Genomic DNA, 69,473 nt, shown 5'->3' with positions numbered 1-69,473 from the left:
CGAACCGATCCCCGAACCGAACCGATAAAATATAATTATATTTATTTAATGAAAATATATTAATTAATGAAATCATTAATTAACGTCATCATTACTTTTCTCTTTTTCATTGAAAACATTTTTATCTTCCTTCCCTCTACACGCTATCTCTAATTATTTTTTACTTTTTATCTCTTCATCTTCCTCTCATTTTCCTCAGTCCTCATTACCATTTCTCTCTCTAGAATTTATTTTCATTTTAGTTACATCTTCTTTATATACATGATCCATGATTCTCTTTTGAATCTTGAAGGTTTTTTCAGTTTGAAGGTTAGTTGAACTCTTTGCTAATATTATTTTACTGTTTTTTTACTAATCAATACAAACAAAATGACATCACGTCTTTTTTGTAGGGTGTTTTCTATATTCGTCTTTGTCTTTTACAATCTTTGTTACATCTTCTCTCGACTTGACGACGATATTTTCGATTTCAGGTGAGTTTAGTTATTTTATTTTCATTATAAATAATTAGTTTAGATCGCTATTATTTAATTTGTATAATATTTGTATCCGATAATTTTCTTTTGCTATTATATTCATGTATAATATGATACTTCATTAATTTATTTAATAGTTTGAGAAAAGAGTATGTTAGTAATCTAATATTTTTAAAGAAGGTGAAATTATTTTATTCAGTATAGCTTGAGAAGTATGATACTTCAATAGTTTATTTACACTTTTATTGTTTTTCAAATAAAAAAATGGTATTACATGTTATTTTCTTTTAAAAAAACTTAGTAATTTAATGTTTTTTAAATAAGCTGAAATGTTTTTATTTAGTATAGTTTGAGAAATGTGAGTTTATTTAAATTTTTATTGTTCTTCAATTTAATGTTTTTTAAATAAGGTGAAATGATTTTATTTAGTATAGTTTGAGAAATGTGAGTTTATTTAAATTTTTATTGTTCTTCAATTTAATGTTTTTTAAATAAGGTGAAATGATTTTATTTAGTATAGTTTGAGAAGTATATGATACTTCATTTACACTTTAGTATAATTTAATATGTGTTAGTTTTATTAATGATAATTATTAAATATTGATAATAGGTATTCAATGACACAAATATTGAGAATTTATCGAGCAACAATACCTCTAATTCAACAGATTATATAGAGCTCAATAATTCAAATACAACACCTGAAATAATTCTCGAAAGTACGGTAAATGTTTTCAATTGTTTAGAAAGGAGAAGAAGTATTGTTTGGAATCATTTTGAGATTGTAGACATCAATGGAGTTAAAAAGGCAAAATGCAAATATTGTTGTAAGTTGTTAGGAGGTGAATCAAAAAATGGAACTCGTCACCTATATGACCACTTTAATCGTTGTCTATAAGGACCCAAACGTTTGGGTTTAAGACAACAAGTTTTGACAAATACTTTGTCAAAAGATGGTAAACAATGTATTGGAAACTACACATTTGATCAAGATGGTGCTAGAAGAGAATTAGCAAACATGATTATCATGCATGAATACCCTCTTGCCATGGTAGATCATTTTAGATTTAGAAAATTATTGGGTCTTCTACAACCATTGTTTAAGGTTCCAACGAGAAATACATTAAGAAGTGACATATTGAAAATTTGTGAATATGAAAAGACCAAAATAATGTATATGATTGATAACAATGCTAGTAGAGTTACCATAACATCTGATATGTGGACAGCTAGCAACCAAAAAAAGGATACATGGTTGTTACAGCACACTTCATTGACCATACCTGGACATTGCAAAATCGAATATTGAGGTAATATACAGTTTTTATTTATAATTATTATTATTTATTTGGGCAGTTCTAATTTATCTCATTTAAGCCTACTTTATCTTATTTGTAGGTTCATTTATGTGCCATGTCCACATACTAAAGAAAATCTTTCTCATGTTTTGTTAACTTGTCTGATGGATTAGAATATTGACACAAAGTTATTCACTATAACTTTGGATAATTGTTCAACAAATGACGCTTTAATGAAAGACATAATAGAGAAGCTACAGAGAAACAAGTTAATATTGTCAGGTACACTCCTTCATATGCGTTATTGTGCTCACATATTAAACTTAATTGTGAAAGATGGACTGGATATAATTAAAAATGGAATTGAAAAGGTACGTGATAGTGTATTTTATTGGACTGCAACTCCAAAAAGAGAAGAAAATTTGAGGAAATTGCTAAACAATGTCGTATAGATTATGCTAAAAAGTTGGTTCTTGATTGTCCTACTAGATGGAATTCAACATTTTTAATGCTTGAGACAACCTTAGTATACAAGGATGTGTTTGTTAGAGCTGAGCAAAGAGAGTTGCAATATAAAAGTATACCAACTAGTGAAGAATGGGAATTTGCCGACGAAATTTGTAAGAACTTGAAGTCATTTTATAACATGACTCAATTACTCTTTGGCACAAAATATCCAACAACTAACATGTTTTTTCCAAAAATATGTGATATATATATGAAATTGTCTTCATGGATCAATTCTTCTAATTGGGTTATTAGTCAAATGGCTGCTAATATGAATGTGAAATTCAAAATGTATTGGGTTGATATACATGGCTTAATGGGGGTGGCAATTGTTTTAGACCCAAGATATAAATTGGATTTGTTAGAGTTCTACTTTCCCAAGATATATGAAGATTCTTTTGTGTCAAAGATTGAAAAAGTTCATCAATTATGTTATAACTTGTTAGAAGAATATCATCACAAGACTGATTTTGATAAACGATATGGTGAGGATAGTTCTTGTTTGAATTCATCAAATTCTGACAATGACAACACTTTAAGTGATCTCCAAAGGTTTATGAAAAGGAAGAGATCAAAGATTGTACATGTGAATAGTGAATTGGATGCTTATTTGGAAGAAGATACTATAGATTGTGGTGAAGATTTTAATATATTGATATGGTGGAAGATGAATGATTGCAAGTATCCACTTCTTCAAATTATTGCTAAAGATATTTTAGCAATTCCAGTATCCACTGGAGCGTCTGAATCTGCTTTTAGTGCTTCTGGAAGGGTGTTAAGTTCTCACAGGAGTAGATTAACTCCAAATATATTTGAAGCTCTAATGTGTACTCGCAATTGGTTATGCGAGTTTGAAAATATAGGTAATTTGAATATTTTATTGATTTGTTTTTAAACTCTTTATCCTATTAATAAATTTAATATATTATTCTTCATTTTTATTAGATATTGATGATGAAGATGTTAAAGTGGAGGATGAAGAAAGAGGTTATGATTTTTTATGATGTTATTAATCAATAAAATTGTCTTGTCTTGTTATTTATTAATATTCTTTTTTATGAATGTAGAATCTAATGTTATTAGTGCCAATTGAACATGGTACTAGCCTACTAGGTCGTTTTTGAATGTAGTAAGAGATGATAAAAATGAGAAGAAGAAAGTTAATTTTTTTATTAAATATGTATAATTAAATATATAATAATACTTCATTTTATTTATTATTACATTTTTTTTATTAATACAGAATGTGATCCTAATCATTGAAGAATGAAGATGAAGAATGGAGATTTAGTTCATTAGAGTTTATGTTATATTTTGAAATATTATTATTATTGGAAGTTTATTTGTTTTGGTATTTAATACTTTAAAATTATTATTATTGAATGTTGTTTTTGTTTGGTATTTAAAAACCAAGTTGAGAATCGGGGCGGGGATCGGGGCAGGGTGGGTAAATTCGGGGCGGGGATGGTATTGTCATTCACCGAACCAAACCGCTCTATTGTCATCCCTAATAGTGTTAGCTAGAAATTCAGAAACATGCATTTGTTAATTCAAGTGTTTCTGACTAGGTTTGTGTAGTTATTATATGAATCAAAGTCTTCTAGAGAAGAACTTTCTAGAAACAGAAGAAGGAGTGACATAAGAGTTTTATCTCCAAACATCCATAAAACTCCTTGTGTTATTTTATTTATACATTTTACAGTCATTTATCTACCGCTTCAAATCTAGCAAGTATTTCCACTCTTGAATCCGTTCAAGAGTTTGCAACGATTTGTGAAGAATAGAAACATATTTTTATCTCTAACATGATTAAAATCGAACTGAAAGTTATATTGAGCACAACAATAATCAACCCCTACTATTGTTGGACCCGATTCTAACACCTTAGTTGATATCTTAGTGTTGGCCACAACTCTCTTTCTGAAGTCTCGCCTTGACTTATGTTGAATTTTGAGGGGTTTGATTTTGACACCCCCAGAATTTGAGTCATAGCGGATAAAGTAGACAATGTGTCCGTGAATCGATTTTGGCTTCTCGGTGCATGCGTGAATGTCACCTTTCAAATCGGGCAACCAATTTCATGAGATACTCATGATACAATGGTTTTAAGTTTTCTCATTTTTCTTGCCAATCATTATTCGTTTGAGATATGACAAAATTTGAGTCTCCGACCACTTCCAACGGATCAACCCTTTTCTCATAAGCCAATTTCAGCCCTGACAAACATGTCTTGTACTCGACCTCATTATTGGTGACGGGATAATCAAGCTTAAGATATATCGGGTTGTATGTACCTATTGGATTGATGAGAATAATCTTAATTCCATAACCTTTCTTGTCTAAAGCCCTATCAAATATGAGTCTCCATGATGTCGTCTCAATGTACATCACTTCGTCATCTATGAATGTCAAATATTCTTCATCCTCATCGTCTATCGGTTGGTCTACTAAGAAGTTTGATATTACACTCTTCTGATATTTCCTTATATGTTATATGTTGTAAGAACTTATTAAGATATTGAATATGTTCTTCTTCCTTTTTGGACTGGACAATCATGTTGTTCATGTACATTTCCACTTCCTTGTAGATCATATGGTGATGTATAATTGTGGAAGCTCTTTGGTACGTGGCGTCGACATTTTTTAGTCTAAAATGTATGAACGAATAACAAAACGTGTCCACTTCTATGATGAACGAGATCTTCTCTTTGGCCTCTGGTGCCATAAACACTTGATTGTAGATGGAGAATCAGTCCATGAATGATAATAATTGATTACTCACAAGGTGGTCAACCAATACGTCAATGTGAGGTAGCTAAAAACTATTATTTGGGGTTACTTTGTTTAGATCAGGATAGACGATTTTTTCATCTTTCTTGACAACTGGGACCCTGTTCTCCACCCACTTAGGATACTTTACGGCTACAAGAAAACCGACCTCCAATTATTTATTCACTTCCTTTTTGACTTTCTTGACAATATCAGCCAAAATTTGACGAACCTTTTGTTTGAATGGCTTGGCGTCTGGAAAAAGAGGTATAAGATGATGAATGATATTAGGATCAACTCCTGACATACCTTGGGATGATCATGTAAAAAAGTCTTTATTTTGTTTTATTAATTAAATTAAATCATGTTGTTCTTATTCATTTAAGCTTTGTTCGATTAAAATAATTTGAGGGTCATCTTCATTATTTAATTTAATCTCATTCATTTTTTAGTAGTAGACGCGCGTTCATGTTCATTATTTAAATAACATTTTATTTCAAAGTACATTTCGGAGTTAAAGTTATTATAACATAACACAAATCGAAATTCTCTTCATTAAACAAAACACTAATATTTATTACATCATTACTCGTGCCATAAGTATTATATTAAGAGAATAGAGAATAATTAACATAATTATAAAGGGGGATAGAGTTTATGATGAGTTTTTCAAATATAATATCCTCTATTAATAAATCACCCTCCTCTCGATCCCTAGTTCTAGTGGTACCGATGATCTTCTAAACAACATAAGGATCATCTTCGTCGATGTTAGTATCATCTAAATTTATGTGGATCAAGTCGAAGGAGGTTACCCTTTTGAAGAGTTCATATGTCCGCCTTGAGGATTCACCTCGTTCAGTTCGAGCTTTCCTTTCCAAACCTACAGGTCTTTGGGGTAGCCATTTCAGCTTGCTCCGCCACTTCTAGACTCTTTTTCTGTCCATATAATGAAAAGTATTAATTGTTAGATATATTGTCTTTAAATTACAGAAATATATAAATAATACAATATTACAAATAAATAAAATAAATGAAATGTATACGAAGAATGATGTCACCGAATACATGGTTGATTCAAGGCATATGCTTAGCACATTTCCCTTAAAACAGTTCAATCGTGTCTCGTTTGTGCTGGAGCTTATCGCATATCCCAGGGTACAATAAATCTATTAGTGATTCTACACTTGAATCACTATGCATCAAACTTGATCAACACACCTGAACTATCACCGGGTTTCAACAGAAAATATTGAGCGAAGAACTCGAAGAACACTCATAAAATAAAAATAGGACTTTTGGAATTCTAGAGTGAGAAATGATAAGAGGATGAAGTCAGTTTTAGATTAGAGATGAGAGATTTTTTTTCCCAAAAAAACCATTAAATAAAATCATCAATTGATCCAACAGTTGACATTGATTGCCTCTTCATTAAGTAGTAATTGTTTTTCAAAATTAATTAAGGCATTTACATTTCAATACTTACGTTACATGGTTTTATAATTTATTAATAATAATAATATTAAATTATCATAACAAGTGATAATAATAACAAACTCATGTAAGTCACACTTCAAATTAACAACATTTTATTAATTGGTCATCAAGACATTTCAAATCAATCGATTTAAAATAATTAATTCAAATTATACATTTGGATCAAATTTTACCCCTTAATTCATGTTTGAATTTCATATGAATTTGATTTGATTTTATTACCCAAATTCTAATTTTCCTTCATTAATGGAATTTATAGAATTAGTTTAAAATTCCAAGAATCCCCAACATTAATGGAAATTGAATGATTAACCCGGTGAAATTCTCAACAGTTAAATTCTACGTAGGATAGGTAGGTGTAACCCTTTGAACATTACCTTATTAAAGTATATAACTTTACTAGTCGATTAGTAGACTCGATGTCCTTGAACTATTCTAACATTTGTGTAAACGATTACACACTTTCACATAGAATTCTTCCTGATACATGTCAAGCTCTCATGGTTGTGTCCGTTTTGGCCATAGAATGCGCGTCTGGTTTTGTGAGATGGTTTAGAATTGAGTTGTGCAATCCTTCAAAGTGCCCATAGGTGATCTCTTTGTTCACAAAGAATCATTAAAAGTGATATGCTTATTCTCATCAAAATATATATTGTTTCATTATATGGTTAATCCTCAATAATAATTTTTCAAGTCAGTACATTTAGGTTGTCCCAGTGAACCTAGTTCTTGGGATCTCCAATCTGCATAGGTTGAATTTTCTTTCATACCAACTTATAGTAGGCTCATGTCTTAAAAGACTTTCAAACTAACTCTCTATTCAATAATCTATATATATATATATAATGATGCTTAATTTTTAAAATGTCCGGATTGCCGGGTCAAGAGATGTGGTAAATTTGGATATATATGTTAGACTAAATGGTTACTTGGGTCGGATTGTGGGTTGACCCGTCCATAAATTTAAAACGGTTAAAAATAAAATTAAAAATATTATAGGTATGGTTCGAACTTGCAACCTAATAAAAACAAGTTTAACCTTTTAACCAACTAGGCTAATAACACTTTATTTTTTAAATTCAACACAAAATTTGATGAATGCGGGAAATTTTAACAATATAAGTTCAACTTTTTAACTAACTATTCTATATATATATATATATAATGATGCTTCATTTTTAAAGTGTCCGGATTGTCGGGTCGAGAGTTGTGGTAAATTTGGATATATATGTGAGAGTAAATGGATACTTGGGTCGAATTATGGGTTGACCCGCTCATTAACTTAAAACGGTTAAAAAATAAAATTAAAGATGCTATAGGTATGGTTCGAACTTGCATCCTAACAATATGTGAGAGTAAATGGATACTTGGGTCGGATTGTAGGTTGACTCACCCATAAACATTTTTACCGTAATATTTTTTAATGGTTTTTTATATTATTAATCGTGCAAATGCACGGGATACATGTTAGTTTGGATAGGGGATCCATAATGTTATCTTTAACTTACATAGTGAAATTTAATGACTCCATTAGAGAGTATAGTCAAATGACATTATGTTTAAGACGTGTATGTCTTGACTTTTCATTGACTTTAAGCTTGTCCAATTTCAAATTACTATCATAATAATTAGAAATTCTCGTTGGTACATTCTTAGATAACATTGGAACATCTTCTAATAAGAAACATAGTCATTCGTATATGTTTACTATTTAAACTTTTTTTATGAAAATATTGTTTTCTTGGCTAATTAGTAGACAAAATATCTTTGAACTATTTGGCTTGGTGAAAGCTATTACATATTTTTCATAGAAATATTTTATTTTTTGATAAAAGTCAAAATTATAGATTATAACATTTAATCTATCAAACATAATTTTCTTTGAAGATTTTCATACGTAGATTGCACTTTTGAGTGTAAACATGTTCACTTGTAGACATTAAATATTTCATTTAATAATATCAATATATCATTTGATAACAATATGATATTTTGTGCGGTGCAATTCACATCTTTAGTAGATTTAATCATTTTTATCGTAATTTTCAACGATAAATATATTGTACAAAAGACATGTAATGAAATAATTTTTATTATCTTCATGATATATATAATTTTCATAATAACTTTTAATCAAAGTATGATCAAATTTTTCTGTCATTATGAAAAAATTGTTATAAGTTATACATAGACTTTATAAGCTTTCTTTTTCATCTATTTCATAAAATCATTTTGAAGACATTGGTTCTTCAAACTTTTATGAAATTATTGTCAAAGAAATAACAAGTTTCTTGATTTCGAAATCCTCAAATTTTAAAAATCGATTTGAGCACTAACTCAGCAAATATAAACAAGACATTTTCTTGTTATTTTATTTCTTTTTGTAAAATTGCGCAACTTTATCTTTTGTAGAGAACATATTTCTCTACCAATAAATTATCTTTTTATTTATCATAATATACACAATAATTTTTGTGTTATTATCAATAAAAATATTTTCCCCCACAATCGTGTTGATACATTTTTTAAATCACGCACATTTATATAATTTAAATCAATGAATTTCTAATCAAGAAATTGTCACACAATTCTTTTACAATTTTTTTTATATACTTATCATACAATGAATAAGATAACTATATTATAAATATTTAATTAAATAAAACATAATTCATATATCAAAGATTAGAATGTTTATTCATATATATATATATATATCATTCTTCACATAATCTCTACATAAGAAATTATAATATTTAATCAATTAAAATATTTATTTCATCACATTATTTCTATAAAAGAAATTAGAATATTTAATCAAATAAATATTCACCATGTCACATGATTTCTACAAAGGAAATCATAATGTTTCAAGCATCTTTGGCCGAAACCGCTTAAACATTTATATTGGTTGCACGTTTGCAGCCCATAATATCGGCACGTTTGCCACATTATATCCCAGATCAAACACGATATTTTTTTTTGTAATTATTAGATTTCAAAACATATCAAATTAAACAAGTCTTTATGATAAAATCGAACAATTTATATCAAGTATATAATCGAATAGTTTAAAAACATAATCAAACAAATGATATGTCATATATATTATAATTACTTCATATATTATTAAGCAAATACATTTATAAAACACATTAATAATGAATTATTATATTAACAATTTATCTTTAATAAAATACAAAATAACTAATTATTATAAATAATTATTCATGTCATTTGTCAATTTCTTAATTAATGATGATGACTTTTAACTTTCCAGAGTTATTGTATACCAAAAGACACATAATTTTTTTAATTTTTTATAATTTTCTATTTTAAAATAAAATAGACATACAATAATCTTTATTAACATTTGTATAGTTAATCATACATATTATGAATTAACACAAGTTATCATATCTTTAGCTAGTATATATATATATATATATATATATATATATATATATATATATATATATATATATATATATATATAAGCAATCACTTAGCAAGACAATATATAACTAAAAATGTACTTCATGTCTTAATCGAAGTACATTATTATGCTTTGACCGATAATCCACGTGAAGCGACTTTTAACTCACATAGTTGTCTCTTTGAATGTATTAATATAATGAGTTATAACACTAATAATATTTATTCTATGTCATCTAATAATTAATCACACAATTTCTATAAAAGAAATAAAAATGCTTCAAAATATCATTGACAAAGTAATTTTAGCAAATTAAATTTCTATATAAGAAATCGTTAAGTGCCCCAATTCATTTCATAATTTCTAGACAATAAATTATAATGATTCCAACATCCATGATTAAAATCATTTAACGAAGCTCATTTATCTCATAATTTCTACACAAGAAATTTGAATGAGTTATTTTAACAAGTCTGATTTCTACAAAGAAATCGTTGACTATCTCATTCATCTCATAATTTTTACACAAAAAAATTGGAATGTTTCAATATAAATGACGACTAAAGTCATTTTAATGAGTCTGATTTCTATAAAGAAATCATTAACTACATTCATCTCATAATTTCTACATAAGAAATTGGAATGGTTCTTAACATCAATGACCATAGTGATTTTAGCACATCAGATTTCTACAAAATAAATAATTGTGTTGGGTCAAATTATTTTGACTAACGGTATTTTGATGATGAACTTGAATAAAACTTAAATAAGAATGAAACTAATCTGTCTAAATTGTTTGTGTAGGTGCATCAAAACATGTTAAGTTAGACTTAGCTTGAAATAGGTATATTAGATGTGTTGGTTGTTAGACGCACTGCTAGTTAGACGTGCAGTCTAACAGATACGTAGTTAGACGTGCAGTCTAACAGATACGTAGTTAGACGTGCAGTCTAACAGATACGTAGTTAGACGTGCAGTCTAACAGATACGTAGTTAGACGTGCAGTCTAACAGATACGTAGTTAGACGTGCAGTCTAACAGATACGTAGTTAGACGTGTAGTCTAATAATTGAAAGTTAGATGTAGGGCGTCTAACTCCTTCAGACTAGTCTGAAGTGACCCGTAGTTAGACTTAGACTTACCGTCTAACTCCATTAGACTTGGTGGTCTAATGGATCCCACTATTAGACGTGGGCGTCTAACTTCCTTAGACTTGGTAGTCTAACGAAGCACGTCTAATGCCTCGCTTCAACAGTTGCTTGAAGTCAGCATCCGTCTACCCACGATCAACTAGTTGTACGTTACTCCTGCTCTACTCATCTGTACAGATGAGTACGATGGCTAGTTGCATCCAATGAATGAATGCCACGTAATAAATGAATGGAGTTGCTGAACAAAAATTATGGCATATCACTAAGATCATCCTCACCTTAAGGGCACATGCATCGGTACCTCAATATTGGGATGATGCGTCTCTCACCGCAACATATCTTATGAACTGACAGTCGTCACCTTCTCTAGATCATCTCTCTCCACATTGATCTTCATTAAGAAATTATGGCTGGAATGAATATGGTTCAAGGTCAAATGATTGAGTTAACCAATCACATGAATAGAACCGATGTTAAACATATGGAACAAGCTTATTCCTTCCCAACACAAATTCAAGCCATTGAAAATGTTGAAGCTGCTACTAATAAAGAGAAAAACCTTATTTTCCTTAACGTTGATAATGTTAAAAGGGAGGAAGGAATTTTAAGAGGCGGTGGAAGTAGTAGAGGAGGTGTTTCGACAGGCACCAGATCTAAAAGAAACCCCGATGATAAAGGAGGTTGCAGACCAACCAAAAGAGGTGGAGGTCACAGCGGTGACCGTGGTGGTGGAAGTGGTGGAAGCGGTGGTCGAGGTGGTCGTGGTGGCCGTGCTCTCCCTCCATTTCAAAACCTCCTGACTGGTGAAGGGTTTGCTTACCCAAGCGTGAAAAGGGAAGAACAATAATCCCCTCTCTTTTAAACTATCTTTGGTTGGTTTCTGAACTTGGTTTTTGGAATATTGGTCTTTGGAACTTATTTATGTAGTTTGAGAATAATTGTCATTCTTAATTTAATTTGATGGGTGCTTATCTTATCTAATTAATTGTGCAAAATTTTAACATCATCAAAAAGGGGGAAATAGTTGGGTCAAATTATTTTGACTAACGGTATTTTGATGATGAACTTCTGTAAAACTTAAATAAGAATGAAACTAATCCGTCTAAATTATTTGTGTACAGGTGCATCAAAACATGCTAAGTGAGACTTAACTTGAAATAGTCTTATTAGACGTGTTGGTTGTTAGACGCGTTGCTAATTAGATGTGCAGTCTAATAGATACGTAGTTAGACGTGCAATCTGACAAATACGTAGTTAGACGTGCAGTCTAACAGATACATAATTAGACGTGAAGTTTGATAGATACGTAGTTAGACGTGCACTCTAACAGATGCGTAGTTAGACGTGCACTCTAAGAGATACGTAGTTAGACGTGCAGTCTAACAGATATGTAGTTAGATGTCTAGTCTAACAGATACGTAGTTAGATGTGCAGTCTAACAGATACGTAGTTAGACGTGTAGTCTAACAGTTGAAATTTAGATGCAGGGCATCTAACTCCTTCAGACTAGTCTGAAGTGACCCGTAGTTAGACTTGCCGTCTAACTCCATTAGACTTGGTGGTCTAATGGATCCCGCTATTAGACGTGGGCGTCTAACTTCCTTAGACTTGGTAGTCTAACGAAGCACGTCTAATGCCTCGATTCAACAGTTGCTTGAAGTCAGCATCCGTCTACCCACGATCAACTAGTTGTACGCTACTCCTGCTCCAATCATCTGTACAGATGAGTACGACAGCTAGTTGCATCCAATGAATGAATGCCACGTAAGTAAATATTCTTTCCACTACTTGTTCCTTGCAGGACAATTCCAGAAGAATATCAGGCGTACTACCATATTTGTACGGTCACGATCTTTGTGCATAGAGTCTTCAGTACTCATGTACTATGGAGGCTTTCCAATGGGTTCTTGTCATGTTTCAATGCAGGAGATTCGACCGTTGGTACCTATCTTCTATTTAATGATCTTCAAGGACAACGGATGAACGACCGCACTTACAATCTATCTTACGAATTACTAACTTGCTTACTGAGTTTGTACATCAAGAGAGAGAGAGAATCAAAACATTGTCTAGCTGAGTGATATTCTTAAACATACTGTAAGTTGAACAGAGTCTTGTCTGTTCAACAGTTAGCTAGCACTGAAACTATATTTGATTTAAATAAAAATATAGTGAATCCTTCCGGTGGTTGGAAGAAGGGGTGACGTAAGAGAGTTTGCTCCGAACATCCATAAACAACATGTTGTATCTTTTACATTATGTCCTCTTCTCTTTCATTAGTTCTTAGCTTCAAACCTGAGTAAACGTTTCCGCACTTGAATCGCTTCAAGAGTTTACATGGGTTTGTGAAAAATAGAAAGTGATATAAATCCATAACAGGATTTCTATCAAATCGTTTTTGCAAGAAGTTGTCATCAATAGCTAGACCCCCGTCTCTATTGGTCCCACTGATCCTTTCAATTGGTATCAGAGCCCTGTTTCTATTCTCAAGCTATCACCAAGAATGTCGACCATATCTAAAGATGTCAGTGTTACCGCAATCCCCACATTCTCAAGAGAAAACTATATTATGAGGAAGAAGAGAGTCCGTGCTCACCTTTCCTCTCTTCATGATGACATATGGAGTGTTATCACAGATGGTCCCATCAAAATTTAAAAGGAGAAATCTGAATGGACCAATGAAGACAAGAGGAGAAACAACCTCAACAACATGGCATTAGACGTCCTGTACAGATCTCTTGATGACAACATGTTTAACTACATCATCGTGTGTGAGACTACCAAGGAGATCTAAGACAGACTCACCCAACTTTGTGAGGGCAATGAGCAAACAAAGGAGAACAAGATTATGGTTGTCACCTAACAGTTTGATAGTTTCAAAATGCGTCCTGGAGAAACAATGACCGAGTTTGACACAAGGTTCAGCAAAGTTGTCTCCACTCTATCTATTCTTGGCAAGACCTATAGCAACAGGGAGATTGCTATCAAGGTCATGCGTGCTTTACCAAGGGAATGGGACATAAAGACGATGGCTATGAGGGAATTCAAAGACCTCAACAAGATCGTGCTCTTCGATTTGTTTGCTAATCTCAAAGCCTATGAGTTCGAGTTGAACTCAAGGATTGAAGAAGATCAACCTTCATCCATCATCATTGCCAAAGCTTTGGTGACTACAGAAGAATCTCCAGCTGCTCCTGATGTGAAGACAGCTGCCCAACAGCGATGCCATGTCTCTCTTCGTGAAGAAGTTTGGTGACTTCATGAAGAAGAGCAACTCTAACTCAAGCTCTTCAAATTCAAATGATAATAAGAAATTCAAAGCTAATGTTAAGTGTTTTAACTGTGGTGTCTTAGGTCATTACTAATCGGAATGTCGAAAGTCGAAGCGTGATGAGAAGAAGAAGGACGAAGAAAAGGAGATGAAGGCTCCCTTGGAAGGGAATGGAAAGAACAAACGGAACTATAATCATTATTACTCTTCATCTAGCGACAGTGATGATGACGAGGTTGCTTGCTTCATGGCAAGAGAAGAAGAAGAAACTCAGGAATCTGAGGTATTTGACTTCTCCTCTGAAAAAATTTCAAGGGAACAACTAGTTGTTGCACTAGATGACATGGTCATAGAGTACAAAAAGCTAGCAGAATCCCTAAATGAAATAAAATCTTCATCTAAAGTGTCTCAACCTGCTTTGTCTCAAACACTAGAATCTAAAACTCTTGAAAATGACAAGGTCGAGATCTCATCTGAGAATGAGATGCTCAAAGAACAGATTCAGACTCTTTCTTCTGAAAACAAAAGGTTAAACTATATTGTTAGTGTTTGGACAAGGTATGGAGAAGCTGTCAAATATCAGATTGGTCTGTTGAAACCTGCTGGATCCAAATCCGGTTTAGGATTTGATAGCAATGACCCAAACAAGTCCTATAAGAAGTTAATCTCAGCAACTGACAAACTTAAGCCAATAAGATTTGTCAAAGGGAGCCTAACTGACATTGAAACTGATCCAATTCATGAAGAGTTAGCTTTGAAGAATAAAATAACCTATGTTCCGCCGACTATTAGCTGGCTGAAAATTAAGTTAGATGCAGCCAACAAGTCTGAAAATCTAAAACCTGACTCAAAGTCAAAGAGTTTTAAAAGAAAATTATCTTCAAAAGCTAAGGGATCAGTGGCTAGCAGGAAGACGTCTGCTAAGTCAAAATCATACGCACTAATTACAACACAAAATGGGAAATCCATAAAAATAACTCAAATATGGATTCATAAGGGACTGATTGATCGAGGACCCAAGTGAATGTGGTACCAAAGTTTGTTAATATTTTCTTGTGTTGGTGATACAGGGAAGTTATAGGAAGGAAGCATGGAGCATACTCTTCTAAGTATATATCCTAGAAGATCAACAATGGCCCTTTCCATTTCTAAGGACTAAGTGTTTTCTGTCTTAAAAATATTTTTGGTCTTACATACCTCAAAACATTTATTTATTCATTTTTTTATATGCATACATTGAGAGGGAAATTTGTTATAAAAATAAAGATACACGCAGACTAAAGCTTTAATCGGTCTATTAGACGAGGTCGTCTAAAAGAAAAGGCATGTACTTAGACGTATTTTTACTTACACACTCTATGCATCTAAGTCAATATGTCTTGGTTAATAACCTGCGCGGTTAGACGCTGACGTCTAATAGACGTTTATAAGACAAGAGCAATTGGAAGCTCACGTCTAACCAAACACACGTCTTATACGTGTTTTTCTTGCGTAATTAGACGTCGACGTCTAATAGACGTTAGACATCTATAAGAAACGTGATTAGACGTCTGCATCTGACAGACTCATGCGTCTAGTAGATGCTTAGATCACATAGACTGTAAAAGTAAGAAAACGTCTAACTACGTGTATATTAGACTGATCAAGGACAGCTGTCCCACATGCCGTGTCATCTAACTTTCCCGCTCAAACATAAAAATAGTCACCTTCAAATAACATGAAGACACGTGTCTTTCAAGTTAAAAGAAAATGACTAATATACCCCTAAAATTAATGATGACTATGTGGGAAAAGACGTCTAACATTAATTAATGGGTCCTACCCTTAGGAAAAGTAACGGTTAAGCCATGCGACTCTTTGAAGTCTATTTAAGGACATCTTGCATGTGATTGAAAAGTTTTTCACTCTCAAATCTCTCAAGAACCCTAGATTTCTTCAAACTTCTCTCTAAGAACATTTTGTTCATCTTGTGTTTGTTCATCTTCTCTCAAATGGCAAACAAGAAGATTACCCTCGGTCATTGTACTCTGTAGGTGGATTTTGCCTCGTTGTATTCGTTCGATCAATAGGAGGTGGTCGACATGTTCAGATCCTTGGAATATTCCGGTCTCTGGAAGTATCTCGGCGGCCCATTTATTTTCTACGAGAAGGAAGTCCAGGAGTTCTTTAAATCGGAAACCATGGTTGGCGATTCTATCACGGAAATGGTGAACAATACAATTATTTCTTTCGATGAGGCGTCACATGCGGAGTTTTTTGAACTTCCATCAGAGGGCCACACGTTCAATCTTCATCTTTCATCGAAAATTATTACGGAAATGAAGACTGCTTTCTTAGCCGACGGTTCAGAAATTAGGATAAATGGGGGTAAGAAAGATCTCAAACCCCGTTTTATTCTTTTGAACGATATTATATTATTGCGAAGGCTCTTCAAGGAAGAGCGGGGAGCTTTCCATCTCTATACTCAGGATCGATTTGACTACATGACGACCATCTCCAAGGATTCAAGTCAACTGGGCTTCCACGCTCTTCTTAAATCTGTGTGGGACGATTGACTCCAAGAATAAAGAGAGCATGAGCTTTTCTGCCCAGCTCAGCCGTTTATTGGAACATTTGGGGGTTCCTATGGGAGAGAAGGAGAATATTCATATTAGCCGTGTGTTCAACGTCTTCACTGTCGCCAACACTATTACTCAAATGAAGAACTCCAAGGAGTCCCTCTCTAACGCGTCTAGCCAACAGACGGGTAGAAGATCCGTCACTCGTTCCAAGCAACCAGCCACTTCTATTCTTTCCACAGGGGCCAAAAGAGCAAGAATAGTAAACGAATTAGAGGCTAGTTCTAATAGACAGAAAAGCTCTTCGAAGAAAGACTCTGGGGTAGTTGATTTCAGAGTAAAGCAAGGTCCTTCCGCACTTGCTGCTATCCCGATGTCTCCCCTTTCTCCATCTGTCATCCAGTTAAGAAAGCTTGCAAAGTCCTCCGTTTCGAGAGGAGAAAAGTCAAAGGCACCTAGGGTGTCTAAGTCATTGAAGGCTTCATCGAAGGTAACCCCTACTCCATATCAGGCCAAAGTGCCTAAGTTTAATATTCCTGTATTAGAACAAGATTTGTCTGTTTCTGTTCCTGTAGTGGAACATGCTATCGGGCCAACTGTTGAGCCAGTTGGTCCAAATATTGAAAATCTTGACAGTATTCCATCCCCTATCCGCCAAATTGATCCAGTAGCTGCTGGAGCTACTATTTTTTACGAAATAGAGCAGGGTAATGTTCATACCTCTGTTGTTGTTTTCATGTCTGAACAGGCTCTCTCTTTACCAAATAAAGAGCCACCAACATCTAAATGTGCTCAAGTAGAGTCCGTCGTGATAGGAAAGATAGTCCAGTTCAACGTCTCTTCTAGGCTTTTTGCAAAACTCCTAACTCCTCACGAGATCATGAGAGCCACCATGAGAGTTGCTGACATAGTTATCGGAGAACCCAGGCCTACTCCAAAACCTATTGAGGTTATTGGAAAGGGCAAGGTCATCGCAACTGAATCTAGTGAAGAGATTTTAGAGGCAACCTGTATTGTGAGCTTGATGATGGATTAGGCCAACGAGAAAGTTGATGCGAAGATCAACATCCTCGACACGTGGATTAGTCCAATAGATATGATCAGGTCATCAAAGGAAAAGGTATAAGCGAAAAATGGTTGACGCTGGTCAACATAGAAAAGCGAGTCCTGAAATGGGCTAAAACCTCTGAGGTATATGAAGCTCTAAAAAGAAAGGAGTTGGTTGAAGCCAATCTCATAGGTCGGGCTCTTTTTCCAGTGCTCGAAGCAAGAAAAGCTAACTTCAATCCAATGGAAAAGAATGCTGATGCAGAGGAGAAGGCCTTGAAGAAACTTGACGAAATCATGCAAGACTATATCTCAATTATCATCAGATATGTTAATGATGCCGACTGCTCAGGGGTGAATCTATTTGGTAATTCTTCAGATGAAGACGATCCAATGCAACTTTCTAAAGATATTGATCTGATCCTACCGGAAGATGAGCAATTCGCTGCTCATCTTATTGAACTGGGAATATGTCTGTTGAAGAAAAACGCATTATGTCTCAACCCAGAATTGAACAAACTCCGGATCCAGTTCAACCTGATCCGATCATTGAAGAAGAAGAGATCAATGCCGAACTTGTTCAACCAAATGTAATTCAAGAAGCAGATGCGCTGGAATCCCCTGTTCTTGAAACAGAGGCATCTCTAGTAAAGGAGGCTGAAGTCAGTCAGCCTATCGAAGCACATTCTGAGGGGGAACCTTCAAAAGAAAAATAATATGATAAGAGTTTTTCCGCTGAGGGGGAACAAGACAACAATGATACGTCATCAAAAAGTCTACCACTATTTCAATGCTTTATTCCCGGTTCACCAATTCCTCGATCAATTCCAGAAATTACAGTTGTGAATATCTATGAGAAGGTTGTTGACCTTCCTCTTCACTCCGACTAACCTTCTGATCAGATTCACAAGGTGTGTGAAGATATTTTAGGAGATGAAGATAAGTCTAAAGATGCTTCTAAGGCGGATGAACCAGAGCAGTCGTTGTAGGTTCACACTCATGTCAGTCCAATTCAAACCGCTCCTACCGACTCTCATGAAGTGTCATCAAATGAAGGAACATCCGTTGGAGGAGCAAAGCTGTTAAAATCTATGGCAGAAATGATGAGCACTCTTCAGAAGAATGTTTTGGACTTGCAATCCAAAATGATAAGTATCGAAAAGAGTCAAAGATCAAACAAAAAGGAATTCGCCTCTCTTCTTGAAACTCATAAATAAATGGAGAAGACCATGAAGAGGAACACGTATGGGATTAACATCCTCAACAACACCTACTCCAAATTCGAAAAAAAATTCTTCAAATGGCAGTCCAAAAGATTTGACTGTGAAAGGGAATTTATTATTTTCATGTGGGCCTAACTATATTTCTCTGGAAACTTTTGGGTATGCATGGTACCCTCTCATAAGACCCGACAACCAACACAAGATGGATTTTAGGTCCACATGATTTACCTTTCTTGGGTATAGCTCGGTTCACAAAGACTATAAATGTCTCCATCTACCAATCGGTCGTATATACATATCTTGATATTTTACCTTCAATGAACAATTATTTCCTTTTCTACAATATCACCTTCTACACCTACTCACACAACCCAACAACCATCGTTATCTATCTACACATATTATGTTACCTACAACCTTAACATTTATTAATCCACAACTAACCACACCTACCATACCTACCCCTCCTAATAATCCAATCAATCTAGTCACTATCCCACCTCAATCTTTTTCTAACTCATCTACTCCAACATTAGTTAAATCCACACCTATTACTAGAAACCCTCTTCCTTATACTTCAACAATATGTGCCCCTACATGCTCCCTTCACCCCAATGTCACTCGAGCCAAAAACCAGATTCATTCCATAAATTTCAACTTTGCCTCTAGTGTTGAACCTACATGTGTTTCATCGGCCAATAAGACCCTACTTGGAGGGCTTCCATGATATCCAAGTATAATTCTCTACTCTAGAACAATATGTGAACTCTTGTTCCGCGAACTCAGGCTCACAATGTGGTTGAATGCAAATGGGTTCTTAAGCTTAAACAGAAAATTGACGGGTCAATTGAATGACACAAAGAACTGCTTGTTGCAAAAGGGTTTCATAAACAATTGATTATAAGGAAACCTTTGGCCCGGTTGTCAAACCAACTACTATCCGAACAATTCTATCACTCGCTGTTACACGATAGTGGCCTATCCACCAACTTAATGTGAGTAATGCTTTTCTTCATGGCACATTACTTGAAGAAGTTTATATGCCTCAACCGTTTAGATTTATACATCCTGATTTCCCATATCATGTATGTCGTCTACAAAAGACCATTATGGACAAAATCAAGCCCCACATACTTGGCACTCCATGTTATGTAGGGCTTTATTATCCATCGTCTTTATTGAATCCAAATCCAATACATCACTCATTCTCTATCACAAAGGCGATATTTCGTCTTATCTACTAGATTATGTGGATGATATTATATTTATGAGAAACTCTTCACCCCAACTTATGTCTACGATATCTAAATTGTGTAAACTATTTCCTATTAAAGACATGGATGATATTCATTATTTTCTTGGAGTTGAAGTTACTCAAACTCCTACTAGTTTGTTTCTTAGTCAAGTTAAATATATTTCCAGATTCCTCAAGAGAGCTAATATGGTGGATGCAAAGCCACTTCACATTCCTGTTGCCACTAGGTCTTCTCTTTCCAAACATGATGGTGAACCCTTGAGTGACCCACTTCTCTATCGAGGTATTGTTGGTGCACGTCTTGAGCTCGTATTTGTAGTTAATTGAGCGTGTTAGTTTATGCACTCTCCCACCACTACATATCCTCTATCTATCTTTATCTTTCTCTCACCACAATGAAAGAACTAACGAAGACATTTATTACTAGGTTTAACATTTACCTCACTTATGACAACTAGAGAAGCGATTGAAGTATGTCAAACAAGGGGAGAATGATACATGCATGTCATATTTAGATAGATGTAAAGAGATTGCTTGCTAGATAGACAATTTGTCAAGTGAAATTGAATAAATGGAGATGATAGTCGACAATCTTAACGGTGAGTTCATCATGATAATGCATGTTAAGGACTATTCGGGACTAGCAAATATGATGTGAGCTAGGGTACATTTTGACAACGCAATAGCCAAGAAGGGGAAGAAAATAAGGAATACACTACCTTAAATTGAGGTAAAAGGAGAGAAAGTGGAAACCAAATGCACAAGTTCATTCTGTGGCGGATGCATGAGTTGCATGTGATTTACTAACAAAGAACGTCGATAGAGTCAACAATCAACATGTTAAGAAAACTAGTTCATACCTTGAAAGCAATGACTCTTTCTACGAGACCGCGACAAAACTATGATGATATATGTAGGGGTGTAAGCAAAATCAAACTGAACCAAAGAAAAACCGAGTAAAATAGGTATAAACCAATCGAACTGAGTTCTAGATAGTTTATAATTTCCTATACTGACCTTGGCAGGTTCGGCTGGTGGTTTAAATAATAAAAAACTGACAGTTTAAACGACCAACCGTATATATATATATATATATATATATATATATATATATATATATGTGTGTTTTTAATATATTTTTAAATATATGTCCTTCTAGCCTATTGGTAAAGTTCTAGCCTATTGGTAAAGGATGAACATGATAAATTTTTTTGTCCAAAAATTGAATCTTGACGCACACATATTTTGTTATTTTGTTTATTTGATGTATTTTTCTTTGTTAAGCTCATTTGATTGAATTAATATTCTAATATATATATATTTAAAGTTAAATAGTTATTTTATTATTTAATTTATTAGAATTTTATTATAAACTCAACTAATTTTTCCATTTTTTAGTTTATTTTATTATATATATATATATTAATTTATTTTACAAAACTTAACTAGTTTTTTCCTTCTTTAGTTTATTATATTATATACATATTTGTTAATTTTTTTTATAAAATTCGTTTATTATATTATATTATATATATATATATATATATATATATATATTGGAATTAAAAGATAACTTACATGACACCCCACAACCATGACCCCCTGATTAAACTCAAAGCGCTTTCAGATGGAATCGAACCTGTGACTTTTTTGGTCTCTCAAGCCGACTCTCACCACTAGGCTACCTTGGTGGGGTTATTTTATATATTTTTTATTTTTTATTCTTTAGTTTATTATATTATATATTGTTATTTTTTCAAAGATTAACTGATAAACCGACTGAAATAATTTTATAACTAACCAAACAGAACTGGCATTTAACTGCCAACCAACGGATAAAGATTTTGAAAAACCGACACTAACGGTTGGAATAATTTTTCGGTGAAAAAACCGATCAAACCGAATCACTTACACCCTTAGATATATGTATGTCAATTTCTAAGGCTTTTGAAGCTTTAAAAGAAAAGAAATTGATCCCGCCACTAACATCGATACTAAGGAAAATAGTGTCGCGTAGATGGACAGTATCGTGAAAATAGCGACTAAACCAAACATGTTACATCCTTAGATATATGTATGCAAATTTTCAAGGCTTTTAAAGCTTTAAAAGAAAATAACTTGATCTAGCCACTAACACCGATACTAGGGAAAGTATTGTCAAGTATATGTGCAGAATTGTTGTGTGTTTTCTATTAGATGAAGGGACACGAGACTGATTTCTTTTACGTGTTGAAAGACAAAATTTAAGATCTAATCGACAAGAAGGTACTTCCCAAACCAAAGGTAAACCACTAACCCTTTAACGATGGGAGTGTAAGACAGTTTCGATGGACCTTGTCAATAATGACTCAACATTGAATATATTCCCATGGAGGACACTTGAGAGGATTTACATCGGGAAATATTTTACTATCTTGTCAGATCTATGCGTACATGGCGTTAACAGCATGAGGAAAGAAGTCATGATAAATTTCAAGATAATAATCAAGGTGTTAGGTGTGCCCTTCAAGATTGAATTTTGCGTTATCAATATGCAATTGTCATACAATGTCATTCTCGGGAGGTCATGGATATACAAGCAAAAGGTAGTGGATTCTACATTTCATTAGAAACTCAGATTTATGGCCAATGGTTCCATGATTACGGTTGACGAGGATGTATATTCTACGAGTGGTGTTGGTACCTCCCACGTATCCAACTAAGACGTCGAATTGAATTGTTTTGAAGTAAGTCTAATGTTTGCATCAGAGATAGATCATTTAGGTACTACAAGTTTCTCTTACTTTGGTTATCCGATTTAGAGCGTGATGTTTAATATGTGATATTTTCCTGAAATAAGTTTGGGTCTTTATGATACATGTATTGTCAATCACATAAAGTCAATCCGAGAGAAGTACGACACGAATGGCTTGGTCTATCAAAGGGCATAAGGCGAAGAGTCCAGAAAAGGTAAGATCCAAATGGCTCACATTCAGATACCTCCCACATTGAACACACAATTTGTACGAGAAGGACATGATGTATTGTACTTTAGCTTTCCTAAACCCTTCATTAATCCCTTAACCAAAAAATGTTTTCCCGGTTTTGAGATATTTGTCAATTGCCTTGACCAAATTAATCATTTTTATTACATGGACAAAAAAGAGATGAGAAGTGGCGGAGCAAGCTGAAAGGGCTACCCTAAAGACCTGTAGGTTTAAAAAGTTAAGCTGGAACTGAACGAGGTGAATCCTCAAGGCAGACATATGAACTCTCCGAAGGGGAAACCTCCTTCGACTTAATCCACTCAAATTTAGATGATACTAACAACGACGAAGACGATCCTTATGTTAAGATGATCATCGGTACCACTAGAAATACGGATTGAGAGGAGGGTGATTTATTAATAAAGGATATTGTATTTAAAATACTCACTCATAAACTCTATCCACCTTTATAATTATGTTACTTATTCTCCCAACATAATAATTCTAGCACGAGTAAAGATGTAATAAATAGTAACATTTTGTTTAATGAAGAGAATTTCGAGTATGTGTTATGTGATGATTACTTTAACTTCAAATAAATTTTGAAATAAAATTTTATTAAAATAATGAACATGAAAGCACGTCTACAACTGAAAAACGATTGAGATTAACTTAAACAATGAAGATGACCCTCAAATTATTTTAATCGGACAAAGCTTAAATGAACAATACAAAATGATTTAATTGAATTATTAAAACCAAATAAAGATTTTTTTTGCATGATCATACCGAGATATGTCAGGATTTGATCCTAATATCATTCATCATCTTATACCTCTTTTTCTAGACGCCAAGCCAATCAAACAAAAGTTTCGTCGAATGTGGAATGATATTGTCAAGAAAGTCAAAGAGTAAGTGAAGAAATAGTTGGAGGTCGGTTTTCTAATAGTTGTCAAGTATCTTAAGTGGGTGGTAAATAGGGTCCTAATTGTCAAGAAAGATGAAAAAATCCGGGTATGCGTAGTCTATCGTGATCTCAACAAAGTAACCCCAAATGATAGTTTTCAGCTACCTCACATTGACGTATTGGTTGACCATGCCGTGAGTAATCAATTACTATCATTCATGGACTGATTCTACAGCTACAATCAAGTGTTTATGGCACTAGAGGACAAAGAGAATATCTTGTTCATCATAGAAGTGGAAACATTTTTTATCTGGTCATGCATTTTAGATCCAAAAATGTTGACACAACGTACCAAAGAGCTTCCACAATTATACTTCACGATATGATCTACAGAGAAGTGGAAATGGAAGTGTACTGACGACATGATTGTCAAGTCCAAAAGTGAGAAGAACATATTTAAAACCTTAATAAGTTATTACAACAGATTAGGAGATTAGGAAATATCAAAGGAGTGCAATATCAAACTTCTTAGTAGACCAACCGATATATGTTGAAGATGATGAATAATTGACATTCATAGCTGACAAAGTGATGTATATTGAGACGACATCGTGGAGACTCATGTTTGATAGGGCTTTAGACAAGCAAGGATATGGAATAAAGATTCTTCTCATCAATCTAATGTGTACATACAACCCGATATAGATTAAGCTTGATTATCTCGTCACCAATAATGATGTCGAGTACAAGACATATTTGTTGGGGCTGAAATTGACTTATGAGAAAAGGAATGATTCGTTGGAAGTGGTCGGAAACTCAAATTTGGTCATATCTCAAACGAATGACGATTGGAAAGCAAAATGAGAAAACCTAAAACCATTGTATCACGAGTATCTCATGAAATTGGTTGCCTGATTCGAAAAGGTGACATTCACACATGCACCGAGAAGCCAAAATCGATTCACGAACGCGTTGGCTACTTTATCCACCATGACTCAAATTCTGGGGGTGTCAAAATCAAACCCCTCGAGATTCAACATAAGTCAAGGCGAGACTTTAGAAAGAGAGTTGTGGCCAACACTAAGATATCAACTAAGATATGGTTTAAACCACTTCAATGATATATCGAATACGGAGAATACCAACTCACTTTCAGAAAAATGAGAAAATGGCAGTGCGTCAATACTCAACTAACTACATCTTTATGGAAGAAAAACTTTATCGATGATCATTTGACAACCAAAATATGTGCATAAATCAATCTGAATGGACAGGAATCACGAGTGAGGTACACGTTGGCACGTGCGGACCACATATGAATGGACTAGCCTTGGCTAATAACATATTTCGTTTGAGTATATTGACAAAATATGGAGCAAGAGTGTGTGGCTTTTGTCAAGAAGTGTCATTAGTGTCATATTTATTCAAATTTGAAGCACAATACAATGTCTTTGTATACAACATGACTTCGTCATGGCATTTATCCACATGGGACATCGTCATCATCAGGAAGATCTATCTTCATGCCTTTAATGGTCACGAGTTTATACTTGTAGCGATTGATTACTTCACCAAATAGTTATATGCGACGTCATACAAAGTATTGAAGTTATCAAATGTGGCCAAATTCATAAGAATAATATCATCTTGCGATACAAAGTACCTCATTCAATGATTTCAGACAATGGGCGTCACTTCAAAGAGAAAGTACTCAAGATGTTGGACGAATTCAAAATTGTGCATCATAAGTAATCTTCCTACTAACCCCAAACTAACGGGATAGTTGAGGCAACTAACAAGAATATCATCACCATCATCAAGAAGATGACCCAAACACACAAGGTTGACATGAGAAACTACATTATGACTTATGGGGTTATCGAATGACTGCCCGAATGTCTAAGGATGAAATTTCGTTGTCATCGGTCTATGGTATGGATGACGTGCAACCTATCGAGATCGAATTTCCCACGCTTAGAGTACTCAAGTTAAGTTGTGGAAGAAGATTTGATGAAAATCTGATACAACCAGTTGGCTATAAGGAGGCCCTCTATCACACTTAGATGTACCAAAATTGAATGACCCATAAGAAAGTCAAACCTCGTAACCTTTAGGAAGGTGACTTGGTACTAAAGAAGACTAGAGATTGAGTTAAGTGGATTCGACATTTGTCCTATATTTAGGCAATGTCAGGATTCCACTTCCACTTCTGATTTTACTCCCTATGGAGTCATCTCCTACGTCTCATGTAGAAAATGAGATATTTCACAGGAATGGGTCTAGGACCGAATGCTACCGGTATAACTTCTTTCCCTTGGTCTTATTACAACTCATACAACTTCGATGTCGGCTATACTCCGACAAAGGGTGAGGAATCCAAAAAAGGTAAAATTTATAAACAAAATATACATATTCATCCAACCCTAAATGGACAGTTTGTGCGAGAAGGGGAAACCACACTGTGTTTTGATTTCCCCGAACCATTCTTCAACCAAGTTTTACAAACCCTCTCTCTAGGTTTTGAAATATTTTTAGATTGTTCTTTTGATCATAATTCATCTCTTAATATGATTAGAAAAATACTGCTTGTTGGCATGAAATCCTGGAAAAACTGGTTAGAGATTTTTCTCTGACAAACGTGGATGTTGATAAAGACTATTGTAAGATAAACTCCACAAACCTATCAAAGGTCGATAAAAAAAAATGTTATTTTATTAGTACAAATTTAATAAATTAATTAAAAAATAAAACTAGTATATTAAAATAAGAAAGAGACAATTATTTATAGAAAAAATTAAAATGTATACACAATTTTAAAGTTTCAAGCAAATTCGACACTATAATAACATTTGGGCCTTTAAACAAACTAATGGGCCTAATGGATTGAAACCCTAGTTACGGAGAAATAGTGTCCTATTTATTCCTCCCAAGCCCTTTGCATTTCAGTATCATCTTTTCTTCTCCGCTGAAGAGACGATTACTATGTTTCAACAACATCCTCTTCGGCGATAGGTTCTTGCTTTCATATGTTAATCTTTTCTTTCATGGTTTTTTTATTGTGAATTTGATGTGTGCAGTGATGAGTAATTTATTTGGATTAGAGTTTCTGATCTGGGATTCCAATAGATGCTAATTAAGAAATTCTTGTATCTTTTTGATTCTTATTCTGGGCTTATGATGAAAAATTCATATATCTTAGCGGATTTCAGTGAGAATTTTTCAATGATCTGATTGTTACACACACTGAAGCCCTTGTTGTTCTTAGCAATTGAATTTTCTCTTAAAACTATTATTTTTAGAGATGTGGTTATTCTATGCAATGATGAGACTAAACACCAAATTGGTGATTAGGGCAGTGGAATTAGGGACACTTTTGTGTCTCTCCGTGAGTCCCTTAATAAACGACTTCTCCTTCCACTGAGTATACATACACACACATCCTCATTGGTTATTTCTCCATTTTTTTTAATATAATTACTTCATTCATTGTTGTCATGTAATCAATATGAATATTGTTGTATTTCCTAATTGACTTGCACTTTGTTTAATTGATCATGAAATCTTGTATTCTGAAATTGTTGCGGTGATGATACTTTTGTGGACTAGAGTTTCTGATCTTGGGATTTATCCCATTATTGAAGACAAACCCTTGGCTGTCTGAGCACATAGTTTATTTGAAATCGTAGTTGATCATTATTTCTCATCATAATCATGGTGGTAAAGATGTTTGTTCTATTCAAGTATGAGACCAAGTTTATGTTATACATTGGATCATTCACAATGTTTTTAGTTTCATGCGTCCTTTACCAATACTGGGGATTAATATGTTCCTTTTAGTTTAATGGCACGGACGCAATATGAATATTGTGGTTATATCCTGATTACTAACTTTTACTCTGTGTTACTTAATCCTGGAAACGCCACATAAATGTTGATTTCTCCTTATAATGCAAATGTTTTATTCTACTTGATGTTAGATTGTTAAATTGTTTTGTGCAGTGATGAGACTTATGTGGACTAGAGTTTCTGATCTTGGGTTTTATCCCATTATTGAAGACAAACCCTTGGCTGTCTGAGTACACAATTTATTTTTATTGTTTTTGTTCATTGACATTCAACATATTGAACAAGAACCCATTCATAATTTCATTTTTGGGCTTATGATGAAAAATCACATTATCTTAGCGGATTTCAGTGAGATTTTTTTCAATGATCTGAATGTTACACACATTGAGGCCCCTTTTATACTTTTTATTGATCTGAATGTGTTATTTTAATCTGACAACTATTCTAATGGAGCAAATTATTTAGTCTTTGCAAATTCCATTCATAGTCGTCAAAGATTGAGCCTCCTTTTCTGATCAATGAATGGTTGAGATTTTCTCTCTTAGGAGATGGGACTTTCCTGTTCTTCAGATGGTGTGCGATCTCATATCCTATTGCCTTGAGTAGCAGTTTCTGCCATTACCTTTTGGGATTTGCCATGAGAAATACATTTCATTGATTTTATATCATTCTATTTGATTTTATTATCTTTTCAGGTTAAATAACAAATTCATGACTGAATGGCACATTGTCCTTGATGTTATTTATTCTGCAAATTTTGAGGCTACTCCTTTGAAATCTATCATTTCTCTTCCGTCTCAATGGGATCTCTTATCATGTTATTATATATATTTTGAATATAATTTTGATAAAATTATTATAATATTATCAATATTTTAACCGCACATCATAAATATATCTCAACATTGATAGGAAGTTTGATTATTCTTAATTTTTCATTTTAAATGGTTGGATTTGTTTGTCTGTGAGGATATCAGTTAAAATAACACCATCTTTCGGGACTGAATGACCTTTTGGTCTTGATGTTATTAATTCTGCAATTCTGAGACTTTATTTTAATTCTCAATTCATATTTGATCATTTTTTCAATTTTTTCTTTTGTTCTAAATAGATTTTTTTATCTAGTATTTTTCTTTTTTAGCTTATTATAAAAAATAAAAGAATATTACAACAAACAAGGCATTGTGACCATATTTTGAATCTCTTTGAAGGAATCCACCTTATATTTTTTTTTCTTTTTAGAATGTCAGATAGAGTATCTGATTTTGTCACTTATTCCATGATTTGAAGACAAACCAATGGTTGTTGCACAATGTTTAATTTCTTTTTAATGTTAATGTTGATTAACATATTTACCTTCTAATCAAGAATTATGTTGCAATGTTTTTTTCTAGGCTTATTATTAGAAATTGGTTATCTAAGTAGATTTTAGTGAGATAGTGTTATTGATCAATGTTATTCATGCAATTGAATACTTCAAATTCAAGAACAAACAATTTTTAATTATAGTCTATTGCAGTTAGAATTATCCATATAATATATACTATAGAAAACCTCATTTTATTTACTTCTTTTGAATGAGATCTCTATTAGATAAATATGTCATCATTAGAATTCCTTCAGTTTAACATGTATTATTTCTATAATCCCTGATCTATTCAAATTATTTATAGTTAAATTCTCAAATTTTGAGTTGTTTGATATCAGTTTTGTTGCAATCAACCATGGGAATTTTAGAATGAATTATGGATATCATAAGACTCCAAGTTGAAGTCCCGGGTTTGAGACAGTTGAGTATGTTTGTTGGTAAAGTCTATTTTTGTGTAAAATAGATTATGCATATATATAAAAGATAATTGTTTGAATAAATAAAACAAAATAACAATAAGTAGATACATAGATTGTTTGTCTCAAGTTAGAGCGAATCTCAATACAATTTATTATAAGCAATGTTGTAATTTAACTTATGAATACCAATTTTGTGTTGGCTTGTTTGTTCAATTTATTGATTGAAAATCATCTTAAATAATTTTCAAGTTTTTTTGTCGTAACCAACTTAAATTAATTCATTCAATTAAAAAATATTCAAATCTTATTTTGAAAATTATGTTTATTGACTAAAAAACCTTTTGTTGTTAAAGACTATATCCAGATTCCAGTTCTTGAATTGGTTAAAATTAAATATGTATAAGGAAACTGTAATATGGTTCTTGACGTCCGTTTGAGGGTACTACCTGAGTTTGATTTCCGATTGAGAAACTTCGCACCAACCGAGGGATTTTTAGCTTAGTCTTGATTTTCTACTGAGAAAACAAGCCTGACAAGGATTTCGACCGAGGAATCAGCCTTGATTGAGACCGAGGAATCAGCCTTGATTGAGATCTCTTTTATACCCGATCGAAAAATCCTAGCCTTAACTGAGGATCATCCCTCGCATCCGACTGAGAGTCCTGCGTGTCGACTGGAGGAGTTTTAGCATGCAATCGAGGAGTGGGCACTTGCTACGACCGATGCTAAGGCTCGTTTGTTTGGGATTTTAATTTTATTTCATTTTTTAATTTAATGTCTCAAGCTATTTTTAAATACTAAAAAAAATAAAACAATTTCAAAATATTTTTAGAATATTTTTATAAAAATATTTTAATAAAGACTTATTTAGATTTATTTTTAAATTCTAATATCTTGGTAAGAACTAAAAATTAACACACCAATTTTAAAATTTTAAAATTTATTTTGATTTATTTTTTAAATAAATAAAACTAAAATAATTTACTCTACGGCAAAAAAATCCATTTAAAACAATTAATTATTGTACTAATTAATCAAATTAATTAGGGGTTAAGCCAAAACAAAAAATAAAATTATTTAGGATACCCATTTTATCTTAAAATAATTTTAGAAAAATTAAGGGACAAAAATAAACAATAATACACATGATGCCTCTCAGATCTTCCCAAGCTCTTGAACGGATTCAAGTGCGGAACAACTTGCTATATTTGAAGCATCAGGAAAACGAATGCAATGAGCGGAAATGAAATAATACATAGAGTTTTATGGATGTTCGGAGATAAAACTCCTATGTCACCCTTTCTTCTATTTTCAAAAAGTTTTTTCACTAGATGGTTTTGATTAGTATATCACTACACAAATCCGGTTAGATACACGGAACTTAATAGTTGTCTGTTTCTGAACTCCTAGCTAACTCTCTATTGAATAAAACAACCTCTGTTCAACTTATAATACTGAGATTGATTACAGAATGATCACAGAGAAAGTAAGCAATTAACGCTTGAGCTAGAGTTAGAGAATTCGAAAAATCGAGAGATCACCTTTTATACAAAAAAACTCAACAACGGTCGAATCTTCTTCTTTGATACGTGTCAGCTATCTGTTGGATGTACGACATGTGTACGGGAAGGTACACAAGAATATATTCGTTGGATTGTGGCGTACCAAATTGTACTGGAGAATATTCGCTGGAACGTGATGTAGGGGAAGTTACAAAACAAACTAGAGGAATATTGAGTACGTGACACTTGAGCGATTACATCTTGACAGGCAGACTAGGCAGACGACTGATAACATACTCTACTTATGAGTTGAGAAGAGAGGCAGACGCTTTTTCAGACGGCTACTGAAGCAAGGCGTCTACTTGCGCACTTCTTCAGACTATGAGTTTGATGAAGTCATACGACGTCTACTCGCGCACTACTTCAAACTAACACGTCTGATGTAGTTCATACTTCGTTTGCTCGCACACTTTTTCAGACTACAAGTCTGATGAAGTCAGACGGCGTCTACTTGCACACTTCTTCAGACTAACACGTCTGATGAAGTCAAACGACGTCTGCTCGCGCACTACTTCAGACTAACACGTCTGATGTAGTTCAGACTTTGTTTGCTCGCGCACTTCTTCAGACTATAAGTCTAAGGAATTCAGACGACATCTGCTCGCACACTACTTCAGACTAACACGTCTGATGTTGTTCAGATTTCTTCTGCTCGCACACTTCTTCAGACTACAAGTCTGATGAAGTTAGATGACGTCTACTCGTGCACTACTTCAGACTAACACGTCTGATGTAGTTCAGACTTCGTTTGCTCGCGCACTTCTTCAGACTACAAGTCTGATGAAGTCAGACAACGTCTACTCACACACTATTTCAGATTAATACGTCTGATGAAGCTCAGACTTTGTCTGCTCGTGCACTACTTCAGACTAACACATCTGATGTAGTTCAGACTTTGTCTGCTCGCGCACTTCTTCAGACTACAAGTTTGATGAAGTCAAATGACGTCTGCTCGCGCACTACTTCAGACTAACACGTCTAATGTAGTTCAGACTTCGTCTGCCCGCGCACGGCAATTAATTAAGCATCCGATATCGACTAATGCGGACGACAATTTGTTGATACAATTGATAAAAATCGTAGCTAATATATCAATTTAGGACATGTTAATGTACTCCATTAAGCATAGAAAGGGCATGTTAACAGAATTAACAAAGACTGGTATATCCGTCAATACAATTCCCGAAGAACTAGTTGGCATAATCAGTGGTGCCATAAAAGAACAAAAGATCGGGTTTGATGATGCAAATTTGCCAAGATTCAGGGTAAGTCATGCAAAAACATTATATTTCATAGTGAAGATGGAGGGTAAGACAATTTTGATGGTCCTTGTCGATAACGACTCAACATTGAATATATTCCCATGGAGGACACTTGAGAGGATTTACATCGGGAAAAATTTTATTATCTTGTCAGATCTATGCGTTTGTGGCATATGGGAAAGAAGTCCTGAGAAATATCAAGATAATAATCAAGGTGTCAGGTGTGCCCTTCAAGATTGACTTTTACGTTATCAACATGCAATCTTCATACAATGTCATTCTCGAGAGGTCGTGGCTGTACAAGGAAAATATAGTGGATTCTATATTCCATTAGAAACTCAGATTTATGGCCAATGGTTCCATGATTACGGTTAAAGGGGATGTGTATTCTAAAGAGTGGTGGCGGTACCTCCCACGTATCTAACCAATACGTCGAATTGAATGGTTTTGAAGTAAGTATAATGTTTGTATCAGAGATAAATCATTTAGGTACTACACGTTTCTCTTACTTTGGTTATCTGATTCATAGCATGATGTATCAAAGATATAGATCATTTACTAGATGTTTGTTGTATTCAAGTATGAGATTATTGGTGTTTACTAGGTAATGGAAGATTCATTTTTTTGTCTTTTCATAATACCATTTTATTTTCTAAAATATTCAAGTTTATGTTCAACAATTTTTAGATGAACATGTTAATTTTCTTTTTTTACTCTCATGCGTCCTTTACCAATACTGAGGATTAATATGTTCCTTTTAGTTTAATGGCACAAACGCAATATGAATATTGTGGTATATCTAGCTTTTACTCTGTGTTACTTAATCCTGGAAACGCCACATAAATTTTGATTTAATATGTAATTATAAAAAAACAATGTTGATTATTTCTCCTTACAATGCAAATGCTTAATTTTCCTTGACTTCCGATTATGAAAAACGCACCTATTGTAAAAGACTCCCAGTTTCGTGAACGTGTCCATGGGATTGGATGAATACACGGGAAGTCCAGAGATCTCATTTGGCATTGTATGGCTTCCTTAATTACCGCACTCGTCTTCTTCCGGATGATTTTCATAGAATATGTTCCTGACGCATTTGAAGATAATTCTTGCAAGTGAGTTGATTAGGATCGCTTGAAAGTTTATTCTCTAGATGGAGTGGTTTAAAGGGTTTTTTATCCGATTCGTTCTTATCTATAGATAAGGCTAAAGAGAACTTATGACTTCGCAGATGGAGAGGGATTCGAACCCCCTCTCTCTTTTCTATAGTTCATGGGGGGTAGATAGAACTATTGAATAAGTCTCATTCGTGAGCTTACCTTGCCTCCACTAGGGATGACAATTTGAAACCGCCCCGTGAAAACGAACCGAATTGTCCCGTTTGGGACAGTTTTCCCCTGAAACCGAACGAGAATGGGGCGGGGATGGTATTTGTGTCCCCAGGCCCGTCCCGCCCCGATTTCACCCCGTTTTCATCCCGATTCTGCCCCGAATACCATAAACATAATTAAATATATTAAATAATCAATATATTTATTTATTTACTATATTTTATAAGAGTATTAAAATTATTTATTTATAATAATATAAAATTTTAATATATTACAATATATATTATATTAAAAAATTGGTTTATATAATTTATTGTATAATATTTATTTATTTATTTTTAAATAAAAATTATTAACGGTGCCCCACGGGATTCCCCGAAACCGAAAAAAACCGAACGGGGCGGGAATGGTATTAAAAAAATCCCCGAAATTAAAACGGGGCGGGGATGGTAATTGCATTCCCCGCCCGAACCACCCCATTGCTATCCCTAGCCTCCACTGCTATAGTTGAGCTTATCAATATTGTATTTGGCCGAAGAAGCATCAGACATGTTGAAGTTCTTACTTTCTTGGGACTCCATAGACCAAGATTTGCTTTCATTATATAGGAAATACCGATCTACTTTAGTAGATCATATGGATTTAGAAAAAGCTTCCCTTGGTTGTCTAAGTACATAATTTGTTTTTTCCTTTTAAATCTTCATATTATCTAAACGGATTTTAGTGAGATTTTATCAATGATAGGAATGTTATGTTGGAATTTATGGGTCACTATTATAATAAATAATTGTGCAAATGTCATCTTTTAATTAAGCCAAAATAATGTGATCTAATATGAAATCAAGTTTATAGGCTTATGGGTGTATTTGTCATGAATATAAAGTGTGGATATCTAAGTGAACTTTCTAATTTTATGAAGGGACTAAATTAGAAATGTTTAATCTAAAATAACTAACATTATGGTTATTTTGTAACGGTATGATCCCCAATTGATGTACGATTCATTTTCTCTTTGCGTCCCCATCAATAGAGAGAAAAACAAATTTGACGTACTCATCAATTGGAAGATCTATCCCAATTATAAAGGAAGAGAAGATTAAAGAATCTTTCAATTCTAAATAAAGAGAGATGAGTACAGGTATGCTTTCGCTAATCACTAATCGTAGTTTTAATTTCTCACACATATTATTATGATTTAATTCAGATAAATCTAACATGTTATACACAATAACGCCCTTTTGTGTTGTTTTTATTGATTTGTATGTGTTTTTATTTGATTTTTTAATTGTCCGTGAGGAGATAATTTAAAATAAAACCATCTTTCGGGACTGAATGAACTATTGGTCTTGATTTTATCAATTCTGCAATTTTAAGACCTAATATTTAAATTCAGTGACTTTATTTTATTTCTCAATTCAAAGGTAAAAACAGCATATTGAGATTAGAGCAACTATTATATATTTTGTGCATTTGCACGAGTAATAATATAAAAAACTGTGAAAAAAATATTACGGTAAAAATGTGATAGCATTTTTTATTTTATTTTTAACCTGTGTAAGTTTATGTGCGGGCAACCCACAATCCGACTCAAGTATCCATTTACTCTCACATTGCAGAACGATCTCTAAAATAATTGATATAGTTTGATTACTCAACTAAATTAGTTTGATCTCTAGAATCCACTTCTTCCCCATACTACAAATGAAAGGAAAAATGTAAAAACTATTATTAAAGTAGCCCAGACAAGACTTACTATATCCTTATGCATTATGTACCCTATCTCTATAAATATGACATAATTCTTCCATTATTACTAATTAATAATAGTGAAATCTATAGCGCAGAGTCAAAAGAGAATGATTAAAAACTATTGATGAAACACCGCGTTCATAATATTTGGTGTTGAATTTTAAATATAGAGTTTTATTAGCCTAGTTGGTTAAAGGGTTGTAATTATTTTATTAGATTGCAAGTTCAAACCCATACCTATAGCATTTTTTATTTTATTTTTAACTGATTTAATTTTATGGGCAGGTCAACCCACAATCCGACCCAAGTATCCATTTACTCTCACATATATATCTTAATTAACCACAACTCTTGACCCGACATTAACCGATTTAATTTTATGGGCGGGTCAACCCACAATCCGACCCAAGTATCCATTTACTCTCACATATATATCCAAATTAACCACAACTCTTGACCCGACAATCCAGATACTTTAATAATTAAGCATCATTATATATATATATATATATATAGATTAGTTAGTTAAAAAGTTAAACTTATATTGTTAAAATGTCATGCGTTCATCAAATATGGTGTTGAATTTAAAATGTAAAATATTAGTAGCCTAGTTGGTTGAAGGGTTGTACTTGTTTTGTTAGGTTGCAAGTTCGAACCATACCTGTACCATTTTTAATTTTATTTTTAACCGTTTTAAGTTTATGGGCGGGTCAACCCACAATTCGACTCAAGTATTCATTAACTCTCACATATATATCCAAATTAACCACAGCTCTCGACCCGGCAATCCAGACATTTTAAAAATTAAGCATGATTTTTGATAGGATCAGCTTTATCGATAGAGACGGGGTCTGGCTAAGGATGAAGGCTTATGAAAAACGATTTGAAAGAAATCCTGTTAGGGATTTAATTCGCTTTCTATTCTACGCAAACACTTGTAAACACTTGAAATAGATTCAAGGCGGAATTGTTTACTTGGGTTTGAAGCTCAATATGAATATGAAAAGATGACAGAAATGAAATAACACAATAGTTTGTTTATGGATGTTCAGAGAAACTCTCATACGTCACCCCTTATTCCAACCACCAGAAGGATTCACTATCAAATGATTCGAATCAAATACAGTTTACACACACTTAGCACACTATTGAACATAACACTTTCTGTTCAATTACAAGATGAAGAATATCACTCAGCTAAAGGTGTTTTGATTCTATCTCTCTCTTGATTCACACACAGTACAATCAGAAAACAACTTCACAGTATGAATATTGAAAGGCTTGAATTCAGTAAGAAAGATGATCGAATAGTTTCTCTTTCTGTAAAATCCGACTGCTTGTTCGTTATGTGAGGCAGATTGTCCGTTTTCCTTTAGATTTTTTAAATACTAAGCAGAGACAAACGGTCGAATCTTTTAGAATGATACGTGGCACTCTTCCATTGGAAAGCCTCCATTGTACACAGCAGGTTCTGAGCACAAGGATCGTGGCCGTACATCGCTGGTAGTGCGCCGAATATTCCATCAGGGATGTACCTGCAAAATAAGTAATGTGAGGAAAATTCTCTTACGTGGCATTCGTTGGTTGGATGCATATAGCTAATGTACTGATCTTCACGAGAAAGTGGAGCAGGAGTAGGGTACAACTATAGCACATGGGTAGGCAAATGCTAGCTTCAAGCATACTGCTTAAACTGAGCATTAGACGTATTTCAGTTAGACGGATTTTGAAAATCAGTCTAATGAAATCAACCATCCCTTTCTAATAACAGAGTCTATTAGACCGCCTGGTCTAATAGAATTAGACTTACGTCTATTTACAATAACTATTAGACTGTACATCTAACTCCACTAAGTTAGACTACACGTCTAATTCCGGTTCTACCTTAGACTAATCTGAAGGAGTTAGACTTACGTCTAACTTTCACAATGCATTAGACTACCCGTCTAATCATTCACTAACCATTAGACTGCGCATCTAACTCCACTGAGTTAGACAACACGTCTAATTCTGGTCCTATCTCAGACTAATCTAAAGGAGTTAGACTCACGTCTAACTTTCACTTAATTAGACTACACATCTAATTATCCAATAACCATTAGACTGCACGTCTAACTCCACTGAGTTAGACTATACATCTAATTCCGGTTCTATCTCAAACTTGTCCGAAGGAGTTCGACTCACGTCTAACTTTCACTTTCTATTAGACTGCACGTCTAACTCCACTAAGTTAGACTGCACGTCTAATTCCGCACACATTAGATTATCCGTCTAATTCTAAATATATTAGACTGCACGTCTAGTTTCGAATATATTAGATTATCCGTCTAATTACAAGTATATTAGACTACACGTCTAACTCCGATGAGTTAGATTGTACGTCTAATTCCGTGTATTCATTAGACTTACGTCTAATTCCATGCATTCATTAGACTACACGTCTAACTCCGATGAGTTAGACTGTACGTCTAATTCCGTGTATTTATTAGACTTACGTCTTATTCTATGCATTCATTAGACTACACGTCTAACTCTGATGAGTTAGACTGTACGTCTAATTCCGTGTATTCATTAGACTTACGTCTAATTCTATACATTCATTAGACTACACGTCTAACGTCGATGAGTTAGACTGTACGTCTAATTCTATGCATTCATTAGACTACACGTCTAACTCCGATGAGTTAGACTGTACGTCTAATTCTATGCATCTAATGCCAAAATCGGTCTAATGATCCTCATTAGAGCTAAGTCTTATGAAATATGATTTCAATACACCTGCATCAAAACTCATAAGTCATTTCATCATCAAAATCTTAGTGGTTAAGTTATTTCAACACTTAGTAAAAATAATTTGACACAACAATTTCCCCTTTTTTGATGAAGAAATTGGAAACCTGCATACATATACCAAAATATGCATTCATCATATAAATAAAACAAACCCTTGTTCACTTACATCAAACATCCAAAACCAATATTCGAAAACCATCAAAGAAACATTGTTTGAAGGAGTTAAATAGAGTAGAAGAAAAGAAATTATTGTTCTTCCCTTTTAAATCGAGGATCAGTTGGACTCATTTCTTGACCGGGAAGCATGTTGAGATAAGGAGGATAGCCGCGACCTCCACGACCGCTTCCGCTTGATCTACCACCACGATCATTACCACTGGCACGACCTCCTTGATCAATATTAGATAATCTACTACGACCACCACCGCTTCGACCTCCACCTCTCTTGGTTGGCCTAGGATTATCATCGGTGCTTGGAGCTCGCCTGGATCTAGTGTCGGTTGACACACCGTCACTTCTTCTACTTGACTCGCCTTGAGTGATTCGAAGTTGATCTTTTTCAGCATTACCCCTTGCGTCCTCCTTTGCTTGAAACTTCCTTGTAATGGAGTCCGCAAATTCCTGTCGTTCACAATCATTTCTATTTAAACAGCCCTGAATTTCCACCATCTGATTCTTCACCAGACTGAATTCTTCCAAAGTCTCCTTATGACATTCATCATTGATTTGCCTTTCAATGTCTAACAATTCAGTTTGACGGTTGAAAAGTTTCTTTTCATAATTGGAGTAATTTATATTTGAGACATGAGTCTCATACGTGTTCTTCTTCAAAGTGTTGTCCAATTCCTTGAGAACTTTGATAATTTCAGCAAAGTCCTTTCTTTCTTCTTCTTGAGTATTCAAGGACTTTAGTATTCTCTTCTGAAGAGATGAGAGCACATAAGTCATAGACTTTAACAGTTTGTTGCCATCAGCAGAGGATTCTTCATTTGATGAATTTTCTTGAGACTCTGCTGCCATACTTTGAATCGGCTCAAAGTTTGTATGAATCTGCAAGGATTGCTCCGGTTGATTCTTCTCAGCTTTCTTAGCAGCTTTATCTCGCTCCTCTTCTGACAGTTCTTCTTCAGCTCTTTGAAATCTTTCAAACAGATTTCCAGAGTAGTGAAGAGAAATTTTGATATTTTCATGAACATTTCCCACAATGGTGTCGGGAAATAGAAGAGGCTTCTGATATGTTGCGTGTTGATCCTGTTCCTCCTCAGATGAGGAACTTTCTTCTTCAACGACCTTCTCTTTGGAGGGTTCCCCCTCAGATCTGATGGTTTCTAGCTGAGTTACCTCGGCCACTTTATCTTGTTCTTCCTCTGTTCTCACAACATAGGTTATCACAACATCTTCTTCAAGAGGAGCTTGAATGGCCTCCTCAGTCACATCTTCTACATGAACTTCTTCTTCATTTGTCTCAAGAGCTTGTTCAGGCTCTTGAACAATCACTTCTTCTTCTTCATTTGGATTCTCTTGAATAGGTTGATCCAGAATGCATCTCTCTTCGGCAGAAAGATTCCCGAATTCGATCAAGAGAGTAGCATCTAGTTCATCTGCATCGTTTTCATCATCAATAATATTCATAGTTTCATCATTATCGAGAGGTGTTGCGCCAAAACAATTGGCGCCATGAATGTATCGAGTAGACACAAAGACATAGCCATCCATGATGTCGTTAAGCTTCTTCAAAAATTTCAGATCCTTTCTCAACAGGATTAAAATTAGCCTTTCTGGCTTCAAGAATTGGAAAGAGGGCTTTTCCATACAGACAAGCTTCAACGAGATCTTTTCTCTTCAGAGCCTCAGCAACCCCTGAAGTTCTAGCCCATTTAAGAACTTTCTTTTCATTAGCTACCCGCTTCTTCCATTCTCGGGTTATCGCAGAATTCGTAAGAGTATCATTGTACTTGGACGACAGTCTCTCTAGGGACCATGATTCAAAAATCTCTAATTTTTCAGCTGTAATGGCTTTGACTTGATCTAAAATGAGATCAACAATCCCTGTTGCCTCCGATACTTTTTCAAGAACTGGAGTCGCAATCTTCTTACCTTTTCCAACAACCTCTACGGGTTTTGGAGCAGTTCTGGGTTCACTGATCACGATTCCACCTGACTGTCTTGCAGAACGCATCAGTTCGAATGCAGATTGTGGTTTCTTACATAGCTCAGCAGGGAGCTCTACACGAATAACTTTCCCGGCTACCAATGAATATTTAGGAGCGGGAACAGAAGATTCTTGTTCAGCAGATTTACCAGCAACAAGGGTAACAACAACACCTTGTTCTGGTTGCGCACTTTCTGTAGCACCAGCGGCTACAAGATCGGGTTGAGAAATATGAGACACATTCCTGTTAACATTTTCAACATTTGGACCAGCTGACTCAACAGCGAGCCCTTCAGACGATTCTCTTAAGGGAGAAAATACAGATTCAACTTGTTCCACAATAGGAACATCAAACTTAGGCACAGCGGCCAAAGATTTAGAGGAAGTTACCTTTAAAAATTTAGACGCGCGGGGCGCCTTTGTCTTCTTCTCCTTTGAGACACAGGATCTCGAAGGCTTTCTCAAAATGGTTGACGGAGTAGATAGAGGGGACATCAGAGTTGCATCAATTACGCCTGGACCTTGCCTTAAAACCTTGAATCGACTAATTCAGAGTCCTTCTTGGTTGAACTTTTCAGACTGGAGGAACTAGCCTCCGATTCATTTATTGTTTTCGATCTTTTTGCCCCTGTTGACATCACAAAAGCAGACGGTTTCTTGGATCGGGTAGAGGGTTTTCCACCAGTTTGATAACTAGATGCACCAGATGCACATTCTAGGTTGTTCTTCATCCTTATCAGTGTGTTCGCGACTGTAAGGGCAGTGAATACTCTAGGAGAGTTGATCTGCACATGTTCACCAACAGGAACCCCCAAATGCTTCAACAGATGACTCAGTTGAGTCGCATACGTTATACTTTCCTTGTTCACCTGACAAATCGAATAGCAGAGGTTCTGGAAAAGAGTATGTGCCCAGTTTACCTGGATTCCCTTTGAAATAGCGCACATATAGTCAAAACGATCTTGACTATAGAGATGAAAGGAGCCAAATTTCCCTTGTAGCGCCTCCGCTACCACGTCCTCCAGCAGAATGAAATGAGGTTTAAGGGCCTTCTTGAGTCCATTAACCTGGATTATCGAACCATCGACAAAAAAGGTTCTCTTCATCTCCTCCATGACTTCTGGTGAGAGGATCAAGTCGAAAAAGTGCCCCTCCGTTGGAAGTTCAAAGAACTCCGCGTATACAGCTTCATCGAAGGAAAACTCCATGCCGTTGACGGTTGCTACGATGGATTCGCCCACCATAGTGGCAGATTTGAAGAACTTGCGAACTTCTTTATCATATAATATGAACGGACCGCCGAGATACTTCCTCAACCCAGAATATTCTAGGGTTCTGAACATCTCCACCACCTCCGGTTGATCGAAAGTGTATACTGATGGAAAATCCACCTGCAAAGTACAGTGACCCAACGTGATTTTCTTGTTCACCATTTTCGGAAGAATATGAATCGACACAAGATTTCAGAGAGATTTAGAGAGAAATGCAAAGAAAACTAGGGTTCTTAAGGATTTCGAGGGATTGAAAACTTTCAAACTCATGCACAAATGTCCTTATATAGACAGAAAAGAGAGATATAGAATAACCGTCACTTTTCTTAAGGGTATGGCCCATTAATAAATGTTAGACGTCCTTTTTCAAAGAGTCATCATTAAAAATGAGGATATATCAGTCATTTTCTCTAAATTTGAAAGACACGTGTGTTCATGTTGGTAAGAGATGACTATTTGATATTTTGAGCGGGAAAAATAAATAACTCTCAACGTGGGACAACTGTCCTTGATCAGTCTAATCAGCACGTAGTTAGACGTTTTTCTTACTCCACAAATCCATATAACTAAAAGTCTATTAGACGGATGGGTCTATTAAACGCATACGTCTAATTCCGTGTTATAAAAATTCGTCTAATGTCTATTAGACGTGTACGTCTAATTCCGCATAAATACCACGTGTTAGACGTGTGTTCTGGTTAAATGTGAGCATCCTCTTGCTCATGACGTAAAAATGTCTAACGTCTATTAGACGTGTACGTCCAACCGCGTAGGTTTTAAACCTCAACAAATAGACTTAGATGAATATATTTTGAGCAAAAATACGTCTAAGTACACATCGTTTCTTTTAGACATACTTGTCTAATTAGATCGATTAAGAATATTCGTCTAGAGAGTATCTTTATTTCCAAAGTAATTTTCTCTCTCATTATGTATAGGGACAGAAAAACATAAGAGACAGCTTCTGTGGTCCAAAAGACCAAAAACATTTTTAACAAATAAAATCATTTATCTACTAAAATGACAAATGCCATTGTTGATCTTCAAGGATGTGTACTCAGAAAAGTATTCTTCTAGCTTCCTTCCTGCAATCCTCCTGCATCACCTACAAAAGAAACTATTTACACATTTTGGTACACATACTCAATTGGGTCCTCGATCAATTAGTCCCTTAGAAATCCATATTTGAGTTATTCTGATGGACTTCCCATTTTGTGTTGTGATTAATGCATAAGATTTTGACTTAGCAGATGACTTCCTACTAGCCACTGATCCTTTAACTTTTGAAGCAGATTTTCTTTTAAAACTCCTTGACTTAGAGTCAGGTTTTAGATTGCCAGACTTGTTGGCTGCTTCTAGCTTATTCTTAAGCCAGCTAACAGTAGGCGGAACATAAACTATTTCATTTTTGAAAGCAACTTCTTCATGAATAGAATTAGATTCAATGTTAGTCATACTCCCTTTGACAAAACTTATTGGCTTAAGCTTGTCAGATGAATTGGACTTTTTGCATGACAGGTTAGGGTCATTGCTATCAAACCCCAATCCGGATCTAGATCCAGCAGGTTTCAACATGCTGATCTGATATTTGACAGCATCTCCAGACCTTGTCCATGCACATACAACATAGTTTAAACTTTTGTTTTTAGATGAAAGGGTTTGGATCTGTTCCTTGAGCATCTCATTCTCAGATGAGATCTCTTCAATCTTCTTTTCAAAAGCGTTTGATTCTTCAGCTTGAAACAAATTTGATTTGTTTACATCTGATGAAGATTTAGTTTCATTTAGAGATTCTGCTAGTTTTCTGTACTCAATGACCATGTCATCTAGTGCAGCTACCAGTTGTTATCTTGAAAACCTTTCGGAAGAGAAGTCAAATACCTCAGTCTCCTGAGTTCCTTCTTCATCTTCTATTGCCATGAAGCATGCCATCTCTTCTTCATCACTTTCACTGGATGAGAAGTAGGAGCCACGGTTGCTTCCTTTGTTCTTTCCGTCGCCTGCCATAAGAGCCTTCAGCTGTTTTCCATCATCCTTGAGATCTTCACGTTTCGGCTTCCGGCATTCCGATGCATAATGACCTTTAATACCACAGTTAAAACAAGTAACATTAGCTTTAAATTTTTTATTGTCATTAGAATTTGAAGAGTTTGAGTTAGAGTTGCTCTTCTTCATGAAATCGCCAAACTTCTTCACAAAGAGAGACATGGCATCGCTGCTCAACTATTGAGCTGCCATCTTCACATCCAGAGCGGTTGGTGGCTCTTCAGCAGTCACAAGCGCCTTGGCGATAATAACGGACGTAGGTTGATCTTCTTCCATCCTACAGTTCAGCTCGAACTCGTAGGCCTTGAGGTCAGCAAAGAGATCAAAGAGAGAGATCTTATTGAGATCTTTGGATTCTCTTATCGCCATTGTCTTTATGTCCCATTCCCTTGGAAGAGCACGCATGACCTTGATAGCAAGCTCCCGGTTGCTATAGGTCTTGCCGAGAATAGATAGAGAGGAGACGATCTTGCTGAATCTAGTGTCGAAATCGTTCATTGTTTCACTAGGACGCATCTTGAAGCTATCGAACTGTTGAGTGACAACCATAATCTTGTTTTCCTTGGTTTGCTCGTTGCCCTCACACAGTTGAGTGAGTCTGTCCCAGACCTCTTTGGCAGTATTGCATTCGATAACGTAGTTGAACATGCTGTCATCAAGAGATCTGTACAGAACATCAAGAGCCATATTGTTGAGGTTGTTCTGCCTCTTTTCATCAGCAGTCCAGTCAGCCTTCTCCTTATCAATCTTAATAGGACCTTCTTTGACAACGCTTCACATGTCATCATGAAGAGAAGAGAGTTGAGCACGAACTCTTTTCTTCCAAACAATGTAGTTTTCTCGAGATAAAGTTGGAATGGCTGTAGCACTAACATCTTTGGTTATGGTCGACATATTTTAGGAAAGACTTGAGAATAGAAACAGGGCTCTGATACCAATTGATAGGATCGGCTTTATCGATAGAGACGGGGGTTTGGCTAAGGATGAAGGCTTATGAAAAACGGTTTGAAAGAAATCCTGTTAGGGATTTAATTCGCTTTCTATTCTACGTAAACACTTGTAAACACTTGAACAGATTCAAGGCGGAATTGTTTACTTGGGTTTGAAGCTCAATATGAATATGAAAAGATGATAGAAATGAAAGAACACAACAGTTTGTTTATGGATGTTCAGAGAAACTCTCCTACGTCACCCCTTCTTTCAACCACCGGAAGGATTCACTATCAAATGATTCGAATCAAAATCAGTTTATACACACTTAGCTCACTATTGAACATAACACTTTTTGTTCAATTACAAGATGAAGAATATCACTCAGATAAAGGTGTTTTGATTCTAGCTCTCTCTTAGAAGCTTCACAGTATGAATATTCAAAGTCTTGAATTCAGTAAGCAAGATGATCGAATAGTTTCTCTCTCTGTAAAATCCGATTGCTTGTTCGTTATGTGAGGCAGATTGTCCGTTGTCCTTAAGATTTTTTAAATATTGAGCAGAGACAAACGGTCGAATCTTTTAGAATGATACGTGGCACTCTTCCATTGTAAAGCCTCCATTGTACACAATAGGTTCTGAGCACAAGGATCGTGGCCGTACATCACTAGTAGTGCGCCGAATATTCCATCAGGGATGTACCTGCAAAACAAGTAATGTGAGGAAAATTCTCTTACGTGGCATTCGTTGGTTGGATGCATATAGCTGCTGTACTGATCTTCACTAGAAAGTGGAGCAGGAGTAGGGTACAACTATAGCACGTGGGTAGGCAAATGCTAGCTTCAAACATACTACTTAAACTGAGCATTAGACGTATTTCAGTTAGACGGATTGTAAAAATCAGTCTAATGAAATCAACCATCCCTTTCTAATAACAGAGCCTATTAGACCGCCTGGTCTAATAGAATTAGACTTACGTCTAATTACAATAACTATTAGACTGTACGTCTAACTCCACTGAGTTAGACTACACGTCTAATTCCGGTTCTACCTTAGACTAATCTGAAGGAGTTAGACTTACGTCTAACTTTCACAATGCATTAGACTACCCGTCTAATCATTCACTAACCATTAGACTGCGCATCTAACTCCACTGAGTTAGACTGCACGTCTAATTCTAGTTCTACCTCAGACTAATCTAAAGGAGTTAGACTCACGTCTAACTTTCACTTAATTAGACTACACGTCTAATTATCCAATAACTATTAGACTGCACGTCTAACTCCATTGAATTAGACTGCACGTCTAATTCTGGTTCTATCTCAGACTTGTCTGAAGGAGTTAGACTCACGTCTAACTTTCACTTTCTATTAGACTGCACGTCTAACTCCACTGAGTTAGACTGCACGTCTAATTCCGTACACATTAGATTATCCGTCTAATTGCAAATATATTAGACTGCACGTTTAACTCCGCTGAATTAGACTGCACGTCTAGTTTCGAATATATTAGACTATCCGTCTAATTGCAAGTATATTAGACTACACGTCTAATGCCGATGAGTTAGACTGTACGTCTAATTCCGTATATTCAATAGACTTACGTCTAATTCTATGCATTCATTAGACTACACGTCTAACTCCGATGAGTTAGACTGTACATCTAATTCTGTGTATTCATTAGACTTACGTCTTATTCTATGCATTCATTAGACTACACGTCTAACTCCGATGAGTTAGACTGTACGTCTAATTCCGTGTATTCATTAGACTTACATCTAATTCTATACATTCATTAGGCTACACGTCTAACTACGATGAGTTAGACTGTACGTCTAATTTTATGCATTCATTAGACTACACGTCTAACTCCGATGAGTTAGACTGTACGTCTAATTCTATGAATCTAATGCCAAAATCGGTCTAATGATCCTCATTAGAGCTAAGTCTTATGAAATATGATTTCAATACACCTGCATCAAAACTCATAAGTCATATCATCATCAAAATCTCAGTGGTAAAATTATTTCAACACTTAGTCAAAATAATTTGACCCAAAAATTTTGTATAACTATTACATTATAAATTCTCGATAAATCTGTCCATAATTTTGAATTTAATCCTGATAATAAGAGAAGAATATGATTTAATTTATTATGTCAGGTGAAATTTGGAATTATTTTTATTTTGAAGAAGAGATGATTGAAAATTTTAATTTATATATATATATATGGCGTCTTAGATGGATCGTAGCATAGCGACAATTGTATTTCTATCTAAAGTAGATAATCATTCTTTATACTGATGCATACTAATTATTCTTCAATTAATTCAATGAATTCATTGATGTATTATTTCACAAGGCAGAAGGAAGATGAAATTTGAATTAATATATCCATTCATCAAAATAAGTTTAGTTGACTACACTAGATGATACAATTTAATCAATTGATTGGTTTAGATTAGATTGGATTGAATATAAAAATTAAACATCATTATATATATATATATTAGTTAGTAAAAAAGTTGAACTTATATTGTTCAAATGTCCCGCGTTCATTAAAATTGAACTTAGTAAAATTTGGAAAGTGACCATAAAAAAGTTAAAGTTAGTGTAGCGATATTCATTAAACTAGAAAAATTCTTATGCGATCCACACAAATAAATATATAAACAAAATAAATTTAATAAAAAAATTATAATTATTTATATTCAATATTTAAAATTCTTAATAAATTAAGAATAATTTATTAAAATAAAAAATAAAACTCTCATTTTATTCACTTCGGTAAAATAACACATTTTTTCACATATCTCATAACATATTTTTTTTCCCAATGAACCTCATATCTCGTGACCTTACACACTCATTTTGGTTAATCAAATATATGATTCATATTTTTTAACATTTAGCATCGTGACTTCATACTTTGGTCAATCAAATATTTGATTCATATTTTTAACCATTTTTAATTGTTTACGGTCTATTATTCATCGGTAAACCACATCTCAATCACACTTGGTTAATGAGTTGTCTTGTTTTGTTAGATTAAAAAATCTAAACACACATATAATATTTTTTATTTTACTTTTAACTGTTACAAGTTGAAATTAACAATCTGATCCGAGTATCTATTATTCCCTCATATATATCCAAATTAATCAAAACTTTCGACCCGATATTCTAGACGCTTTGAAATTAAGCATAATTATATATATATATATATATATATATTATTTAGTTAAAAAATGAAATTATATTGTTAAGAATATTCAGATTTCATCAAATTTTGTGTTGAATTTAAAATATAAAGTCTTATTAGCCGAGTTGGTTAAACATTTATAATTATTTTTGTTAAGTTGCATGTTCGAAACATACATAGCATTTTAATTTTAATTTTAACCGTTACACACTCATTTTGGTTAATTAAATATATGATTCATATTTTTTAACATTTAGCATCGTGACTTCACACTTTGGTCAATCAAATATTTGATTCATATTTTTAACCATTTTTAATTGTTTACGGTCTATTATTCATCGGTAAACCACATCTCAATCACACTTGGTTAATGAGTTGTCTTGTTTTGTTAGATTAAAAAATCTAAACACACATATAATATTTTTTATTTTACTTTTAACTATTATAAGTTGAAATTAACAATCTGATCCGAGTATCTATTATTCCCTCATATATATCCAAATTAATCAAAACTTTCGACCCGATATTCTAGACGCTTTGAAATTAAGCATAATTATATATATATATATTATTTAGTTAAAAAATTGAAATTTTATTGTTAAAAATATTCAAATTTCATCAAATTTGGTGTTGAATTTAAAATATAAAGTCTTATTAGCCGAGTTGGTTAAACATTTATAATTGTTTTTGTTAAGTTGCATGTTCGAAACATACATAGCATTTTAATTTTAATTTTAACCGTTTTAAGTTTATGGGCGGGCCAACCCATAATTCGGCCCAAGAATCCATTTACTCTCACATATATATCCAAATTAACTACAACTCTCGACCTGACGATCCAGACACTTTGAAATTAAGCATCATTATATATATATATATATTATATTTTTGATCCTTGCCTCACTTTAGATTATATGACTTTTGAAAAAGTCATTATTTTTTTTAATTTTAGAAAGTTAAGACACAAGATTTAATGAAATTGATATCTCATTTTGGTTAATTAAATATATGATTCATATTTTTTAACATTTAGCATCGTGACTTCACACTTTGGTCAATCAAATATTTGATTCATATTTTTAACCATTTTTAATTGTTTACGGTCTATTATTCATCGGTAAACCACATCTCAATCACACTTGGTTAATGAGTTGTCTTGTTTTGTTAGATTAAAAAATCTAAACACACATATAATATTTTTTATTTTACTTTTAACCGTTATAAGTTGAAATTAACAATCTGATCCAAGTATCTATTACTCCCTCATATATATCCAAATTAATCAAAACTTTCGACCCGGTATTCTAGACGCTTTGAAATTAAGCATAATTATATATATATATATATATATATTATTTAGTTAAAAAATTGAAATTATATTGCTAAGAATATTCAGATTTCATCAAATTTGGTGTTGAATTTAAAATATAAAATCTTGTTAGCCGAGTTGGTTAAACATTTATACTTGTTTTTGTGAAGTTGCATGTTCGAAACATACATAGTATTTTAATTTTAATTTTAACCGTTTTAAGTTTATGGGAGGGCCAACCCATAATTCGGCCCAAGAATCCATTTACTCTCACATATATATCAAATTAACCACAACTCTCGACCTAACGATCCAGACACTTTGAAATTAAGCATCATTATATATATATATATATATATATATTATATTTTTGATCCTTGCCTCACTTTAGATTATATGACTTTTGAAAAAGTCATTATTTTTTTAATTTTAGAAAGTTAAGACACGAGATTTAATGAAATTGATATTAAGATAAATTCTAGTTTAGTTTATCATTTTCGTTCCTTATTCCGATATGGAATTTGCTGTCCTTAAAGACAAAAGTTATTTATACATTTAAAAAAGAAATTGATACCATAACGTAATCTCTCATCCGCTTCTCTCTCTTTGAAGTTGGAATCGCACCATCTTGCTAATATCTTTGCTAATCACTCTTCTTTCACCCCGGTCTTTCAATCAAACAAGATGCGTATCTTGGCAGACGTATGTAGATGACCATCTTATGTGCGAAATCGATGGTTCCTATCTCACATTCACCATCATCATCGTTCGCCGTCATCATTGGCCATGAAGGCAGTGTCTGGACCTAGAGAAAAACGTTCCCTGAGGTTTATATATTCTCTAATTTCCTTCATTGAATCTAATCAATTTTCATTTTTCTTAATCCTTGACTTAGTATAACTATTACATTATAAACTCTCGATAAAACTGTCCATAATTTTGAATTTAATCCTGACAATAATAGAAGAATATGATTTAATTTACTATGTCAAGTGAAATTTGGAATTATTTTTATTTTGAAGAAGAGATGATTGAAAATTTTAATTTTTATATATATATATATATATGGCGTCTTGGATGGATCGTAGCATGGCGGCGATTGTATTTCGATCTAAAGTAGATAATCATTCTTTATACTGATGCATACTAATTATTCTTCAATTAATTATTTTCATTGATGTATTATTTCACAAGGCTGAAGGAAGATGAAATTTGAATTGATATATCCATTCATCAAAATAAGTTTAGTTGACTACACTAGAGGATACAATTTAATCAATTGATTGATTTAGATTAGATTGAATTTAAACTAGTTAAAGCCTACATAAGTAATAGGCATAATGAATGATTTTAACGATCCGGGATCTTAGCTTTAACTGAATTATACCTTGGTGGAAGCAAGTACATGGTGATTCAAGGAGTACCTCGAGCTGTGATTCGTGGGAAGAAGGTAGGGTAATTAGAAAGTATAAAATAGAAGAAATGGCTATGGTGTCAATGTAATAGTGACTATTGTATGGTGCTTCAATTAACAAAGACAGGTCTGACTTTGGTTATTGGGATATATGAAGAACCAATGACAAGAGGGCATATCAATATTATAGTTGAAACGGAGGAGAGATGGCGTTGGAACTAAGGATGCCAATTTGAAACCGCCCCGCGGTAATCGAATCGAATTGTCCCCTTTGAGGTAAATTTTCCCCGGTTTGACTAGTAGTTGTCCAGGATGGGACGGTGATGGTATTTGTGTCCCCGCCCCGATCTCACCACGATTCTACCCTGAACACTATAAACACAATTAAATATATCAAATCACAAATATATTTATTTATTAATTATATTTTATAAGAGTTATAAGTTTATTTATTTATAATAATATAAAATTTAGTGTTTGTGGAGGTCATGCTTGTGGGGGTGTCATGCTAGGTCTCCTTTATTCAAAAAAAATAATATAAAATTTCAATATATTAAAATATATATTATATTAAAAAATATGTTTATATAATTTTATGGTATAATTTCACGCCCTTAAAAAATGGACAAATTTATATATTTTTAAAATATGTTATAAACGATGCCCATCGGGAATTCCTTGAAACCGAATGAGGTGGGGATAGTATTAAAAAAATTCCCGAAATAAAAACAGGGCGGTGATGATATATACATCTCCCGCCCAGAACCGTCCTATTGCCATCCCTAGTTTGGACCCTATATATTTTTAAAGGATATCATTTTGTCTAGTGGTGTTAGGATCGGGGACGCCCTTGGAGGACCGGGGTGTTTTCCGGTTTCGGTAAGGGAGGCCGCTTACAACACACACACTACTTGGTGATAGTCCGGTTAAAGACTAAAACCGTTCTCAGCACTGCACAACCTGTCACAGACTCTTGAACCGGTGTTCAAGGGCGGAAGTGTCTATTTCAGGTTGAAGCAACGTTTGCGACTTTAGATGATGTTTTAAGAAGGAGGATATATAACGAGAGTGAGTGACCGGTTTTGAAAGTATGATTGGTTTGCGGTTTTATGGTAAGATAGCGGGAAAAGAAAGCGAAATGAAAGAATACAAGACACGGAAATTTGTTTATGGATGTTCGGAGCAAACCCTCCTACGTCACCCCTTCTTCTCAGGTTATGAGAAGGATTTCCACTAACTCTTTAGAGTTACAATTTACACTTCCGGTCGAGCCCAACTTCGCTACTCGCCGGTTACACCAAACTCACACTTTGATGTAATACAACACAACACAATAATCACACACAAGGATTTCCGGTTTTAGGCAAACCGACTTTAGAATGTAGAGCTTTATCTCTCTAGAATTGAATGCTTTATGACTTTCACGATTTCAACTACTCAATTTCTCGTATTCACTGCTGCTTTTAATGAGGACGTTTGATCTTCCTTTTATAGCTGAAAGTAGCTAACGGCTACTTTCTTCTCTCTCTTGCGGATTGGTTGATCATTAGCACGCCTATCTGCAGGAGGATTTCTTGCACGCTTCAACTTCCTCAACACCTGGCATTCATGCAGGTGACTCTGAGCAGATGATGACATAACCGGTTTTCAGATTGATACACGTGTTGATCATCCGCTTCCGGTCGTCAGCATCGGATCACCAAGGCATCATTGCTTTCCTCCCATGCTTCTGATCGGATCCGATCTTCTTTTATCCTTTCGAGACACGTTTCCTCCGTCACAGTACGTCACTCTTGGGATTTGAATCTTCTGACTTTTGATCTGTACTTTCCGGTTTCTGTGTCTTTGTGCATTATGGTCCGGTTGAAGTGTATTCTTTTGTTCTTTGCTAACCGGTTGCTTGAGAAAGTGAAGCCGGTTCCTGTGATCATTTGTTTTGATCACTTGAAGCCGGTTTCTTTGATGTAATATCAGCTGGTTATTGATGCACGATTTCCGGTTCCGGTTTGTTCAGTACCTGCACATGAAGTTTAATTTCTGTTTAGTTTGTCTGGTCGGTTCCAAAATTAACTTACTTAATTTTTCTATCAATTTCTCCCTTTTTGATTATTTAGAATAAATATTCAAAAATTGTAATGTATGGCCGGTTTTAAAGATTTTGTTTGAGAGAAACGTGTTTTGAAAAACATGTGTTGGATAAGTGATAAGTGTATGTTTTGAAAAGTATGAGAGATAGGTGAACTTGTATGTTTTGAAAAACGTAGACAATATGTTTTGAAAAACACAAAAGATAGCAAGAGTGATCAGGTTCTGAAACACATCAAAGACATAATTGTTTAAAGTAATTATGGAAATAGAGTTTAAGGCTTGGATGATCCCCCCTTGTCTTGCTCCTTTTCCAGTTCTTTGTCCAGACGTTTCCTTGCTTCTTCTATTCTTGCTCTGTGCTCTCTAGCACGTCTGTCAGCATCGATTACCAAACCGGCCCATACACTTGGATGACTGGGGACCTTCTTCCTGAGGTTGAAGTTGGCGCAAATTGGTTTTGGCGGTGGACGAGGTGGAACAGTCAAGGGTCTGCAGCTTGGGGTTGCGGTGGATTCTCCGGTTGACCTTCTTTTCCGTCTGTTGAGTTCCTCCGAGTCTTCTTCTTCTTCTTCATCAAGCGGTTCCGCATTCAGTCCAACCGGTTCGGCTGTCTTCAATTCTGCCCTTCTTATCACTTCTTTAACTGCGCTTCGTTTCTTTTTGTTCCGTGTACTCATGGAATGAGATGAATGACCCTGTGCCGATTCCTGAGCGTTTGCCTGCTCTTCTTCATTACATTGTTGGGCTAGCTCATGATCCTTGTCTTCCAGTTCCTTCTGAACCCGTTCTCTTTCAATTTCTTCTTCTTGCAGCTTCCGTGCGGTTTCAGCATCTTTCTCGATTTGGGTTTGGGTTGAGCCGACTTGAACTTTTGACAATTCACCGATCTGGATTGCCATGGCTTGCAGCATATCTAAAAGTGGAGCGGTTGCGGTTTTGACAGACTCGGAGATCATGGCTTGGACCGTTGTTTGCATTGTTGTATCCATCATAGCTTGTAGAGAGTTTACCATTTTATCTTCAGCCGCTGAGATTCTTTCTTCGGTTACCGCTTTAAAGTTCCCAAGGCAAGAATCAGCTGTGTCTACCACTGCTTGTTTGATCTGCTCGATGTCCAGAGCCTTAGCCGGTTGAGAGGCTTCTTGTTCTCGGTTTTCAGAAGTGCCAGATGTTTCCCCATTTAGAAAGAGAGGCCTACTTTGATATTGCTCGGGATTGTTGAATTGGCGTTTGCAGGTATCCCACCATTTCTTATCAAGGCGTTCGAAGCTTTGCACAAGCCGTTCTCGTACTCCAATAAATCGCTCCGCCATCTTCATTTCAATCTGTTCCAGCTCCTTTCCTGTGATTTCTTGAAAGGCATTCTCAACTGCCTGTAGCCGCACGTTTTCGAGAAGTACCGGAGCTTTGGAAAATGCCGGTTGGATCAATTGGGTGTTAGCCAACTCGAGTGCCTGTTCTTCTAGCTGGACGAGAGCGTCCCATTGCTTGTTTCCACTGAAACCTGGAAGCATGTCAGATAATTTGGTCTCTGTCCGGAGCTTCACCCACCGCATATATGGAGCTAGTGCCTCACTTGCACCTTTGTTCATATCTTGGATGAATTCATCGAACAACTCATTTTCTTGCTCTAAAGTATATGGGTATTCTTCTCCGGTTGTGGCTTCAGTCTGAGGGTCGATCTGCAATGTGCCCGTTCCGGTTTCAGTCGGTTCTTCAATCAAAATGCCCTTGCCTTTATCTGCCTGAGTAGGACCTTCTGGAGCTGCCTTGTCTCCTGCGGAACTGGAAGGTTCCCTTTCTTCAATGTTTTCCTCCTGAGCCGGAGGTGCTGTTTCTGTTGACTTGGTCGTCTCATCAACCGGTTGGATTTCTGGTTGATCAGGCACTTCAACCTGATTTTCTGGCTTCCGACGACTAGAAACGTCGTCTTCTTCGGTTTCTCTAGTGATCTCCTGGACCACATTCTGAATAGCTTCAGAAGTATTCAAGCCCACTTCGGCTAGTACTTCATCGGCTTGCTTGCTTGGGGACTTGGAGGTTGCAGATTGAACAATTTCTTCTGCTTCCTCCTTAGAATTTGACTTGTTCTCCTCGCTCCCCGAAGATTCGGTTTGCTTTGGAGAATCAGATGGAAAAGGAGTTGGAACAACGGTGTTAATGGGAATTGGTTGGAATACCTCTGCGGTTCTTTCAGGAGGATTGTCCGAGGAAAGAGTTCTCTCGGAGTCCGCCGGTTTCTTCGAGCTCTTCTTTGCTGATACCTTCTTCCTCCTTTTCGGTTCTGGTTGAGCTTCTGCCTCAACCGCTTTTCTGGACGGTTTCTTTTGTCGTTTTTCTTCTTCAACCGGAACCGATGAGCTGGCTCCCTTGGATGTCTTTGATTTTGAGATTTTTGGCTTGATCGTCTTCTCCGGTTTCTCTGCCACTGACTCAGAGTCAAGGATGTTGGATATCGGAAGCGGTACGCCTTCACCTAGTTCCACATTCAGGAACTCAAGAATCTTCACGATTTGCATAGCATACGCCTGCACCCGGCCTTCTTTCTTGATTACCATTTGACAGAACTCTTCGTATAGCACGTAACCCCAGTCCACCTTATCGTTGCGGACGATGGCTAACAACATTCTTAGCTTAAACTTTGTAAGATTGTCGAAGTTACCTCCTTTTCCTTGGAGCGATTTGGAGATGATGGTCACTAGCCATTTGTATTCCGGTTTCAACTTGATTTTCCGGCTGTTGTGGAGCACCAGGTCCTGACCTGAAAGGGATACAACCAACCGGGCAGCATTTGATTCTGCGTCGGTTAAGTCGAACTTTAGGTCCGAACCTGTGTTGGGTAGACCGAGAGCCTCCGCGAAAATTTCTTCAGTTATAAGAACCGCCTTCCCGTTGACGGTAGCCGATATTTTTCTCTTCAACAGTGTTGCCGTCGTCAAGAACTCCGTCACCGCCGCCGGATAGAGGGTGAACGGACCAGAGAGGAACTTCTCCAACCCAGAATCTCGAAGGAGTTGAAGAACAGCTTTGTTCTTGTCTTCAGCGTGCTGATCGATGTCTTCAAAATCAACCTGCAACATCCATTGAAACGGGGCTTTGCCTAGATCCATTGATGATTTTTGAGAAAGGAGATGAAGATTGATGATAATCGGAGAGAGAGAATCTTTGAAGTTCTGGAAATCTTTAGAGAGAGAAAGCGCATGTGTTAAATGAACTGTCTTGAGTTTATATAGATGGCGGTTCCAGGCAGTTTTGAAGATGAACCGTCACTTTGAAGTTTTTTTGGCGCCAATTTTCCCTCCAGAAGTTACTGCTGTAACTTTCGGCGGTAAAGGCGGAATTTGATGGGCGGTAAATTTTGAAATGGTAAAACCATGGGCGGTTATGATTTTCAGATTTTCATTTTTTTTTTTTGCTTGAGATTCCGGTTTCTGTTACATCTTGTTAACCGGAAATTGTTAAGTTAACTTTAAGTTTGAGTATGAGTTTGAGAAACCGGAATGAAATAATGAGGATGAGAAGTCGAACAACTTAAAGTATTTTATTGATATAAGAAAGAGGAGACATAATAGCGGTTCTGGTCGTACAACAAAATGACCAGAAACCGGAAAAGAGAATAAAGAAAGATGTTTATTCGGTGAACCACCCTCCTTCCAGCATCCTCACATACCAATTTTCAAAGGTGTTTTCAGGTGATCGTTCCTCAATCCTTGATATCCACCTGTGCATCATGATCGTGGTGAGGGTGTTGGATGGTCCAACCGGAACACCGGTTCCGAGATTGCGACGTTTGGACATAAGAAACCGGGTGATCTGAGGGGCGTAGCTGATCTTTCCCCTCTTACCGGTCATAAGCAGCTTCAGCTTATTGAACAGATATGATGACCAGTTGATGTCGGTTTTGCGAATGATTGCTATCATAATGTCGAATGCCTCCCGGCTGTAGTTTTGGTTTGGCATTCGGCCTATGATAGATCGTTGAACCAAGTCGTGCAGGACTTGGTAGTGAGGAGCAATATCCTCTTTCTTCCCACAGTCCTTAATCGGAGTGTTGGAGGAGGAGAATATCTGGAAGAAGTCTTCCTTAGCCGGCAGGAATGGCGTAGGAAAGTCAGAAAAACCTTCGGTAGGAAGGTGGAAGAAGGTGGCGAATTCCTCCTCAGTGAACTGGAGGAATTGACCATCAATGATGGTGCGAATGCTACCATCATCCAGAACGTGACCGTTGTTAAAGAATTCGTACACCTCCTCTTCGAGAATGGTGTCCGAACCCTTAAGAAAACCTTTCAAACCAGAAACTATGACATGCTGAAAAATGCCTTCATAGTAAATACTTTCCTTGATATCCTCAAAATCGATAATAAGAGTGTTTCTTAATTCAGCAGACATGGTGATGAATAATGAAGAAGACTTTGGAGAGTTCTTGAGCTTTTGAATTCTTAGAGAGAGGGATGCTTGAAGGCGTGGTTTGAAAGATGAAGATTGAACCCCTTTTTATAGCCTGGAATGAATGATAGCATTTAATGCAAGGATTTAAAATTGTAGCCGTTTATGCTTAGGTATTAATAATTTTGTGGTTTCCCAAGAGAATAAAAGCATGTATTGTCAAATCAATTTAGGCATGCTTTTGATACTGAGAATTTATGTTTCCAAGAAGGGAATGATTTGCTTTGATACGGCGCATTTAATGTTGTAGATTTTGATTTGGGAGAAAGAGAACTCTATTTCATTAATTAAAGTACAGAAACCGGTGGTACAACAGAATACCGGTTTTGTAAGGAAAAGAGAAAGACAAAAGAAAGGACAGGTTTAGACGTTCGATGATTCAGCTGTTTGAGCGGTTGAAGCCTCAGCCGCTTCAATTCTTCTCGCCTTAACCGCTTCCCATCGGTCGATCATCTCCTGCACTCGTTCTTTGGTGAGCACATGCCTTGGATGTAGAGTGACGAACGCTCCAGAATGGATCTCCAGACTTGCGCAGAAACCGCTCAGCTGAGGAGCGTATCCGGTTTTGTTGGAGAGAATCATCCTCTTTAGGTTGCTGAAGATGATCCAGGACCAGTTGACCGGTGTCCCAACCGTTACAGCTATCATCATCTCGAAGACCCTCTGAGTGTAGTAGTAACTTTTCTCTCTGCATAACACAGATTTTCCCAGAATCTCGCAGAGAATCTGGTACTTGTGGGAAAGTTTACTTTTAGCACCCCAGGGCTTAACCGGGATGTTAGATCCAGAAAACCGGCGACACATTTCTTCCATTGTCACCGATGAATAGGTTAGGTCGGTTACCCCTTCATTGGGTAAACCGCAATAGACAGCGAAATCCGTCTCGCTGAAGAGGAACTTTTGCCCGTAAACCTGTGCGACGAGTATCTCTCGGTGCACTTCTTTCACGGTTTCGAACAGTTCTTCGACTACAAGGTAGTCGATGATAAACCTGTTCTCAAGGAAACTTCTTAGCCCGCTCCTTTCAATGGCTAAGAACATCTCCTTGACTTCATGGTCCTCATACTGATAGATTGATTCAAAATCTGCCAGTAGGATCTTCTTGGCTAAAGGGTTGGAGTTCATGTTTGTTTTGAGAGAGACAAGAGGGTTTTATCTTAAGGATGATTCTTGTGAATAGTAAACTTGTGATGTTTTGACAAGGATTAAGCATGGTTTATATAGCCCGTGGATTCGGCTCAGTATTAAATGAAGTTAAGCATGCCTGATGATGTCATTGCCTATTAAATAGACTTAACTTGTTGAAGTAACTAATGGTTATTTCCAAGGTAAATCTAATAATTACTGGGATAGCAATGATGAAAAATATCTATTGACAAGATGTAAGTTTCCCTCTCTTGATGATGGACACATGTCGTCATCTCGATTGTGGGAAACTTGTTTTTAATTTATCACAGGCTTCATTTATCAAAGCATGCACGAAAACTCGGTTAGTCATCTCAGGTTAACCGGAAAAATTCATTTCATCAGATCAGAGTGCATGCGTACTAATCGGTTTTCCATGACCGGTTTTAGTAGGATAATTCCGTTTTATGAAAAATAGTTGATTGATATCAACAATTGTTCGATTTTGGATTTATCTTATCCACTTCAACCTGGTTATTTCAACCGTTAAGTAAACATACATTTGATTTGAAATAATGAAGTAGTCGGGCATAACCGGAGTTTTCCTCCCGGTTAGCATGTTTGATTTTATTAATGGCCTATTAAATTGAGAAGCTTTAGCTTCTCCCTGAACACATATCCCGGTTTTACATGCATCATGATTATATCAATTGATTTAAATTAGTAAGACCCAGAATATTTCGAAAATGTGAAAACTTAGCTTCCTGTAGCGGTTTCGTGAAGATGTCCGCTACTTGTTGCTCGGTTGACACATATTCCAGTCGGATGTGTTTCTCCTGAACATGCTCCCGGATGAAATGATGTCGAATGTCGATATGCTTCGTTCTTGAGTGCAGCACCGGATTGTATGTAATTGCTATGGCGCTGGTGTTGTCACAGAAGATAGGAGACTCCTTTGCTTCTATTCCGAAATCCCTGAGTTGCTGTTGAATCCAGAGGAGTTGTGCACAGCAGCTTCCAGCTGCTAAGTACTCTGCCTCTGCGGTGGACGTTGCAACGGACGTTTGCTTCTTGCTGCTCCAGGTAACTAACCGGTCACCCAGAAACTGACAGGTTCCACTTGTACTCTTTCTGTCGATTTTGCATCCCGCGTAATCGGCATCTGAATAACTTATTAGATTGAAGCTCGAGTCTTTTGGATACCAGAGTCCCACTTCTTGAGTTCCCTTCAGATATTTTAAGATTCTCTTAGCCGCCGTATAATGAGATTGCTTTGGATTTGCCTGGAACCTCCCGCATACTCCAACCGCAAACAGAATGTCAGGTCGGCTGGCTGTGAGATATAACAGCGAACCGATCATTCCTCGATATGCTGTGATGTCAACCGCTTGACCATCATCATCTTTGTCCAACTTCACGGAAGGACTCATTGGCGTAGCCGCTTCGGCACAAGTATCCATCCCAAATCTCTTCAGCAATTCGGATGTATACTTCGGTTGGCTGATAAAGATTCCGGCTTCCATCTGCTTAACCTGAAGTCCTAGAAAGAAACTCATTTCCCCCATCATACTCATTTGAAATCTATCAGTCATCATTTTCGAAAATTTGTCACATAGCTTTGAATCGGTTGACCCGAATATGATGTCATCAACATAAATTTGAACGAGTAAAATTTGCTCCTTTCTTTCAAATTTAAATAAGGTTTTATCTACTGAACCGATTGTAAATTTGTGATCAAAAAGAAATTGAGTCAAAGTATCGTACCAAGCTCTTGGTGCTTGTTTCAAACCGTAAAGGGCTTTATTCAGCCGGTAAACGTGATTTTCATGTTCTGAATTTTTGAAACCTGGAGGTTGATTAACATACACCTCTTCATTGACTTTACCATTTAGAAAAGCGCTTTTTACATCCATTTGATAAACTTTAAACTTTTTGAAAGCTGCATATGCTAAAAATATTCTAATGGCCTCAAGTCTAGCTACAGGTGCGAATGATTCTTCAAAATCAATTCCTTCTTCCTGTTTATATCCTTGAGCCACTAACCGGGCTTTGTTCCTCGTAACTAAACCGTTTTCATCGAGTTTATTTCTGAATACCCATCGTGTGCCTATAACCGGTTTATTTTTCGGTCTAGGAACTAGGTACCAGACTTTATTTCTCTCAAACTCGTTTAATTCCTCTTGCATTGCCAAGATCCAATCTGGATCTGACAGTGCTTCATCCACCTTTTTCGGCTCAATTTGTGATATGAAAGCAGAGTTTCCATAGTGATCCAAATTTTGTTGCCTAGTTCGGACGGGTGAGGATATGTTACCTATTACTAGTTCAAGAGGATGATTTTTGTTCCTTCTGAGGTTAATCCGAGACGTGTCTACCAAGCTTTCGGCTGGCTGATCAAGATTAGACAGATCGGTAGGATGAACAGAGTCAGACCGACCGATTTCTTCAGTAGAAACTGAAGCGTCAACTTTCTGCGGTAAAGCAGCTTGATCAGGTTGAATTTCAACATCAACCGCTTGGTCCTTGACAAAACGTCTAAAAACCGGAACCTCGTCTTCATCATCAGAATAAATATTGAAATTTTCCATTCTGTTGTGAAGGTCGAAGGGTAATGCAGTGTTTCGCTCAACCGATTCATCGAAAACAACGTGTGCGGTTTCTTCAACTGTTAAAGTCCTAGTATTATATACTCGGTATGCTTTACTTACAGCTGAATATCCCAACATTATTCCCTCATCGGATTTAGCATCAAAAGCGGTCAAGTACTTCTTGCCGTTATTGTGAACAAAGCATTTACTACCGAAAATTCGAAAGTACCGTACATTTGGAATTTTATCAAAATAAATTTCAAAAGGAGTTTTCGAAAACCGTTTAGTCACAAGAGATCGATTTTGTGTATAACAAGCAGTGTTGATAGCTTCAGCCCAAAACTTTTGAGCTATACCCGAATCGGCTATCATTGACCTTGCGGCTTCCTTGAGAGTTCGGTTTCTTCTCTCAGCCAGGCCGTTTTGTTGAGGAGTTCTGGCACTAGACAACTCGTGCCTAATACCGGAATCATCAAGAAAAGTAGTTAAATTGCTATTAATGAATTCAGTTCCTCTATCACTTCTGATTTTGTTTACTCGAATAGACTTTTCATTTTGTATTCTCAAAATCAGTTTAATCAAGTTTGAAGCAGCTTGATTTTTAGAAGCTAGAAAAGTAACCCAAGTAAATTTTGAATAGTCATCAATAACTACCATAGTGTAATGCATGCCTCCTAAGCTTGTTACTCTAACCGGACCGAACAAGTCCATATGCAGCAGTTCCAAACATCTTTCAGATTGATAGTTTCCTTTACTTTTAAAAGATGATTTCACTTGTTTTCCCATTTGACATGCAGCACATACTTTATCTTTTGAAAATTTAACATTTGGAAAACCATGAACTAGTTCCTTGGAACAGATAAAGTTAATCGTTTTGAAGTTCAAGTGGTTTAACCGTTTATGCCAAAGCCAGTTTGGATCATTTCCGGCTATCATACACACAGGTTTTTCGAAATCTGTTTTCCAGTTTACTTTGTAAATGTTTCCTATCCGGTTACCGGTTAACAAGGTTTCATCATTCTGATTCTTGACTAAGCATGAGTTTTTATGAAATTCGACTTTATAGCCCACATCACACATCTGGCTTATGCTTAATAAATTAAAACTTAGCTTTTCTACCAATAGCACATTATTTATGGAAAGTTCACCATGGACAATCTTACCCTTGCCCACGGTTTTACCTTTTGAGTTATCCCCGAATGTGATGAATGCTCCGGTTTCGTACTTGATGTCGGTCAGTAGCTCCTTGTTTCCGGTCATGTGCCTTGAGCATCCACTGTCCAAGTACCATTCAGAATTCTTCAACCGGTTGCTCCTCCTAACCTGTAGCAAATAATTATTTACAACTTTTTGGTACCCACATTTAGTTGGGTCCATGGTTGATTAGTCCCTTTGGGATCCAGACTTGAATGAGTCGGATCACTTTCCCGGTTATTGTTTTGATAATGTTTGGCTTAACTTCTTGGTCATTGCTCAAGAATGCCTTATGTGGTGATGGACTTCGTTGATGTCGGTTTTTATTATTCTTATTCGGTTTCCGGTTGGCTTTCTTTCTCTCAGGATGAAGCCATTTTTCAGATTCATTGGGACCTACATACTTAAGCGTTTCTTCCGGTTTTAGTTCATTTTCTGTTTGTGAGCTTTTGACAAATTTTATGAACGGAAGATTATTTTTCGTTAGTTTCATCCCGTTAGATTGTTTTACTTCATTTTGTTTACTTGAATCATAGCCGATACCATATCTACATTTCGGGTGTCGTTTATAATTACACATTTGCTTTACTGCTTGACGTGATCTCTCCCACGCAGCCGTAACGTACATTGCTCGCTCATCAGTTTCCATTCCCGGTTGAACTGTCTTCTCATCATCCGAGAATAGTTCATCCGGTTCATGTGTTTTAATCTTATATGTTTCATCGTTTTCATCATTTATTTGTTCGTTTTTAGTTTCTACAGATGCTGGCATATACGCAGATATATTTCTGAACTCAGCAACCATTTGGTTGAGTGCAGAAACTAGATCTTCCTTAGTAAATTCATCAGAAGAGAAATCAAATACCTCTTCGTCGTTTGCCATGAAGCAGGTTACTTTCTCTTCACCTTCTTCATTGTCAGAATATGCCCATTCACTTCCACCGTCTGATGCAATGAGAGCCTTTTGGATCTCCTTTCCTTCATCAGCACGTTGATCATCATTTCTTCGGTAGTCGTTTCGTTGGTTATTGTTGTTTCCCCGATAGTTGTTTCCTTGATAATTGTTTCCCTGATACCGGTTGCCTTGATAGTTATTCCCTTGATAGTTTCCTTCCGGTTTTCTATCATCTCTTCTTGGTTTTCTACATTCCGACCTGAAATGTCCAAAACCATCACAGTTATAGCATCTTTTGTTTGATTTATCTACATAGTTATAATTAAAATCATTATTAGATGGTGGCTGGCTCTTCTTCATGAATTTTCCGAATTTCTGGGCTAGCATCGCCATCACATCATCGGTTATTTGATCGGTATTTTTGACTGGAGCCGGTGCGGTTGATACTGGAGCCGCCGGTTCCACCGATGTGACTAAAGCTCTTGTTGCGGTTGATGTAGATGTTTCATCTTCGATCCGAGAGTTGATCTCGAACTCGTAGGCTTTCAAGTCCTCAAATACATCATGCAGCTTCATCTGCCCAAGGGTGCTTGACTCCCTCATCACCATGGTCTTGATGTCCCACGTGCTTGGCAAGGATCTTAGAGCTTTGATTATCACTTCTCGGTTGTCATACTTCTTTCCGAGTGTCTGAAGCTCGCTTACTACGCTGGTGAACCGGTTGCTAAATTCTTTCATATTTTCTCCCGGTTTCATCCTTATGTTCTCATACTTCTGCGTAGCCACCAAGATTTTATTTTCCTTGGTTCTTTCGTTTCCCTCGTGGATCTGGATGATCGTTTCCCAGGCTTCCTTTGCATTTTCGCACTCTGATATTTTGTTCAAAGTGTTGTTGTCTATGGCTTTATAGATGTGCCTCATGCAATGGTTGTCCAGGTTGCTTCTTCTCCGATCTTCACTTGTCCACTGGCTTTCCTCCTTGTTAATCTTGATCGGTCCTTCTTTCAGGACTCGGCTCATCTCATCATCTAGCGTTATCAGATGTAGATACATCTGCTTCTTCCAACTGCTAAATGCTTCGCTGTTTAGCATTGGCGGCTTGTCGCTGTGAGTCATGCTTCCCACCATTTTGGTTGCTTGAGTGCTAAGAACCTCGCTCTGATACCACTTGTTAGGATCGGGGACGCCCTTGGAGGACCGGGGTGTTTTCCGGTTTCGGTAAGGGAGGCCGCTTACAACACACACACTACTTGGTGATAGTCCGGTTAAAGACTAAAACCGTTCTCAGCACTGCACAACCTGTCACAGACTCTTGAACCGGTGTTCAAGGGCGGAAGTGTCTATTTCAGGTTGAAGCAACGTTTGCGACTTTAGATGATGTTTTAAGAAGGAGGATATATAACGAGAGTGAGTGACCGGTTTTGAAAGTATGATTGGTTTGCGGTTTTATGGTAAGATAGCGGGAAAAGAAAGCGAAATGAAAGAATACAAGACACGGAAATTTGTTTATGGATGTTCGGAGCAAACCCTCCTACGTCACCCCTTCTTCTCAGGTTATGAGAAGGATTTCCACTAACTCTTTAGAGTTACAATTTACACTTCCGGTCGAGCCCAACTTCGCTACTCGCCGGTTACACCAAACTCACACTTTGATGTAATACAACACAACACAATAATCACACACAAGGATTTCCGGTTTTAGGCAAACCGACTTTAGAATGTAGAGCTTTATCTCTCTAGAATTGAATGCTTTATGACTTTCACGATTTCAACTACTCAATTTCTCGTATTCACTGCTGCTTTTAATGAGGACGTTTGATCTTCCTTTTATAGCTGAAAGTAGCTAACGGCTACTTTCTTCTCTCTCTTGCGGATTGGTTGATCATTAGCACGCCTATCTGCAGGAGGATTTCTTGCACGCTTCAACTTCCTCAACACCTGGCATTCATGCAGGTGACTCTGAGCAGATGATGACATAACCGGTTTTCAGATTGATACACGTGTTGATCATCCGCTTCCGGTCGTCAGCATCGGATCACCAAGGCATCATTGCTTTCCTCCCATGCTTCTGATCGGATCCGATCTTCTTTTATCCTTTCGAGACACGTTTCCTCCGTCACAGTACGTCACTCTTGGGATTTGAATCTTCTGACTTTTGATCTGTACTTTCCGGTTTCTGTGTCTTTGTGCATTATGGTCCGGTTGAAGTGTATTCTTTTGTTCTTTGCTAACCGGTTGCTTGAGAAAGTGAAGCCGGTTCCTGTGATCATTTGTTTTGATCACTTGAAGCCGGTTTCTTTGATGTAATATCAGCTGGTTATTGATGCACGATTTCCGGTTCCGGTTTGTTCAGTACCTGCACATGAAGTTTAATTTCTGTTTAGTTTGTCTGGTCGGTTCCAAAATTAACTTACTTAATTTTTCTATCAAGTGGGATAGCAAGTCAGACATGGTTTTGGGACATCATATCCCATCTCCCTCATTTCATTTGAGATTTAAAAAAGATAAGTTATGGGAGAAAATTATCGAGTCGAATAAACGTTTTAAGATTTTGTCTTTAATCAAACGTTACAACTTTTCTGCCAACTCTGCTAGGAGAGTCATCGATGCTTAGGTCGAAATAAACTTTTGGCCGTTTTAAAATATTCTTTTACACTTCAAAAAATATTTAAAAGATAAAAACAATCCAAACAAAAATAATAAGGGTGAAAAGGGGTACGTCACCCACCTTCACCTTTCTACGTGCATTGATTCTAATCTTAGGCACATCGCCTTAATTTTGAGGTAGTACTAGATGTGCGTTGTGCGACGTAATATGTACAAATGTAATATTATGTGAAAAAAATAACCAATAAGGAATGGAATGACAATCTATTCAAAATGTTTTAGCGATTTTCTATGAGATTTGACCTAGGTTTCAGGATCGATCCCCTCTTCCACATTTAACGTATTTTCCTTTTAGAGGCAGCGCTAAGGCAGGGGTGAAATTCTCAATTGAGGTGATCTCTTACATCAAAGGCTTCGTTTGAGATGTTATGGGTCTAAACCTTCTCTTATGATTTAATTAAACGAAACACTTAGATCACTACTATCCATCGATCACCACATCAGAGGTATATATATATATATATATATATATATATATATATATATATATACATCAGGATTTCAAAAATGATAACGGTTTCCTTGTCTTTGTCTTTGTTTAGTAGACATGATTATGTTAGATAAGTGAGGGTTATCTATTGGGAAGAATGTCAATTTTATCATCGAATTATAACAAAAAAATCATGTATATCACCGAACTAAATTTTGTTTGTTCATACCACTATAGTTGAGCTTAATGTTCATCTATGTCACTTGTTAACAAAACATCCAACAACTTGTTATGTGTTCTTTTAGATGAGATGACACGTATGATTGATACGTCACGTTTTGAAAATTAATATATATTATACATTTATTTTTGCGTAGAATTCTAAATAATAAAACCAAACAACATTTACATTTTCAGAGACATTAACCGTAATTTACTTTTTTAAAATTAATATATATTACACATTTTCTTATTAACATTCCAAAATAATAAAACAAAACCTTTCTCATCATTTTGTTACCCTAATTCACTAAGCAGTAAAAAAATAAACTAAAAACATACATACATAACATTAATAAAAAATCATATAATAACATCATAAATTATATAGTAGAAAAATACATCATTCCATACATCTCAAATTCAAAATACTGCATTCATTATATACATTTATCCAAATTTAAAATCAATCTTTCATACTAAAACTTCGTACTACCAAATATAACAACAAAAGGTATCATTACATACATCTACCCAAATTCATAATATTGCATTTATTGCATACATCTACCCAAATAAAAAAAAAACACGCCTCCTTTCAAAAACATAATATACCAAAACCTACTAATTCACTTAATAAACTTTTCTTTTCCAAATAATTTTCTTTTTTTGTTCATTGGATGCATCTTGTAGTTATCTAGTTCAAATAGTTGGTGTACCTCTCCACATCAAGCCTGATAGTCTTATACCGTGTTGTTAGGATCTAGATCGCCGCTGGGGAACCGGGGGTTGGACCGGTTAGCGATTTACACTCGAAGGGTGGTGGTTAATCCGGTTAGAGATTAACACCGGGGTTTCAATACTACACAACCTGTCACAAACCCTTGAACTAGGTTCAAGCACGGAAGAGGTTTGCTTTCAGGTTGAAGCAGCACACTTGTTTGATAGACAAGGCCGGTTTCGGATGATGGTGATTTGGAAATGGTGGGTCGGTTTCGGTAATCTGGATATTCGGTATGGTTAGTATAGAGTCGGTTTAGAGCGGTGTGGTTAAGTTAGTCAGTTAGATAATGAAGCCGGCAGAAAGTAAATAACAAGACATATTTTATGGATGTTCGGAGATAAAACTCCTACGTCACCCCTTCCTCTCGAAACCGCGAGAAGGATATTCACTAAGGAATACAAGTACAAGCCGATCGAGACTTATTTCCTGCTCGATAACACTCTTACAATTTACACCGAAATTGTAAAACACACTTTAACTTTCAACACTTAGGCTTTCTAAAACAGCACACTCTTATCACTTGTAGTAAATGCTCTTAGCGCTCGTTATCTCAATAATGCGTCTCTTAATGTCTCAATATCACACTGTTATCCCACATTTACTCTTCTGCAACTGCCTCCTTTTATAGGTGAAATATGCCAACGGTCATATTTCACTTCCTTGAATCTGATTGGCTGAGCAGAGGTGCAGTGATTCAGTGTTTCAGAGGTTCAGACCTGCGGTCGTTTCCTCAGACCTGATGGTCAACCTCAGACCTGGTGTTCTGTCTTAGACCTGGCGGTCTGTTCTTCCGGTGTGTAAGACAAACCTGCCGGATTTGTCTTTTACTTGATGTAGGCACTGTCTGTTGGACAGTTGTCTGTACTTGGAAGATTTCCTTTCTGTCTTATCCCGAAGTGGAAGGATCCGGTAGTACTGTCTTCTGCAGCCTACAGTCTTTCCTTAGACTTGCATGAATATGGAAGTGTTCAGTCTGTTCCTTTGGTATCTTTCTCAACAGACACCCGAATTGTCTTCTTGTACTGGTCGGTCATTTGACTTAGCCGAATGTCTTTTGGTAGTGATGTAACCGGACTTCTTCCGGTTATTCTTGTCTTGTGGATGATCGGCTGTTTGATGATTCCGGTTTTGAGCTTTGGCCGATCCTTTCTTTGTGCGGTCACGTTCCAAGTGTTCTTGATCGGTTTGGTAGCTTGACCGGTTAGTTTTTTTTAGCTGGTTCCGGTTCGGTTCCTTGTTCATGCATGGAAAGTTTATTTAAGTTAGGTTTATTTGAACCGGTCTTATTTTATCTAACAATTTCTCCCTTTTTGATTATTTTATTTAAAATTATCAAAATCATGTAAGTTTGCAACCGTAGGCCGGTTGTTTTGTTTGGCCGGATTTTTGAAACTGACTTGGGAGAATTTTTCGAAAAATGTTTAAGAAAAATTTTGGAAGAGTCTTTATCTTTTATCTTATCAATTTCTCCCTTTTTGATTATTTTATTTAAAATTATCAAAACTAAGTAGAAATGTAAACGATGGCCGGTTTCAAAAAGTAACTTTATATATATAGATAACCGAAAGAGACAAAATATATATATAAAAGTACGAAGGCAATAGGAGGAAAGGTAGTCCCTATTCAGAGTCCGTAAAGTCATATATGCTCTTCTTCTTCGGTTGCTGTCGACCGGTCGGTTCGGAAGTTCGGCGTTTAGTGGACCGGGACCGCAGTTGTTCTTCGACTTCCTCTTCCACTTGGTCGGCCTGCTGCGATGTACCCGTTACGACCGTGTCAGTGACCTCATCGAGCAGCTCGACTATTTTAACTTTCTTAGGGGCCTCCCTTTTTCTCTTTTTCGGTGCTGAATCGGAGGCGGCTGCCTTTTTCTTCTTGTTTTCCTTTGCGTAGCCTTCCAGCCTCCGTGCCTCCCTTTCCAACCGGACGGCATCCTCCACAGCTTGATTGGCCACTTTCTCAGCAAACCCTGGGAATATGGCTCCAGCCTTTTTAATTCGCGCGGCTTCCTCTTCCGCTTC

At 35.8% G+C, this 69,473-nt stretch overlaps 2 protein-coding genes, 1 long non-coding RNA gene, 7 other non-coding genes and 2 pseudogenes across 10 annotated transcripts in view; 11 read left to right on the top strand and 1 right to left on the bottom strand.

Annotated features, from left to right (window-relative positions):
• Positions 1-11,540: 11,540 nt before the first annotated feature.
• Positions 11,541-11,981, top strand: LOC124909588 (forkhead box protein D1-like). The gene has a single exon (XM_047450254.1). The coding sequence runs from the start codon at positions 11,541-11,543 to the stop codon at positions 11,979-11,981; it is 441 nt and encodes a 146-aa protein (XP_047306210.1).
• A 15,288-nt stretch (positions 11,982-27,269) lies between these two features.
• Positions 27,270-29,287, top strand: LOC124910452. The gene is made up of 2 exons (XR_007096420.1): positions 27,270-27,373; positions 28,361-29,287. It is a non-coding gene; the product is annotated as an uncharacterized LOC124910452 (long non-coding RNA).
• LOC124910856 lies at positions 27,530-27,613 on the top strand. The gene has a single exon (XR_007096475.1). It is a non-coding gene; the product is annotated as a small nucleolar RNA R11/Z151 (small nucleolar RNA).
• On the top strand, positions 27,675-27,787 carry LOC124910868. The gene has a single exon (XR_007096485.1). It is a non-coding gene; the product is annotated as a small nucleolar RNA Z152/R70/R12 (small nucleolar RNA).
• Positions 27,936-28,031, top strand: LOC124910852. Its single transcript, XR_007096471.1, has one exon. It is a non-coding gene; the product is annotated as a small nucleolar RNA Z157/R69/R10 (small nucleolar RNA).
• Positions 28,167-28,293, top strand: LOC124910905. Its single transcript, XR_007096516.1, has one exon. It is a non-coding gene; the product is annotated as a small nucleolar RNA snoR80 (small nucleolar RNA).
• Positions 28,351-28,445, top strand: LOC124910846 (annotated as a pseudogene).
• On the top strand, positions 28,516-28,600 carry LOC124910861. Its single transcript, XR_007096480.1, has one exon. It is a non-coding gene; the product is annotated as a small nucleolar RNA R11/Z151 (small nucleolar RNA).
• Positions 29,166-29,258, top strand: LOC124910953. Its single transcript, XR_007096552.1, has one exon. It is a non-coding gene; the product is annotated as a small nucleolar RNA SNORD96 family (small nucleolar RNA).
• A 4,261-nt stretch (positions 29,288-33,548) lies between the features above and the next one.
• On the top strand, positions 33,549-33,666 carry LOC124910907 (annotated as a pseudogene).
• A 1,769-nt stretch (positions 33,667-35,435) lies between these two features.
• On the top strand, positions 35,436-35,528 carry LOC124910957. Its single transcript, XR_007096555.1, has one exon. It is a non-coding gene; the product is annotated as a small nucleolar RNA SNORD96 family (small nucleolar RNA).
• A 33,543-nt stretch (positions 35,529-69,071) lies between these two features.
• The window catches only part of LOC124909587, a 4,966-nt gene continuing 4,564 nt past the window's right edge, over positions 69,072-69,473 (bottom strand). The window contains exon 4 of the mRNA XM_047450253.1: positions 69,072-69,421. Within this exon, the coding sequence (XP_047306209.1) occupies positions 69,072-69,421 (350 nt within the window). The remainder of the gene's footprint in view (positions 69,422-69,473) is intronic.

Source organism: Impatiens glandulifera, chromosome 7 (assembly GCF_907164915.1).
Source record: "Impatiens glandulifera chromosome 7, dImpGla2.1, whole genome shotgun sequence".
Lineage (NCBI taxonomy): Eukaryota > Viridiplantae > Streptophyta > Magnoliopsida > Ericales > Balsaminaceae > Impatiens > Impatiens glandulifera.
The sequence above is the reverse complement of the archived record's forward strand: the minus strand, read 5'-3'. Positions and strand labels throughout refer to the sequence as shown.

Excerpts from the sequence above, each read along its gene's own strand:
- LOC124909588 (XM_047450254.1), top strand. The coding sequence starts at position 11,541 with ATGGCTGGAATGAATATGGTTCAAGGTCAAATGATTGAGTTAACCAAT.